This window comes from Perissodus microlepis, chromosome 4 (assembly GCF_051167445.1).
Source record: "Perissodus microlepis isolate ML-2025 ecotype Zambia chromosome 4, ASM5116744v1, whole genome shotgun sequence".
NCBI classification, from domain to species: Eukaryota; Metazoa; Chordata; class Actinopteri; order Cichliformes; family Cichlidae; genus Perissodus; species Perissodus microlepis.
Window position 1 is genome coordinate 20,978,638 of NC_140464.1, and position 60,948 is coordinate 21,039,585.

Here is a 60,948-nt window from a genome sequence, read left to right on the forward strand (position 1 = left end):
AAGCTGATCTGCAATACGGCAGCAGTGATCAGTGAGATGCTTGGCTACAAGTTGAACAGCCACAAGGGGCAGTACCCTCCATGGAGAAGGAGGCTAGAGGCTAAGATCAAGGTAGCACGGAGGGAGGTTAGCCAACTATCAGAGTTGCAGAAAGGCGCAATGAGGAAGGTGCCTAAGAAGTACAGGAAGCTGTCCATACCTGATGCCTTGGAAACTGCCAAGCAACGACTCACAGCCTTGGCCAGCCGCTTGAGGAGGTACACCAGAGAGATAGAAGGCAAGAGAATAAACCAGCTGTTCTCCACGGAACCAGCCAAGGTGTACTCTCAGTGGCAGGGGAACAATATGAGAACAGCACCACCAAGGCTGGAGGCAGAACAATACTGGAAGAGCATATGGGAGAAGGACGTAACCCATAACGGCAATGCTCAGTGGCTAGTGGATCTGAGGGCAGACCACAGCGACCTCCCCGAACAGGGTCCAGTAACCATCACAGTGGCAGATATCCAAGAAAGGGTCTCCAAGAGTTGGACAGCACCAGGCCCTGACATGGTTCACGCCTACTGGCTGAAGAAGCTGACTGCACTCCACGAGCGCCTGGCAGCACAAATGAACCAGCTGCTAGTTGACGAGAGACACCCGGAATGGCTAACCGAAGGCCGGACAGTCCTGATCCTCAAGGACCCCCAGAAGGGACCGGTCCCCTCCAACTACTGACCAATAACCTGCCTCAGCACCACGTGGAAGCTCCTGTCAGGCATCATAGCAGCTAAGATGAACAGGCACATGGGTCAATACATGAGCGGGGCACAGAAAGGGATGGGCAAGAATACCAGAGGCGCAAAACACCAGCTACTGGCAGACCAAGCAGTCAGCCGAGACTGCAGGACCAGACTGACCAACCTGTGCACTGCCTGGATTGATTACAAGAAGGCCTATGACTCAATGCTCCACACCTGGATCCTGGAATGCCTGGAACTATATAAGATCAACAGGACCCTGAGAGCCTTCATCGGGAACTCAATGGGGATGTGGCGGACAACACTGGAGGCCAACCTCAAGCCCATAGCATGTCACCATCAAGTGCGGGATCTACCAAGGAGATGCTCTGTCCCCACTGCTGTTCTGCATAGGCCTTAACCCCCTCAGTGAGATAATTGACAAGACTGGCTACGGATACCGACTACGGAATGGAGCAGTTGTCAGCCACCTCCTGTACATGGATGACATCAAGCTGTATGCCAAGAGTGAACGAGACATCGATTCACTGATCCACACCACCAGGATATACAGCAATGACATCAGAATGTCGTTCGGGCTGGAGAAGTGTAGTCGGATGGTAACAAAGAGAGGGAAGGTAGTCAGAACGGAGGGGATCAAACTACCAGAAGACATAGAGACATAGAGGACAGTTACCTGGGGATCCCACAGGCGAATGGGAACCATGAAGAGGCCGCTAGGAAAGCTGCAACCACCAAGTACCTGCAGAGGGTCAGGCAAGTCCTGAGGAGTCAGCTGAACGGTAAAAACAAGATCCGGGCTATCAACACCTACGCCCTGCCCGTGATCAGGTACCCTGCTGGGGTAATAGGCTGGCCAAAGGAGGAGATAGAAGCCACTGACATCAAGACAAGAAAGCTCCTTACCATGCATGGAGAGTTTCACCCCAAGTCCAGCACCCTGAGGCTGTACGCTAAGCGGAACGAAGGGGGCCGGGGACTGGTGAGTGTCAGCACCACAGTCCAGGATGAGACAAGGAACATCCACGAATACATCCATCATGGAAGGACAGGCCCCTGCACGGTATGTACCACCGGCAGAAAGAGGAGGTGGCTGATAACCAGAAATCCTACCAGTGGCTGGACAAAGCTGGACTGAAAGACAGCACGGAAGCACTAATCATGGCAGCACAGGAACAAGCACTGAGCACAAGATCCATTGAGGCTGGGGTCTATCACACCAGGCAAGACCCCAGGTGCAGGCTGTGTAAAGATGCTCCAGAGACAATCCAGCACATAACAGCAGGGTGCAAGATGCTAGCAGGCAAGGCATACATGGAACGCCATAACCAAGTGGCCGGCATAGTGTACAGGAACATCTGTGCCGAGTATAACCTGGAAGTCCCAGGGTCAAAATGAGAGATGCCCCCAAGGGTGATGGAGAATGACCGAGCTAAGATCCTGTGGGACTTCCAGATACAGACGGACAAAATGGTGGTGGCTAACCAACCGGACATAGTGGTGGTAGACAAACATGAGAAGACGGCCGTAGTGATCGATGTAGCGGTTCCGAATGACAGCAACATCAGGAAGAAGGAACATGAGAAGCTCGAGAAATACCAAGGGCTCAGAGAAGAGCTCGAGAAAATGTGGAGGGTGAAGGTGACAGTGGTCCCAGTGGTAATCGGAGCACTAGGTGCAGTGAGGCGAGTGGCTCCAGCAGAACAACAGCGGAGATCTCTGTCCAGAAGAGCGCAGTCCTAGGAACAGCTAAGATACTGCGCAGGACCCTCAAGCTCCCAGGCCTCTGGTAGAGGACCCGAGCTTGAGGACCCGCCCACAGGGGCGAGTGGGGAATTAATTATATATATATATATATATATATATATATAAAGAGCTTAAACTTCTTAACTTGTCAGGGTCACAGTTTGCACATTGATTTACAAAACAGTGCAATGTGGTCACCGAGCCCTGCCGCAAAGTTTGCAGAACTCCTGTGTAATCTATGACTATGACATTGACCCCTGTGACTGCTTTCAGTGTTCAATTGATTACCTGAGTGTCTGTGTTTATCTGAGGAGAGATATGGCTGGGTCTATGTTCAGGTCACCTTTGTCTGCCTTGCTGCTCTGTGTGTGTCTGAAAATGTGTGTTTAAGACTGGCAGGTGCAGTGGCCTTTAATCAAAGCTCTTGGAGGACCCCACGGTGGACTTGAGGTCTCTATTAATCACTGTGAAAACAGAGGGGAACATGGTAAGACAAGACCAGAATGAGTGTGACAGAGAGGCTACCATTTTGTTTCTCTTTGTTTCCTTTTATATTGTCTGGGCTCAATATACAGTATGTGCTAGAATTTCAAACCTTCCAGCAGAAATAAAAATGTTTACGTCCTAGCTAAAAGGCTTCCTATTATAGGTAGGATTACTTATACTTTATTCGAGTAAATAAAATATATGACTTAATGTGAGCTCAACTGTACTGAAAGAACACGTAAACGGACGGGTTATGTGTACTTTTTAATTGAATGCTATTAATTACTTATTTAGCCTGTTAGTGTTGTATATGTTAGGACTTAGTATCCTTTTTTGTACAATGCAGCTCATGCTCTCATAACTAGTGGTAGCCGATAACTTTGCACTACATGTTCTCATCCAAGTTCAGTCCTGGGTTAAAAAAAATGGCAATAGCTTTTATACCATACTATAAAACAAAATGTTATCACTATAACTTCTGCTCCCCGAAGGAGAGGAACCAAAACAAGCCAGGCTGGTATTAAACTAATGGATAACTATGATGACAGGGCAAATATGTGAAGGCAGGGGCTCAAGAGCGTCACAACAGGTCAGCTGCTTTAAAAGCGTGACTTGATCCGTCTTAAGCCAGGACATGCATGTCCCATGTTGTATATGTTGTATATGTTGTACCGCACAAATGGACTGAAAGTGAACAGGGGTCCACAAATCATCTGGTGATGTTAAAGTGGATACATATTTTTATGTAGAATCCATGTATGCTACACCAGCACTTTATAAAATGCACTATCAATACCTATTATGTTATCATACCAGTTGATAATTTACTATAATGCAGGATCTGTGGGAGCCCTGAGCTTGCTTTATAGCTAGCCAGTCGCCACAAGGGTTTGCTTACAGATGTACTGATGTATGGAAAAAGTAAAACAAGACTGAGTTGGGTGCGAGAGTGAGGTGCGTCCTCAGTCCAGTGTTTGGGGACCTCTGCTCTACACCATATTAAAAGTGTCCATTGAGTGTTAATTAAAGAATGACGGGACACCATGTGATGTGACCAACTTTTACATGTTCACTGTACCCTAACCTACAGCTAAGCAAAGTTTTTCAGATTATTATTGGTTGTTCCAATGGACAAGTGGGTGAGAAAGCTCTGAAACAAGACAAAGAAAGGGCAGAGAAAAAGCAGATGAAACATAGTTGTAGCTACAAGTGAAAGATATAACAGAGAGGCAGTCACATAGAAGAGGGGTGTTCATAACATGGCAAGTGTAATACGCCTGCTACTGTTGAAGGCCATTGGCTTTTAGAGACAGCAATGGAACTCTTCTCTACAATTGCATTTATCGGCAATGTGTGAATCACTCGACTCTCTATCTGGGTGCGAGTGGTTTCATTAACTCCCTATTTTCACTGTGCAAGACGTGTCACTACACTGTAGACTGAGTGCTTATTGAGTAGTCATGCCAAGCTCTCCGTCTCTGCTGAAACTACTCGTCATGAACTATTTCAAGACCATTATGCAGAATAAGCTCAACTGTCAACGGCTACAATAAGTGATTTTTTTTCAAGCCAAGCTGTCATTCTCTCTATTCAATAGCAGGCAGAGATAAAGACAAGCAGTAAATGGATAGAGAGAAGTAAAAAATCACACACTCATACACAAACAGAAGGAGAATCAAGGCCTCAAATTCTTTATGTGGCTTGTGTGTGTAGCTGAGGCCAGCGTGCAAAGGTATGTGACTACCTTTCAAGACAAGATTTATCTAGGAATAAAGAAAGAAATATCGCTGTTGCAAATGGAGGCAGTACAATTTTTACCATTTTATAGATACAGAAAGATATTTCACTTTACAACAGTTCCTGCTGTGTGTTTTTTTTAGCCCCTCTCTGTTGCCTTGCAGGTTCCCGGTTGGTGCAGCCTCCAGGGTGGCTCTCTGAGCCTTTTCCCAACGTTTGGCTTTGGCTAAACTTTGACTCTATACAGCACAACACTTATACTGAAAACACTAACTATAACACAACTCACAAACGAATCTATGGCTTTTAATTTTTTATTTATTTTTTTGTTAATGCATTTTATATCCTTTGGTATAAATTCTGGATAATTTGCGTTTTCACACCTTATAAGCCAGACAGTGGCACCCATGAACACCAGACTTACCTAACCAACATTACCTAAATATTTTTCACAGAAGAAGCCACCAGCAAAAAACAGCAAGTCAAAGAATAAGTTTAGTTTGTTGCTTCGAATTCTTTTCCTCTGAGTTTATTAACTAGCTTTAGCTTCGTATAACACTACTAAATGATGTATTCTTCTTCAAGGGGCAGAAACAAAAGATTTGTTGTTTGTAAAAAGAAAAAATCTATTTAAATAATCACAGAGAATGTCCTGGTAATTTTCTACCATACTGCAATTTTATTTAGCAGATATGAAAAACATCCATAAAGTTTTTACAGATTACTTTTCTTTCCAGTGTGTATTAGATGACAAAATCAGACAAAACCAGTCATCCTGTAAGGACTACATATCTGTGAAAAACACTGTTGATCATGAGCTCAGAAACACAGGCCTACAAATTGATTTTTAAGTATACTGAAATGCACCACTGACAAAAAATCTGCTGACTTTAAAGCAATTTAAGCTGTGTGTGGCATGGTTAACCACAAATATCAACAGGGGCTATTAAAACATTAATGAAAAATGAATGTGGAGTGTTGGCAAACCAGCCGGTTAAATGTATTACATTTAGTCACTCTCACTGATCATGCTAATTAGCTCGCTGTTAATGCTGCTTAGCCTTCATCTGCTCAACTTGCCTGTTTCATTGGACCAGACATGGTCAGAGCTAATGTCCCCTCTTCATCATGGTCAGCTTTCCTTCCTAATGTATTAAATAAGTTATTAACACATTTTTCACACTCTATCTTCTCTACATCACACATGTTTGCCGAGATAGTTAGCGAGAAGTAACTCATCTGTTACGATGATAAATCACTGAAGCTCATTTACTTGCTAGTGCTAGCTGTGTTTCCTCCAGCTTGCCTCACATGCTTACGAAGGAGTATTAGGGCCACGTTAAGAGAAAAAATTACAATGATCATTTTGAGAATTATGTTGTAATACTATTTTTAGAAAAAAAGTTGTAATTGTGTTTTGAGAAAAAAAAGTTGAAATATCAGATTACAGTTGTTTCAAGACAAATTGCAACAGCTGCTATACCCTCTACAAAATGCCTTGTTTAGATAAGTTAACGAAACAATTTGGTGATACAACATAAATCCACTTTATTGCACAAGGGTGTAACCATGGCTAACCTTGCATCTGTCTTTTACTAGCCATTTCATTCTGTACAATCCACTCTTCCACATTTGTCTGTTTTTCCATCTCACCAGATGAAGCTTTCTGCACCTGCATCTTTTTGATGTTCTTATACTTGTTACTAAAGTTGATTCTGAGTACAATTTCACTAGCTCAGAGAGTATAGAAACCATGGCAGCTTGTCTTAAAGCAACAACCGTAATCTCTGCATTTTGACTTTTTTCTCTAAATACAACTTCCGCTTTTTTCTCAATATAGATTTTCAACTTTAATCTCAAAAATTTTGACTTTATTCTCAAAATGATCAATAATATATTTTTCTTTTAATGTGGCCCTAATACTCTGTCATGCACACTGATCTCCTACTCTGAAAAAACAGCGGTTTATGCACAGTCTGTATGCGAAAACCATCAGAAAATTCAGTCGTCTTTAACAGGAAATGGACGCACCCAGTAAATAAGGATGGCTACAGTCTAAAGTGAAGCAGTGTCTGCGATTTAAAGAGAGAGATTGGTCTACTGTGGGATGTTTGAATTCACGTCTATTCTTAGATTTGAATCTAAAATCAGGACAAATCCAAACAGGGCAGCTGCCTTGCTTGTCCTGATGGAATGTCACTGGCCTACACATATGCCTAGACATCGATCAGTGTTAGGTGTGCTGTGTTCAGGTGGTGTTTAAAACACAAGTACTGTGTGTTAGTCCTGAATTGTTTGACACTTCATATCCATGTTGTTTTTGGGTCTTTACTTCTGTAAGTCTGTGTGTGCATGCATGTATGGTTTGCATATATCTCAGGATCAGTGCAGCATAGAGGATTTCAGGATAAATCATAAAATATCTCAGCTACTTCAAGGTTAATATCTATGAGGTGCAGAATCCTATATATCCTCACCATAATGAGCCATCAGCTGTCACGCTCCACAGACAAGAGGAGGGTGAAGATTCACAGTGTGGGCCATGATGCACAAGTGTGAGTTTGTCTGCATTTGCTTTGTATTTCAGCCGTTGTGAGGACTGAATATCCTGACAGGGCTTTGATGAAGAGCATGATAATAGTTAGGATCACACTAGTACTACATCAGTATCACTCTCTAAGGGTTAGTTAAAGCACAAACCCAGCATAAACAAAGAGAAACGCATGCAGAGAAGGTGCACCACTCGATCATTTTGAGAAACAAATTGGATGGCATAAAAGATAAGAAAGCATCTGCAATTTTTTAAAGTCTGACAGGAGGAGTGCAGCTAGGGAAAATGTTTTTAAATGTTTCTCACGGAGGGAAAAAAGTAACGTGGGTTCATGCTTTGGTTCTCCGAAAGAAGGGGAGAGGCGGAAGCTCTAATTAAGGATAAGAGACTTTTTTTCTGTCTCTCTCTTTTCTTTTGTGTGCCTCAGCAACTTTTGCAGCACTTCTTTTTTTTTCCTATCACCTCTTTTTTTTCTCATTTACTGCAGTGGCAAGCACATTCCCCCCACTCTCTATTCTATGCCTGCAGGATGGGAGAGTGCTGTACAGCCTCCTGTCAAGGCAGAAATGCATATAACCCACATACTTGCACTTGCGAATTCTGCAATTTGGGGCCTGGATAAACATGCACATGCTTAATCATGTGTTAACACAAAAAGCCAAAAATACATTTACACAAATATTGTGTAAGAAGAGCCCTGATGGGAGAACAGCAGGGGTGTTGATTTAAAGATGATGTGATCCCTTCCAATCTCTGCTAATGTGTTTGTTTCTGGAGAAAGATTAAAAAAACAAAAAAAGAACTTGAATTACTGCCTTGCGGTCCAGTGCCTCTACCAACAACATTAGTTCATTAAGAGAAAGTATAAACAGATTTAGATTCCTTGATAGGGATGGGTATCGTTTAGGTTTTATCCGATACCAGTACCAAACCGGTACTTTTGAAACGGTGCCAGTGCTTAAACGGTGCTCGAACCGGTGCTTAAAGAATGGAGAACACACACTTTATCCAAAAACCTCTTATGTTTAGCTGTTTTTTTGTAAAAAGGTAACAATGTTAGCCTTTTCTGCAGCTATAGGGCATATATGGTATCACTCTTGGCTGGAAGCAGTGCTTAAACAATGGAAAAAACACAAATTTTGTCCAAAAACCTCTCATGTTTAGCTGTTTCCCTCTTTTTCTTTGGTCATTTTAGCCTTTTTGGCCAGGGTGAAGGGAGTATCTGCCATCAAACAAGAAGACAGCCGCATGTAACTACGACGGTGTTTGCTAGTTCACCTTACGTGCATTAATGTAATAACGTGGTTAGCCTACTCAACGTAAATTACACACGAACAACATTAAGCTACTCGCCCAGAGAAGAACGGCTGCTGCTGCCATCATCATCCATCATCATTTCTGCTACACTGGCAGGGCTACGGGCCAGGACTCTACTCTTCCGGTTTTTGGGGGATGTTGCTAACTCTGGGTCCGATAACAGGCACCACACCCGCAATAGATGCGCACGGTGTGAGGTCTCGCAGCAAGCTATCAAATACGGTGTATTTCTCGGCTTTTAACAAAATGCTATACGTCGCCAGGTGTTTCATCAGATTCAAGGTGTTACCTCCTTTGCACAGTGTCACCTTAAAGCACTTGTTGCAGGCTGCTGAGTTTGCATCTTTTGCTGTGAAGTAAAGCCAGACTTTTGACCGCTTTGCCTTGGGCATTTTTAATCTGTAGCTCTGCTCTAAAAGAATGTACGTACCTGGGCCCGCCTACTACGCTTGCAAAGGTAAAATGATTGGCTAAAATCCAAAGTGTATGACATCTCAGGAAAAAAAAGCACCGAAATAAAGCACCGAAATGTGTGCTGCTTTTCAGTCTGGTTACTACCGTTTATGTCAGAACCATCCCTATTCCTTTAATGCGTTCACATGCCTCGTCAATAAAACTAATATTGATTCGTGCCATGTTAGTAGACGTCTTTAGATACTGCACGTATGTTGGTGCAAAGAAACTACAATTACTAAAACAAATTCTTAACACACATTTAAAGCACTGTTGCAAGATTGTTTCATCAATTCTTAGTCAGCCAAATGTAGAATTGGAAAACATTCTCCCATTCTGTTCCTCAATAGATTTTCCTTTTCTCATAACATTGTCATATCCCAGTGCTAGCCTTATTATTGTGTCATTATTATTGTATGGGTTCGTTAGTAATGGCTGTAAAAAAAAAGTGGGAAAAGTAACAAAGACATTGACCTTTGATCACCAACGTGCAATCAGTTTATCCTTGAATCAAAGTAGCAAAATTTCCATCCATCCATCATTACCTTTGAAAAGGGAGAAGCAGGAGGAATCAGAAGTTTATGCAGCAGAGGAGTGCAGAAAGTTAGGGAGTTGGTGACCAAAATGGAGAGAAAAAGGGAAGGGAGTCAGGTAAGGATAAGAAATAGATGAGATGCAGTGATGCTATGGATGTCTTAGCTAGGAGACTATTAGCATTCACACCCTGATGCCTTCCCCTGATTCTACCATCGCTCCCTCTATCTTGTCCATCAGTTTCCATCTAAGCCTTCAGGGCGAAAGATGCACTTTCACATATGCATGCACACACACACACACACACGCACACATAGTGAGCAGTATACTAATTTTGTATAACAGGAAATCTCTTCCTGGAATTTCCTAAGTGGAATTGTGCTATCGTTTTCTATATATCGGTTTTGATTCTTAATCATAAATAGCCCTCGTGACTGGCCTGGAGTGTTTTTATTTGTTTACCAAAATATACTGTCAATCTCAAAACTCCAGTGTCTTCCACTGAAATACTTCATGTGCCTCTTTTACAATGTTGTATTATATTTATTATTTACCTTTGAGACTCAATCTCTCATTGGGCCACAGACCATATTAAAGATTTGTATTTAATCAAAACAAAATGTTCCCGGCATGAATTGTACAGTTGTTTTCTTTTTTGCTTCACTGAAGTTTTTCCTCTGATGGACGAACACACTTTCTGTTAATATGAAGCCTAAACACGCTCAGGTACAGTCTTATCTCACGTGTTTGTGGCAATTACACCAATATCTCAAAATAGAAGCAGTGACAATTTATTGATGTACACCCACCACCTCACCTGTACTTACTGTGTCAGTAGCAGCTCATTACACTGACACTACATAAAGGCTATGAGATGACCAAGAAAATCTTTTGCAGTTGTCAGCTTCTCCATTAAACTTTTACACTTCACTACTGTAACATTACTGGGCTTCAGCTGGACAGCTGATGAGTGATGAAGCAGTATAGTGTAAATTTCACACAGTGAAAAAATAATGGAACTGTTGGAATTACCTTTTAGTTCTGCACATGCATGGCAGATAGTAGGACACAATGATCAAATGGGTTAGTCCCTGAAACCTCAGTGTGGAAGGTAAAAATCTCTGCTTCTCTAAGGCAACAGTCACACGGGCATAGAGACTAGTCATTGGCCCCCTGGCAACCTCTTTTGGCAAGTTTCTGGAGATTGCCGCCAGTTGTGAAAAAGTTTCCTTGTCATTGCTTTGCTCATTGTTGCAGTTGTTACTTCATAAAATGCAATGTATTATGAATTTCTCATTGCTTTGTTTAAAAGTAATACAATATGTTACTTAATTACTCAACTGAAATGCATTGTCACATCGTTACCATTTAACAATATAAACTGTAGGCTACAATTCCACGGAGGCTACTAGCCTGACTGCTCATCACTGCCTGGCTGTCAGGTTCTGCCTGCTGGGCTGGGGTCAGCATACACTCATCTTTCTCATCACTCTGACTCCTTTGCTAGCTTTGTGTTAGCATCCTGTCTGCAAACACCCAAAGTTATGTTAACAGCATAATGCAATTGTTTCTGTTCTGGATACAGTTTGCACTTTACCATCATTTTGTGCCATCATATTCTTCCACACAAAAACTGAAATCAGCTGATTTGCTGCATGAGCGCATTGGTAGAAAGAAACAATGTTTGATTGATTTTTTTTCTTTCTACCAAATCTGCTTGCAGATGACTGAAGAACCTTTAAAACACAACTGTAACATATATTGCATTACTGTGGTACTGATAATTGATAAAGTAATTATAATAACGTGTTGCTTTCTAACAGATTACACCTTACGCGGCCTATGGTTGCATGGAAGATGCCAACTTGTTAGCGAATCCTCCCTCACTACTAACTGAGCTGAAACTTGGAAAGATTTGACAAAACTAGAAATGAAGAGCTTTTACCTTCAAAGTAAAAGCCGTGCCTTATCACTCCATCTAACATATTTCAAAATGTGAAGGTGAACAGTTTCCATTTACTGTTTCTGGCCTTAAATTAAAAAAAAAAATTAATAAGTAAATGAAATCTAAATGTAGCAAGCATCGCCAGCTTCTCTGGCACATTACCCACAATATCAGCATTTTGTGGCACTATTACACTCAAACAATATTTCTCTCACTGCATGGGGCAATAAACACGCACATCTTTTGCCTTTCAAATTCAAATTTTAATCTTTAGTTAAAATCATACCCATACACACAAACATACCTCCAAGATGCAATAACTATAACTGGTAATGACTGTTAATTGAATAATCGGATCAGTGTAATTAAAGAGGAGTGATAACAAGGTTACATATTAATTTCATTGCTGGCACTTTTACAGCCAGACTTCTGATTTCAGTCAGCTGTGAACATGAAGCTCTTGGTGCAGGCTAAATGCATTTGCGTGTGTTCCCGTTTGTGTGTGATTTGTTTCTGAAGGAGGAGAGGAGAGGAGAGGAGAGGAAAGGAGAGGCGAGGAGCCAAGAGATCAAACAACAGAAGGCTAAAAAGGGTGTAAGTGAAAAGGTTAGAGGGAGAGTCTGCGGAGAAATCAATACACCAAATGTTGACACAGCCTTCTACTCATCCTACATTAACCACACCCTTGTGGCCTGTATTTGGGGCAACACACACATGCTCATATGGTCGAGTGCACTCTGTAATGTATCATCCTGGAGTTCACAAGGGACTGCTAGAGGTTAAAAGGAAACATATGTTGCAGCTAGGTGACTGCTGTGTGTGTGTGTGTGTTTGCATGTGCATCCTCCTTTGCAAAATGCAAATATATATTGCAGTAATTAAAGCTTTTCTGTTTATTTCAGCCCCCACCCCTCCACTTACACATGGCCTTGCCTTAACTTTCATATGCACACGGATCCTGAAAACTCCACAGCCATTGTTCAAACAGTACTCATTATGCCTCATACTTAGAGGCAGTGTGTGAACCTCAGAGGGGATGACTAATGCATATTGTGTATGTCTCCATTATATTGGAGGTACATAATTTAAGAGAGGAGTGCAAGCTTAAATCACAAGTGACGAAACAAGAAAATCTTTCCTTTAGGCATGTCCCCAGACATCATACTGTTGCAAAATGTATACACACATAACATATGTTCCTCTAAAGCAGTGGTTCCCAAACGTTTTTTGCTAGGCCCCCCTTTGTTTTACAAGAAAAAATGTTCGCGCCCCCGCGCACGTGCACACGCACACACACATCCTCCAACCACACACACCCATATTTTGTTTTCAAACTCCATTGCAGTTTATTTCACACCTTAAACATTAAGTAAACAATTAAGCAAACACAAGTAATCTGGAATAAATTACAGGTAGTAATAAAATAAACTACTAACTCTTTTACGCTACGTCCACACCTACACGGGTATTTTTGAAAACGCAGCTGTTTCGTCCACACGTAAACGGCGTTTCGAATCACGGAAAACTGAGATTTTTTAAAACTCCTTTTTTGCATTTACGTATGGACGAGGAATACGGAGTTCGTCACGCAACGTCAAAAGTATGTGCCTTTTTTCACGTCACGCTGTGCGCCACGTTATTGTTTACATGAAAAGAATTGCAGAATGGCAGATAGAGACAGACAGTTACTGTCCCTCTATTTACAAAGGCAGAGGCGTCACGGTGTGATTATTTTACATGTAGTTGTTTTTTTCCTGTGTAATAATATTCAACATTGCTATCAATACATTTTTCAAAAAATGCCTCAGTTAGCTTCACCTCATGTTTTTATGTCTCTTTAAACCGCTGACATCTGGGTTTTGTAGTTGTCTTTCATTTAAAAAAAAGAGGTTGTTCTGACAAGTGTGGCAAGGAATGTAAAAGATATCTTTATCATCTGAAATCATTCCACTGTGAGTTTTATATCTCCTATTTGTAAAAGAGTGTCCGCTGCAGCCAATTAAAGCAGGATTTCATGCCAAAAGCAGTCTGAAAGAACTGCCACAACTTCATCAGTGGACCTGTTTGTAGCTTTTGCAGCAGTCAGAAAGTACATCTTTTGCTGATATTTTAACAACTTCCTGTCCTGGGGCATCATATAATACCATAGTTGTTGTGATTCAGCTGATTGGGCTTTGAGTTTCTCTGACCCTTCTGCTGTTTGTCCCAGGTGGAGTTGCCGGGCTGGCTCCTTTCACTGGGTTCGCTCTCGGGCCCAATTACCCCGTAGTTCCATTCTTGCTATACCTGCTCCATGTGTGATACTGAAGTGTTGGGTATATCAAGGCTGGAGGTTGCAGTAGTCCTTTGCCAGACTGTCATCACAATTATTGTGAACATTAACCGACCTTTGTTACCTGTTGTTTGCAATCGCCTGTCTGTAGCAATCCGGTCTCTCCTCGCCTCTCCTAGTTACCTGCTCCGAGTTCTCTCGGAAACCTTGCCACCTTGGAAACACACTCACCTGCTGTTTGTGGAAACCTAAGCTTGTCCACTTCATCACCCATTCTGTTTAACCAGCCAGCCTATTCAATCTCTGCCATCTTTTGGTTTGCCACCAGCCACCCACAGACCCCTTACTTGATTACACTCTCCTACAAAACAAGTAAAACTGACAGTTTATCTTGTGGACTTCTGTCTTATCTCCTTCCTGGCAGAGCTACCGTGGGTGACACTGTTGTGCTGCACAACCTCCAATCCTCTAGATTTTTCTCAGGTTTTTCCACTTTTTGTCAATAAAACTCTTACACTTGCTAAGTGTTGTATAAGTCTGATCTTTGGGCCCACTGTTTGTCCAATTATGGCAATGTTGTTAGATACTGCCTACCTCCTCAGCTCACTGGCTAAGGCGATAATACCAGACAAGACATAATGGTTTCCTTTAGGTTTCTTTTCAGTGTGATATCTCTGGTTTGGGAATGTACTTGGAGATGTGTCTCCAATCAGAAAGAGATTCCACAAATTGCACCTGCAGCTTGCACTGAGCATGCAGTCAAAGACTGAGCCTTGTGAAATAATGTGTCCTGAACAGTTTGGGGTTGCTTTACTGCCTTGTAGCTTAACTGGAGTTGCATCTTTCAACAGGATAATAGTCTTAACACAACAAGTACGTTTTGTTTCACTAATGTTAACAACAGGATATTTCATTACAAAAACATATCTGCGTCATCTTCACCCTCCTAGCACTGACTTATTTAAGGAAAAGCAGAGCCCTGGATTTTGTATCGGTTCTCGGGATTTGGGGCAAAATACTGTGTCTATTTACAGTTAGACCTGCTGTAGCAATTTAGAGACAAGAACCTCCACTATCTGCCAGGATTAATAAATATATAGTTTGCTGGTGACATTGCTGCAGGAAAAAACATGACAAGTCCCAGTGACATTATTGACACACTTTAACAAAACAAGAGAACTTTGCATCCAGTGGATGGGAACAGCAGACTATAAATATCAACCTACATTTTTATATTGAACAAATTGTCATCATGTGTATTCATGCAGTGTGCCATAACTATAGCAGATTCTTCAACTAGAAAAACACAGTTTTAAAGACATCTAGGCTTTTTTCCTCTGGAGATAAAGTCAAATTCACCTTTGTTTCTTTGGATAAATAAATGAACTAGCTTAATGTAATAAAAACTACAGATAGCATAATAACTTCTAATAACTTCATAATAAAGTCACACTTTTAAGCATTTCTAAGGTAATAGCAAGTGCTAAATTAATCAATACATAACATATTCTTATGACCGTGATTATGATTATAATTGATCATTATGATTATTACTAGCAGTGATAGCTGTGAAATTTTGTAACAGTGACCAATGGATGAACATATTTATTTATATGTATTTATAAATGGCATGCTAAGGAGGAGTAATGGTATATATGATTAATTAAGAACTGTCTAGTAACTTACTAATGCTTAATAGTATAACATTTTAATATAAAGTGCTACGAAACTACATTGCAGGCTATTCCCGTATTTTATTGATATCAGGGGGTTTTTTCACCCTCGTTCCCTGACTGGTTTAAAACAACTGTCTCGTTACTGTATACCACTGTATAATATTGGGTTTTCCGGATAGCAACAGAAAGAAGATAAGCTACAAGTTCAGTATAGTTTGCTACAAGCACATTATACAATGCCAGCAATGCTGTGGTTGGTGCATTTTCCTAATACACCTGTGAAGATATATTAAAGTCACTTAAATTATGCTGTCAAATGCAACTTATGTAACATAAAAGTAACTTATTTGCAATGTTCTTTTCTAATTATTTAATTACTTCATGCCATTATATGACAGTGTATTAGTTTTGTTATACTTTCTGACATTGTGCAGTGAGAAGGATTAATTCATGCATTCATTAATTTATTAATTCATGCATTCATTCCCCAAAATCTCATTAGGAGTTTGTGTTTCATGGTATTAAAATTGCAGGTGGTACTGCTCATGTAATCTTCAGAGATAATAAAGTTAAACAGGATTCCAGGAAACATGTGAAAGATCCCCCCTCACTGTACTCAGAGATAAACAGCAAGAGAGTGATTTGTGGCATTACTGTTTCATGGTAGTTTCTGGAAGGCTGCTGCTTTTCATTAAATAACAGCTGCAAGAGCCTTTTATAATGAGGGGCTCTCTCACACATAATTACTTACTTTACTGTTGCACATACAAGAAGGCACACACATATGCACACACATCTTCCAACTTCAGGCCAATTAGAGATTCAACATTTAGCCCCTCTTTCTCCATCCCCAACTCTCTTACTTCCTCTTCCCCCCCCCCTCTTGCATTTTTCTTCTAATTGGTCGTCTTGGGTTCTGCGTCCGTCTGTGAAAATCTGCCATTTATTCTGGTTTCTAATGTTGAACTTTTAGCTTTTATTGCTTATTTACATGGCGCCTTGTCATACCCCGCGGGCTCTAACACAAAACGCTGTCTAACGCTTATGACTCACCCAGTATGTGATGTATTATTCGGCTTCCAAACCAGCAATCAAGCTGGTAGAACTCACTTCACTGAGATCAGCTTCCCATCAACTGTGGTGTTCATGAATGTGCTAAAAGTGTGAATGCTTGTATTTGACTAAAGAAAAAAACAGCTTAGGAGAATAAAAACTGAACACTTTCAGTATGTTTAGTAAGAATCCCATTTGTAAATCTTAAATCAACTTGAATGGTGCCAGTGCAAATGAGGGTCTAAAAAAGGCTCTCAAAGCAAAAAACAAACTCTTGAAGACAACCTCACAGCAGTCATAGAGGAGACTGAAGTCGGGGCAATTAATAGTGGGTTGACATGAAAGCTAATACCCAGATTGGGAATGTGTTGCTTGTGTGTGGAAGCAGGTGAGGCATAACGCATGTGTGTGATGTGTGTCCCAGTTCCAAAAAAGACAACAGAATATTCTCTTACACGAAGTCTAGATCTTACTTAAAGATTTATAAATTCTTCTTTCACACAAATTTGAACATAAATTTAAAGATATACTTCAAAATGATTGCAAATGTGTTCTTAAGGCCCCAATCATGTGGCATGATATGAGGGGGAGGTTGTGCCTAAGGAGGTAGAGCATGTCATCCACTAGGAAGGCTCGAAGTTTGCTGCTCCAGTCCTTACACTGAAGGCTGGGGAAGATACTAAACCACAAAATTGCCATGAGGCATAGATGTAAAAACAACTCTCAGTTCAGTCAGCAAACCTTTTGCTGCACAACAATATGCAGGAATTACTTTTGTTGGTTTTTGTTATAATAAAAGGTTTCCTCCTGTGGCCTGGATTCAACATTACAGAAATGCATACAGCCAATACACATGAGACCAGCCAAAAAAGCCATTTCATATATAAAACCTTAACATTTGTTCATTCTATCTGTTTTCTAAAGGCTCGAGAGTTTCTCAGTTGGGGCTTTTATGGCAGCTATTGAGTCACTGATTTGTTTATACATGTTGAAGGTCATTTCATTCATACTTATGCATAAATAGGGCCCTTGAAAGGCTTTCTTAGGTCTCTGATATTTAAGGCCCTAATGGATTGTTTCACTCGGACACTTGTGCTGTGCGGCAGTCTGCTGTGTTTGACCTTTCACAATTAATATAAAAACATGGAGAGAGGTAAAAATATTCACCTGGAAATGAAGAAACAAACTAGATAACACTTTAATAATGTCAATGAAATTTAAAACATTGCATTAAAAATATGTTTTTAAAGCCAGCTACAAGCAGAACTCTGGTTTTTAGGAATTTGATAATGCATTGGCTATGGTTTTCTCAGTCTCAGTGTATCTGTGTAAGTTTTCTCCAGGTCCTCCAGTTTCCCCCGACAGTTCACAGATGCATAATATTTGATCGTAGTTGTGAAGGTGAGCGCCAAGAGTTGTGTCCCTGCGCTCTGTGTTAGCCTTGTGATGGACTGGCAAGCTGTTCCCCACCTCTCACATCATACTACAAGCTTGATTAGCCACCCCAGGCCCCAGCAACACTTATCACCAGTGTGGTGCTGTGCTTTAGCCTATCTGCCTCAAAGTTCAACCTGTTTTGTATTTAGAGATGATCTTCCGTACGTCTTGGTTGTAAAGAGTAGTTATTTAACCTTTGGCATAAGCAAAATCATTTTCACTCAGAAAACAGCAGCTCTCTTTTTCAGTCTGTTCTCTCTGAACCTTAGACATGCTTGTCCAAAGCAATCTCAGCAGATCAGCAGTTTCTGAAATACTCAGATCAGACCACCTGGCAACAACAATCAAGTTCCATTCAAAATCACCCAAATTACCTTTTTTTCCCAATTTTAGTATCAGAATATGACTAGTTTATTACAAGTGACTGGCCAGCACATCGTGGAATGGGTGGGAGGTATTGTGCAGCATTGTCCTTAACTTAAGACACTATCCATCTATCCAACACCACCTTCAGAGAGCCCAGTTCCATCCTCACAACGTTACTAGCCTAGCAAATCAGTTTATTGCTGCGCAATTGGCTCATTAGCTATTTAGATTAGCAAGCAGCTGAACTTATGTGTAACTTTTTTTTTTTTTTTTTTTTTTTGTGTCCCGTTTGGATCTTTAGCCATCAGAATTGTTGTCTTAAGGCCAAGAAAGATGCCAAGCGGATTTATTTTACCAAGTGGATCATCATGGCCTTGCCATATTGGTCCATTTGATTGACCTTTATTGTAATTATGAATTTATTTTATTTTCGATTGCTACAAACGGGACAGACATGACTGGGGGATAGGACAGGGAGAAAGAATGAAAGAAAGAGAGGGAGAGAAAGAAAACCAAAGGGGAGAAGAGACCTGTAACTTATAAAGTTCACATTTAACATGTTGACAATTTCTGTTTGTAAAAGCTGTGCATTGTGACAGTGTAGAAGGAGTTGTAGAGCCATAAGAAAGAAATGCATTAAATGAATTAAATGCATTTCTCCGTAAAATGCCACCATTCATCTATTCAGCCATTTTCTGACATTTATCCAGGTTTAGGTTGCATTGACAGCAGTTTGAGCTGAAAAGCCCAGACTTTTCTCACCCTGGCCACCTCTTCCAGGTTATCCAAGAGGACGCCAAGATGTTTCCAAGCCAGCTGAGAGATGTAATCAGCCCAGCAAGCCCTGGGTCCGAACCAGCTCAACTGGTTCCATTCGATAAGTAGGAGCGTTCTGCATGGCCCATCACCCAGGATCAATTTACCATCGGAAACCCTACGGCAGCATAGCTCCTGGGATCACTGGAATGCACAAACCCCCCAACGTGATAAGGTGGCAGTTCTTGGAAATGCCTATAGACTTAAATTGTTTTTCATGGCAATCTGCTGACCTACATTGACATGTATCTGCATTTAAACACAGTCTTGAATAATCTCAATATTCCAAATTAAATGTTAGCCGATGACAGTGCACTCCACAGCTTGTCTTAACACACTTGTTCTTATTGTACTGTTGCACTTTGGAGAACTTTTAATTCACCTTCACGCAAACTGAGTCAGCCCCCCCCCCCCGAAAAAACCCCAAACAAACAAACAAAACACACACACACAGCCACTTCTTTCCACTATCGATTGTCTTTCATCAGCTCTGCATTGCATTTAAGCCACACTTTAGGCAACTAAATGGTTCAGAAAGCTCACTTCTGTGGGCTGTGGTTTTAAGTTGAAAAAAAAAATCTGACTCTGCAATCTGCTATGGCCTCGGGAGTGGGATGAGAAATATCCCAATTAATCAGTAAGGGGGGATGGGGAGAAAAATACAGCCTTGAGTCAGGTCCACTCCGTGTCCCCTTTAATCAAATCCACTAAAGCTAAATACTAAAAAAAGCCTGGAGGGCACGAGGGGCCGAGACGGTGGAAAAACCCCTTGGAGATGGTCTGTCATCAGATGAGCTTGTCACTGGAGTGGAAAATTAACCTCTTCAAAGACACCTGACACAGTAACACGTGAAACAGTAACAGGCATGTCCATTGAGTACACATAGTACATAATGTTATATGAATGCATGCAACATATTCCCAGTTAAGAATCAACAATCTGTGCAAGTGTGGTTTTTGTTGCCTTTAAGCTTTTTGTGATTGACCCCCAAATATTCCATGATATAATAACTCTCATTCAGTTATTACAAAAAAAAAAAGATAGAGCCACGTAAACTGTTAATTAGCTGATATCTTGTTCAGTTTGCGTATATGTAGTTTCCATCAATGGCGAAACCTTTTCTTTCAAGGAATTTGGAAAACCCGAATCAAAAAATGAAATATTAAGTGTTCAGATACTCAAGTCTTTGGTTTTCTGTAAGGCTCGATCTTATTGATGAAAGCTCGAGCTCTGGCTATCGGCTCTTTGTAGCGAGTGCTCTCTCTGTCCCTCTCTCTCTATCCTACACATCCACATGGACACACACTTGCCACCAGTGTCCTCATTAGGGCTTCCTGCCATTTCAGCACTTTGCATCCTGTCTGGTTTCAGCACAGCCAATTTAAATGATTCGAGCGTAGATGTGAATCATTTATGTAAACCATTGCAGGATTTTCCACGTAATGAAAAAGTTTATCAAACTTTTCTTGATTCTGTTTCCTGCTTCTGTGTCTTCAAATAAATGTGATACTAAACTTCTGCTGTGAGAAGACTTCAAAGCTATAACTGATACTTTAAGCATTATGAATAGTCCCATCAGGCTTTGTCATCTCTTGTGAAGTCGATGAAGATGCCTAGCATTGGGGGTGATATGATCCAACCACATGGGTCCTAGTAATAGGAAAAAAACAAAAACAAGGCCTTAGGAACATAAGCTTAAAGACTGGTGAGTGACCCCATGGCAACCTCCTGTCACTTAGCAAAATCATGTATTCACCAACCAGTTGGCCAAGTGGTTGTTGGAGCTTGTTGGCAACTAACATGGGAAGCTGATTGTGAAAAACGTGCTGGACAAAAATCTCCATGTAATTAACTTAGTCATTGGCAAGATTCTTTGGTGGCCTGTACTTTGCAAATACTTCACCACCTATTCACCACCTACTCACCAAGTAGTAGTGAAACTTCAAAAAGTAAAGTAAAAAGTAGAGTTCAAAACACAGATGGAGGACATTCACCTTTGTGAAGTTGTAGCTTAGTTCTGAAATCAACACCTTTGAATATGTGCAACCTTTACTTTGAAGGGCAGTAGTCTCTTTTTCTGGTTTGCAGTTGAATTGAATTGAATTCAACTCAATTCAGTTTATTTATATATCCCCAAATCAGAGCAACAGTCACCTCAAGGCATACTCAAGGCATACTGTAAGGTACAGACCCTACAATAATACCGCAAAACCACAACAATCAGACAATCCCCTATTCGCAAACACTTTGACAACAGTGGGAAGGAAAAACTCCCTTTTAACAGGAAGAAACCTCCAGCAGAACCACACGCAGGGTAAGGCAGCCGCCTGCCACAACCAATTGGAGGTAAGAGGAGGAAGACAGGACAAAAGACATGAGGGCAAGTATACATCTTCTATGCAAAATGACCATGGCAACCTGCTAGCATCCAAAGTAATCACTTGGTGGTTGTCAGTGAAGCACCATATACCACTTTGCATCTAGAGACTTCCAACACCCTCCAGCAGCCACTTGCCAGCTGGTCAGGGAATACACTTGTTTTGTGTCACTGACCAGTTTCCAGGCTTGCGTCACTTGGGCTTTAGTGATCAGCTTCACAGAAAGCCGGCAATCTTCACTACCACTTGCTAACCAGTTTGGGAATACAAATTTTATAATACACACTAAAAACTTCCCTGTACTTTTTAGACTTTTTAGTCTTCTGAATTTCTCTGCTTTAAAGAAACTATTGCTATTGCTCTGTCATTCCCCCCCCCCCCCCCCCCCACCCCCCCTTCTCTCTACTGCAATATGAAACTCTGCCCAATTTTAAGATGTTTTTATTAATGTTTATACAAACATCTGGTAATTTATGTTCATATATGTTAGTGTACAAGTACAATTTCCCTCAGGATGAATAAAGTATTATCAATCAATCAATCAATCAATCAACACATTGCAAACAAACCAACAACTAGGTGACATTAAAACCTGCCACACCTGACCACACTTTTAATTTTTTTTTTAATTCATAAATTTGTCTTAATAAAATTTAAGCATGTATTTTTTTTTATCTAAACATATATGCTGTAAAAGCGTGAACATCGGTCACAACTGTACAGTATGTGGACTAACACACTGGTGAAGCTAGTCAAGTATCCCTATGAGGAACAGCAGCATTTACTGTAAGATTTCTGAATTGTCTTCATTTTCAGCCACAGAGGGTGGATCTCAATGATGACTCACACACAGCATACACAAAAAATAATCCCGATAATATATGCAGACAACCAGATAATTTCATCTATACCCTACTTGTCATAAAAAATGTGTGTCCTGTGCGTCTGTGTAAAAATCAGCCTGTCATTATGGAGTCTCTGTGTTGACATGTGTGATACAGTAAATTTGCAGTGTGTAGCTTTAATTTCGTCTTCCTGCTGTGAACATGTCACATAGGTTTTTCTGACGCTGTTTGGGTCTCTGTCGGAGACTGTGTGAGAGCATGTGTATGAACGGGGCTTGTTTAATCTGATGAAGCAAATTATGTTTGACATTAATGAAATGTTTAATGAAGCCACGGCCAGAGGGCCGCTGCAGGGAGCCACTTGCACATAAGCACACACCTATGTGCACGAATACAAGTGTTTCCATGCATAACAATACAAAAAACGGGTATGTTCTTACATCCATATGCACATTCACAAACAAAGTGAATGCATGTGCGGACGTGCATGTGCATGCACTTGTGTTAAATTTAACAGAGGGACACACTAAGGTGTTATAAAAGGTCCAATGAATCTAACTTTAATTTCACCTATACATCACCACGATGACGTCAGGTGAGCATCATCGTGGCTCAAGAGTTGGGCGTTCGCCTAGCAATCGGAAGGTTGCCGGTTCAAGCCCCAGCTTGGACAGTCTTGGTCGTTGTGTCCTTGAGCAAGACACTTCACCCTTTGCCTGCTGGTGGTGGTCAGAGGGCCCGGTGGCGCCAGTGTCCGGCAGCCTCGCCTCTGTCAGTGCGCCCCAGGGTGGCTGTGACTACAATGTAGCTTGCCATCACCATTGTGTGGATGGCTGGATGTGTAAAGAGCTTTAGGGTTCTTAGGGACTAGTAAAGCGCTATACAAATACAGGCTATTTATACCTCCATCTTGGGACCATCCCTCTGAGAAAAACAACAGCATTTGTTGTTTGTTCATGAACTATGATCAAACAATGTCACCCCTGCTAACATATTTACATTACTTGGGGATATTGGACTTAAATGCAAAGTTATTTTACTAATATTTACTTACTTTGGCAAAAAATGCAGTTAATACAGTTAAGTCATGTTCTGCTTTACTACAATTTTTTTTTACTAGGTGTCAAGTTGTCAAGCATACACGTTACAGTCTGTTGTGTAAAATCTACAAACAAGAAAACTCTGTAAGATTTTAAGCAAGATTAGGTATGCACAAAGGGAGTTGCAGTATGGTCAGAAGACCCTTTATTTACACATAGCTGGAAAGGTCTGAAGTTTAGTTTTTTCTGGTTCCTGTGAAAATGTTACTTTTTAGAACATTCAAAATATTTTAAGCAAAATCAGTGCAACAATGGATAATTATTAACATAAGCTGACGCACTGTAACAATTGTAGGCCCTGTGTGCACCTTCATAAGACTTTTCAGTGTTTTGTGATGTTATTTTGATGGCTGTTCTTACTCTGCAATCTGCAGATATAGAACATGTGCCTCGTTTTCTCATACTGCCCTTTCTTCTGTTTCTTTTTCTATATTTTTCTCTTTGTGTTTCTCGCTTTTCTATTCATGATTTCAGCCTGTCTCATTTGAATATGTTCTGTTAGCTTGTTATATTTATCACCATTTTAACCTTTCACACTGCCTGGGTTTGCAGGTTAGAGTTCTGTGATTTGCAAAGACCTGAACAGCTGGAGAGCAGCCAGGGCTCCCTAGGCAAACCATCTTTATTTTTTCTGAGTCACAAGCCTGTAGAATAGGTCCTCAAGGTCACAGTGCTGCTGGGCTTTTATTCTGCTGAGTTTTATTCATTTCGGTTGTCTAATTAGGCGCTGTTTACACTGGACTGCCAGAACACGTGAATGGAATTAGCCATGTATCACAACAGAGAGCTCAGAAAACACCACAAAGAGAATTAGTCACAGGTTCTAATGACTATGGCTAGTTTTTACTTTTGCATTCTTAAATCAACTCTATGCTCTTGATTTAAGAGTTTGCTTTTTCAAATTGAACCATTCTTTACCTACTTGGTGAGATATGCATAGGAAGTAACAGTACTGAATGGGCCAGTCATAGCAGTCCACTGACATGTAGTTACATTTTTTAGGAAGGTGTTTCCGATTTGGCTTAAGTTGTGGTGTAGATTTAACACAGAGGCATAATGTAACCGATCACGTTGAAATTGATCTTTAAAGCATTATTATTGAGTTAAGTAAAAATAAAAATGTTTTATATATTTTTTGTACTCTAAACAAGCTAAGAGAAGAGAAAGTTACCTTTTTGGCTATTCAAATTCAACCAGACTATTCAACACAAATTACTATTGTTATGCATTTTGATTCAGCAAAAGCTTCTGGTCTGTTTTTAGGCCAGGCTATAACACAGATGATTTGCCCCATCCCTAGAATCCTCAAGTGTGTCAAATCCACCCTTTACAAAATTCCACATTTACATATCCAAGAGTAACTTCCATCGATTGCAATAAATACTTTCCAGCACCAGCTGAGGCAAAAATCTTTGATGGCAGTGAGGAAGGGTTAGAGGCAGAAGATAGAAGGAAAAACATGCATAAAATTTCGTTAACAAAAAAATCATACAATGTACGACAATGTGATCTATTATCTATTTTCAAATAAAATTACAGCTGTTGCTTTTCCTCTGCTCTCGCTTTTTAAATCAGCTGCACCGTCTTTCAGTGCTAATCTTTCTCTTTTATTGTTCCGCTCCATTAATAAATGAAAGTTGAACTCAAAAATGCCACTTGGAGTTGCACAGCTTTTTTCCCCCTAATCCTATTTATTGATTGGTTTTAGCGCATCACATGATTAGATGCATGCGTTAGCAATCGTGAGCCATTGTGTTGATGACAACGACGCGGTGGTTATTTTTAGTTATTTTTAACCATTGTTGCATGCAAGCGACACTTTACAAGTGTGTCACAAAGCAGAAGGTGTTTTAGCGGCTCAGAATGTGTTTCGAGTTTTGCACAAAGGATGAAATAATAATCTGGAAATCGTGCTAAGCTAGTTGATCAACTCCTGAATGCTGTTCCAAAAGTGACTGGTTTAATAAATAAGCTCTGTGGATTATTATTATATAGGGGTCTCTTCTTGTCACTGTCTTGTAGCCAGGATTTTGTAATCACATATGGCCTCTACAGAGGAAAGGGCTGTGTGTGTGTGTGTGTGTGCACGTGCGAGGAACGCAAAAAAACCTAAAAAACTGTTGTTCATCTGCTGTTTAGGAGCAGTCTGATGGTATTATGCGACCACTACTACATCTTAGATCGAAATTTGCTCGACACATTCCTGCCGTTTGTGTCTCCTTTAAATGAGTTTTCATATTTGTTATTGGGTTAAGTTTCGTGCCTCATCATATTCTCGCAGAGTTAATGGAGTTACACAGCAAAAACGGATTTCCCATCATTAGGAACAAGAATATTGAGAGGAGGGAGTATTTTATGAGCAAAAGCTTCTTCTGCGCAATCAGGACGGTTTGAAGAGCACTACACATTATTGCTTCACTGAATAAAACTCATCAATCATGATGCATAAATGATAATAGATGATAACAATTTAAGAGGCCTCACGGCTGTTTTCACAAAGTGAAATACAATGTATGATTATAGGTGTGCACTGCTAGCTTGAATCAGGTATCAAGTATGTAAAATATAGCCCAGTCGCTATATCTTTTCACAGCTTCTCCTTTTAGGAGTCAACACAGCGGATTATCCTCCTCTTTAACACCAACCCTCTGAACATCCTCAGTGTTGTTAATATATTCGTTGATATTAGCTATTTGCCAGTATTTCAGTATTGGCTTGTATAACATCCGATAAAAAATTTAAAAGTAAAGAATAAATGTGACAACATCCATCCGCTATGGTACAAGGGTTAATGTTGCATAGTTTGTCCATCAGAGGGCACTCTGCAACTTCTCCATGTTATAAAATCTTTGGCACAATGACAAAAAAAGGGTATAGAATTTATCTTACGGTAATCTTATCAACATAAACTCTCAAATCTTGTATAACCACGACCTGGATGACTAAGAATCTTCACAAGAAAAACTCCCATCTCTGTGTCACTGTACGACTTTGACGCACACTCGCACAAAACAGCAAGCACCATCCAAAGACAATGAGTGTGAAGTGACAGGCAGTAAGAATGTGCTGGGAGAGCACAAAAAAGAGCGAGCGAGATAGCAAAGCGTGGCGGTAGAAGAAGAAAGATAAGACGAGCAGAACAAAAAGTAGTAAAATGCATGCAGAGAGAAGTCATTAATCTGGGATGCCCGCTCCTCTCTTGTTCTAAATTGCCTGCTATTTATAGGCTTTCTTCAGAACTGCACCCAGGCGTCTGGGATGTTCTCATTGGTCCAGAAAGAGGTCAAAGGTCAAGTGATTTACCTCCAATCACAGACTCTGTGTCCCCTCTGCATGAGTGTGTGTGTGTATGTGTGTGTGTGAGATAGAGAGAAAGAAATGATTTAACTCTGCTATGAATGTTGGTCTCTGGCGGCTTCATTATCCAAGCTGGAGAATCACACACTGAGGCAACAAAATCACCTTTTAATGGGACTTTTTTCAGCAAAATGGAAAAGAATGAGATGAGGCAATACACACAAACATGCTGAGGTGAAATAAGATATTTGCAATCGGCAATAATGTGATATTCAACAAAGAGTGAGTAAACTCTGAGGAACCAACTAGTGGATGGTGGAAATTCATTTTTTCGACAACTTTAGCCCCAAACTGGACAGGAATTGAGAGGACTTTGGGACATTGAAAGAAATCAGAAGCTTTAAATCATCCAGATTTCTGTTTTTGGAACACTTTCTAAAAACCTTTGTGGACAAATGGTAAATTAATAGCTGATTAAATTATAATTAATTGTGTTCCCTAAATGGAAATCCTCACGGAAGCTCAAAAAGTTTCCATCTCCCTCATCAGTGTCATGGGTCAGTTCCACGCCGAGCTTGGGCTGCCACTATCCTGCAGGGACAGCCGTTGTCACGATAACCAGAGTGCATGTGACAGCCAATCAGATGAAAACCCCCGGCCCACGTCAGGTCCCATGATGTCTCCTTTTTGCTCGCAATAAATTGTTCCTGAGTGTGTGTTTGTTGGGTAGCAATATGCCTGCTAGCTGTGGTGTCCATCTTGGCTGTGTCATCGTATGCTGACCTGTCTATGGTGATGGTATGTGACACCGCTCTGCCCTCTGCATGTGTCTGTATGTCTTCTGTGCTTTCTCTGACAGTTTTATATTTCATGTGCATTAAATTGTCATGGTGCATGGTTCTCAAGATTTGAATGTGTGTGTGTCGTATGTGTCGTATGTGTGTGTGTCTGTGTATTTTCCCATTCCTGCAGGACCCATGGATACTGGCTGTCTCTTTGCCTTGTGTATGTTAGTGATTATGTGGATGATAGTACTGCTTTGATTGCATCTATGGAAGTGTATAATGACAGCATGACCAACATGTACTCAGAATTATTGTTTTCATCCGTGTTCACATGTGAGTGTGTGAGCGTGTGCATGTAGCAACACATGCATATGTGTGTGTACTGTGCCTGTGGGAGGGATTCTTCTTTACATGATGCAGAAAGTTTGCTCCGTATTTGACCTCAAAGACTGCCAGGCAAAAACTAGGACACCACAGGAAGTACACATTAGCACAGGCACACACACACACACACACGCACACATACACACACACACACACACACATACACACACACAGAGTCAGCAGATTCTTATCAACCCACCCAAGCACACTGAAATACATGTTTTATGTTGTTCATATGGTTAATAAGTGATGTTTGATGCTTGCTGTCAAGGTTTCAGTTGCTTGGTGTTCACATGTAAAAGAAATCTTATTATGATGTAAAAGTCTGCGCACTTTTAAGGCTCCTCACTGAAACTTAATGCTACATGTTCCCCATGCAAGAGGTCAGAAATGAGATTTCTTGAGGAACGCTAGCAGCGGCATTTGGCTGCTATATAAATCCACACCAAGTTCCCTCCATTTAATCCTGTCCCCTGCCACATACTGAGCTTGCCCCCAGGTGTAGCCCATCTCCTGTAGCTGCACTTAAAGCATCACCATTACTCAACCAGCTGCAGTACTCCACCATTCCAACAGCCCCACTAACCAGCATCTTTACACCTTATAGGAAGAGTAAGGCACACCAGCCACTCTTCTTGCATCCATCATCAGCTGTATATATAAATATAAGATGCAGATAAGATATTCACTTGTCATACTTAGAAGCTACGTCCATCTTTTATTTACAGTTGATGAGTCCACCGTGTTGAAAACAGATAAAGAACGGGAAAACCTGTAAAAGCTAAATATCAATGACATCAGTAATTTGACTTTATAAAGAACAAAAACACCAGACTATCCTGATGTGTGTAGAGGTATGTATTTATATTGTCCTACTGCTATTTATTTAATACATAAACAAAAATAACAACATAACATTTGTTCAGCAGCTGGAACTTGAAACTTGCCTATTGGCATGACTGCTGCTCGAGACATCTTTATTAAAAAGAGGTGAAAAAGTCAGATGATATGAACTAAGTTAGTACATCTGTTCCAGCAGCAAAGCTCCCTTTATTCTAAACTCAGCTCCCACAGTCCAAAGACACGTTGTTAGTGGCGTCTGTGATTCTAAAGTGGCAGTGGGTGTGAAAGGTCTGTCTGTCTGTCTCTCTCTGTGACAGACTGGCAGCCTGTCCAGGGTGTAGCCCGGCTCTCACCCTACGGCAGCAGGAAGAAAGTGGATGGATGGATATTTGGGATATAAAATTAAAATTGTAATCATTAATACAGGAAGCTTTGAGGATTTGTGTTTTGCTGCTTAAATTAATAGCTGTAAAATCTTAAAACATCTGTTAGGTGTGACTTCAGTTTTACGGTTATGTGTAAACAGCTGTGCAAGGAGACTGTGAAGATGTTCCGTGTACCTTGGTTGTTTTCAAGTCTGGGGGGAAGAGTACTGTCTAAAGACTAGGTTTACATACAAGGCCCAGCAGTCTTTCACTGCGTTAGCACAGTCCCGTGACACACCCACACACACACATACACACAAAGTGAAAAGAAGTGGTTAAAAGCTAAAATCACTGCCTCTGTAGAGGCATTATGAGTGGCAAATATCATAATATTACATATTCCAAATATACAGGTGAGATTTTTGTTGGTGGGATATGAGATTCTGATACACAATAGAAAGTACCTTGTGTACTGATCGTGCTTATATGTCGCATTTTCATCTTGTAACTTGACAATATCTTCTGCTGTGCTTCCTAGATATGGGGATCTTCACAAACCAAGTCAATGTTAGTCTATCCTTTGTGGAAGCCGTTTCTGAATGCCCTCATTGTGCAGCCCACACACAAGCCTGTCACTTGTGCATCTGACAGCTTCTCCCCTGACTGACAATGCTCCACTAATCTAAGGAGCTCTGCCACGTGCTCAGGTATAGATTCAATCTTTGATTCATTCCTTGTGTGAAACCTGACACGTTCCACTATCACTGGTATCAGATATAAATGCGTCTTTAGTATTTCCTTGATCTCATCAAAACTGTTATCAGCTGGTTTGGTTGGGGCAATGAGACTGCAGAGTAAAATGTAAGTGTTAGCAACTATAACACTGAGTAACACAACAACTTGACTGTCATCCCTTAATTTGCTTGGCAAACAATACTGCTCACCTTTTTTTCTTTACTCTGCTGTCACTATCAGCGCTGCCCAGCTTTTTAGATAGTTTTGCTTCTGCAGAATATCATTTTTTTCCCTTGGCTTTTGTTTAAAATACACATATTTTCACTTCCTGTTACATTCAGTTTGTTTATCGGTGTAGCATGTGGAGTCCCTGTTCTCCTTACTCCTCACTCATCCTTTTTAATGTTTTCCTTGTACGTTTATATGTCCTCCCTGTTTCAAGTGCGTATTCAAGTCATACAGGTAAGTTAGCGGTTAGTGATATGTTAGGAAAGTTATGCTAACCATTGTATAAGTAAAGAAAGAGTATTTGCTTTTTCAGTTCATTTCATTCATTCTCATAAGTACATCACAACATATATCTACTCTTGTATAGTTATGCATGGGGCCTTGCATTACTTTTTTCTTGTCTGGTAAGAGCTAAGTGCTCTGTTCTTTGAAGCAAGCATTACTAACACCATTTTCCAAAAGCATACCACCACACCTGATCCTAACTGTCACTCCTCCAAAATCCCAACTGCACTTTGCTCCACGTGGAGGACGCTGACTGGCTGACAAGTGGGCCAGAACAGTGCAGGGGGTGACAGCAGAGTTCACCAGGAATAGCAGAAGCAGAACAAACAAAAAAATTAAAGATAAAAATAAAAAATAAAAAAACAGTACAGGTTTCTAACATTTGATTAGACTTCAGCTATTCACTTCACTCTTCTCTGAAAGACCACAGTATGATTTTACAAGTTTTGACACTCACCCCATTCAATAACAAACATTCTCTGCAGGTAGATGGCCAGTCTGAAACTGCCCACAGATGCTAATCTACCAGCATTGTTAAACCATAATTTACCTGTAAGTCTTTGCTATAAACCAACCAATATTTTCATGTGACTTTTAAGGCTTGAGTCTAAATGTAATTTGTGTATGTCCTTATGTTGGAGGTTAGAGCTGATAAATGTTATGCTACAAGGTGCATGCTAGTCAGGTATATGTAAGTTTTATCATTCAGCAATGTTACTTTGTTTCCTTGCATATGATTTTTCATCGTGATCCACTTCAATTTGTTGCTTTAATCTCAAAAGGTGGTGTTGCATAACAGGATTCTGAAAACTTTGATGTTAAAAGTGAACAAATAAAGGGTTTCTTTCTGCTTAAGGACTTCAAAATTATAATGTAAAAAGAAAGTTTTGTCTTTGCATTCACAGAAGTGATGTAACTGGGCAGTGGAAAGAGATCTTGAAGTTTGGATATCTAGAGATAGTAATGTGAGAATCAGATGTCGTTTTAGCAGGTAAATATGCAGTATAATTGGCTAAGAATAAGTACTTTATCCATAAAGCTTACAATATAGATTTCTATCTTTTCTTCCTATCCTTTGTCCTCTTCTTGTCACTTTTTTTCTTTTTTTCCCCCATCTTCCCTCTGCAATCTTCACCTTATACTGAGCTTTCTCTCTCCTTCAAAGACCAAACACAATAATAAAATGTGTGGAACACAAAATCTTAATGTGTGTACTCACACACACTGCTTTAGGAGGAACAGCAAAGACTGCTTAAGTCATTCTTCCCTCTTCACTATCTCCTCTTAAGCTTTTATGTTATTATCTAGCTTCTGCTGCAGAGCTTTTCTTACCTTATGTTCCTTAATTTTCTCAGTGTATGTATATGTGGTGTGTGTGTGAGTGTGTGGTGTGTGGATCACAACTGGCATGTGCTTTTTGCTATACTCTTAAATTTCATATTTCAGTTTTTTTCAACTTTAGCTTTTTATTTTTTTTCACAAAAGGCTAACTGGCAAGAAAATGCAACAATATTACGTAACACCGAAAAACCTCTGCTAGGCTATACGATCGGTGATTGGGCGCATGTTCCCATATTGGTTGCTGCTGTTGTAGTTGTTGTTGATGCTGTTTTAGCTTTCATTTGGAAAGAACCTTCTGGGGATGGTGAGCTGGATTAAATATTCATGAAAGCAAAGAAAGGAAACATCAAACTCTACAGGCCTACTTCTAGCACCACGGTGTTCACACAAACATAGTGTTGTTCAGAAACAGAGAAAGAAAAGTAAAGGATCCTTACATATAGGATATGTTAGCCATGTTTTTAACCCCTATAAGTGAGGTGAAATGTCTCAGATATATTAATCATGTAGTGATTGGTTTCTAAGGATGGTTTCCAATGGGAAAGTTTTTTACTCATCAGAACTACTGAACTCAATCACTGCTTCCTCCACTGTGTATTATCTGTCAAGAAACCCAGCATGACCTTTTGTTTTCCAAGCCAATCTGCTCAGGGAGCCTGGCAAAATGAGGCTTTTACATGTAACATTTACCTTTGAAAGCTTGCTTCCTGAAATATTAATGCAAGATCTTGTCAAACAAGGATGTTGCATTAACATTCTTATCAGAGCCATCTTACGCCGCTGCAGCCCACTGGTACTGCTTTTTTAAAGTACTGTACGGAACGAGTAAAAATGGACCGCCAAATGATTCCCCGTGGCACCTGTAGACACAGGCCAAAAACAGGGTGGAAAAACACTCAGAAGAGGAGTTTAAATTATTTGTAAGATTTACAAAATTAAACAGAAAACAGTAACAGTGTGAAACTCAAGTAGTTAGCAAAGTAAATCCAGCAGAAAAGGGGGGTAAAGACAATATAATGAGAGAAAATGCATGCTTGGTTTGTACAGGCTCATTATAACATACTGTGTAGTGTTATTAATGTCATGTTTCAGACTGATGACCATCCTCTTTGCCTTATCTGTCTTTTCCTTTGAATCAGCAGCTGTCAGTGCTTCTTCTGTGTGTTGTTATCTTCTTAGTTCCACTGGCTGAAATAAGAGCTGCAAGGCTCTGTGATAAATGCACCTGTGGAGGAACATAATACTGTATATAGCCTCAGTCTCACTACTGGATAATCTGTCCCTTTTTCTTTTCCACATGTGGATGTAATTCATTATCACCAGTTATGTTCGGTTCGTGTTGTACACACAGCCGTGCCAGTCACACGTAATCATAAACTGGCAAGTCATAAATGGTTTCTCCAGCAAGACAGGAGTGTTTCTTATGCATTTGTCTTTCCCTTTGACTTTGTGTCTGATTATTGTTTAGGTTCTGTTGATTTTATAGCAAGATTATGAGAAAACTACCAAATCCATGACACTTGGTAAGGAGTTATGCAAAGAAAGAATCCATTAAAGCTTGCATTGCTTTGACTTGCTTTAGTGGAGAATGAGCTCTCTGAGCTCTCTCCATTTGTGATTATTTATCGGTCCGTCTGACAGCGAGATTAGGCAAAAACTATTCCATGAAACATGGTGGAATAATGAAGCCTGAGCAACAGGAGAAATTTTTCAATTTTGAGGCAGATCCACATCATTTGCTTTGAAATTCTGGCACAGGGCATTAGCCTTGGCCCCCTTTTATCATTAATCTCAGTATGTGGAGGGAAAGTAGAATACATAAGTATAAATATGTTTGCTACATCCATCCATTTCCATAACCGCATATCTATTTCAGGGTGACAGTGAGGCTGAAGACTAACCCAGCTGTCATTGTTTCATGGTTCCTGGGTTGTTGACTCTTGGATTGTTAAGGTGTTTTGTATTATCAGATATGTTCTGCATTGTTTAGATTTATTCATTTTGGGGATTGTGTGATTCTAATATTCATTTTTGAGTATTAGTTTGGTTACCCAAGTTTCCAGTTTGTAGGTCGTTGAGTTTCGTTCCCCTTCCTGTCCCGTTTTTCTTGGTTGCCTCTGTGTGTCCTCCCCACCATCCCCAGTGTGTAGTCAGTTGTGTCTGGTTTCTGTCTCTAGCTTGTCTCCATGTCTTATTTTGGGTTCTAATCCTGCCTCCCTCACACACGACAACTCATCACTTTATCAATGGTGTAACAAACATGAAAACTATCCAGATCTAATTCATTACCTATGTAAAAATAAATAAACACTGTTTAGACAACTGGTAATTTAGCCATGGTCCATTTTGAAGCTCTTGTATAAGCTATAAGCCATTCAACTTTTACATGTAAAAGAAATGTGTGGTTTAATTTCAGTAAGATCCAATACAGCCTAGAGCTTACACCTGCTCATTTTTCCCCTTAGAGTTGTGAGTAAAGATTTAGAAGTTGAATCTAGGTCTTGATTTATTTGAGGGAAATAAATCAAACATGCAGTCTTGCTCTTAAGTTATGGGTTATGATGTAGTCTTTTGAGAGGTAGACTTTTTTCAGGGTTTCAGGGATTTTGCATCAGGACCGAATTTCAAGACAAAAAATTGCTATGGACCCATCTAGTCATTGAAACATTCATTTCTGTGCGACTTTATCAGTCTCTGTCACTTTGGAATGGTTGCAAAGATAAAGCTTCTTCTGTTTAAAAAGAACACTGGAGCAGGTTGCATCTGAACAAACAACAAGACCTCTGGAACAATGTCCTTTGGTCAGATGAGACCATAATTGAGATGTTTGGCCATAATGCACAGCACCATGTTTGGAGAAAACCAAACACAGCATATTGGTACAAACACCGTCAGAGGGTGGTGGAGGGTTGATGATTTGGGCTTGTTTTGCAGCCACAGGACCTGGTAACCTTACGGTCATTGAGTTGATCATGAACTCTTGTGTTTACCAAACTATTCTAAATCAAATGTGAGGCCATCTGTCAATTTTGGCCTAAACCTTGGCCCACAGTGGGCCATGCAAAAGGACAATGATCCTAAACACAGCAGCAAATCTACAATAGAGCAGTTGAAATAAAAATCAAGTTGTTGCAATGACCAAGTCAAAGTTCAGACCTCAACCGACTGTAATGCTGTAGCAGGACCTTAGGAAAGCTGTGCATAAACCTGTCCACAAACCTCAATGAACTCCAGCAATGTTGTAAAGAGTGGGCCAAAATCCCACCATAATGATGTGAGAGATTGATAAAGTCATACATCAACTTCTTGCTGCTAAAAACTATTAAGTCATGGGGTGTACTTAGTTTTTCACACAATGCTTCTGCATTTTCACTTAATTTTGTTAAATAAATAATGGCGTGGTATAATGTGTCATGATTTGTTGTTCGTCTGATGTTCTATTTATTTAATTTTTTAACTCGTTATGAACCAGATAATTTTGTTATGTTCTCATTCCTAAACCATCAGCACACAAAAACATACCTCTCTTTCTTGTGCAGTAGATTGGTATGACCCCCAACGCTGCATGACTATGTAGAGCAGGTAACAAATGTGTGTGAGTTACCTATCCTCATTCCTAATTATGAATATTGTTTTTATTACAGCCTAATGTTGTAGCAGTGAATTAACTACAGCAATGAAAATCACATTTGTACTGCCAACAACCCATATGGCTCACTGGGTGGCTGTGAAAACGTGTAAAAAAGAGTCCTGATGCATGCTCAGGAAAATGACAATTACCTATTTTACACACGCACCAGCGTACATTAACACATGTGCAAAAATAACATTAATCACCTCTCTACACTCTGATTGCTTTTTGCAGATCAGATAACATATGATGATTTTTCATTTGTTCCAGGGTTTGAATGGTGGGGATCAACAATAACAGGGCAAAAAGAAATTAAAATTAAAATTAATTAGACATGACTTCTTCACTAAACTGAATGATGCAGAAGGTTGGCACAAGAAAAAAAATCTATTGACAGAATAATAACCCTAACTTTATATTAGTACGTAAATTTGCCCAGGTGGTGTGTGTATGTGTGCATTTTCACCATTTAACTGTTTGACAATTGACAGGAAAGAATGGAGAGAGTTTGGGGAGTGGTACCACGAAAATGGCCTGGAGTGGACTAGAAACCAGACTCCTGCATGACTCCTTGATATGGGTTGCATGCTTAACAAAGTCAGTTACAATATCACCCACTTACGTGTATAACTGAGAGATTCTATAGACAGGTTGTGTTGACAATGTTGTGTTTTGTGAAGACGGCTGGTGATCAAATCAGCTAGCCTCTCCGGCCTAAAAGAGACAGAGAGATAACAGTGAGATAGGAACTGTAAAACAACATCCATAAAAGATTGATGTGCTCCTAATTTAGCTGCCAGCAGCTCCTCTGGCTGCTCTAAACCAATTTCTGACTGCACATACAAAAGGCAGATGCACAAAAAGTCACGTTCATAGACCATTTTTAAGCTCTTAATAACAAAGAGAATTAGTCTGTGGAAATATAAAAGGGATTAACAGGTAAAGGGTGCAATAACGTTGTGGATTTTTAGGTTTTTATTTTGTTCTTTTTTCATCTGATTGTGAGTGTTAGCCTACAGGAAGCTAGCTAGTTGTCACATGCCATCTATAAGCAGCAAAATATAATAGACTATTCAAGACACATTTAAAGTATTGTGTTTTAATACAGCTTAAGACTATAAAACACATACCTTCACATATGTATAGTCTTTCCACTAAGCTAACTGCTAGCTGTGGTTTAATATTGTATCTCGTGGACTGGTAGCTAGCCAAAAACTAATGATTTAAGTAGGCTGTCTAAAACATGAGCTTCATGTGCTGGATTAATGTGCAGACCTAAAAAATTTATTGCAAGTATTATACTAGATACCGTGGCATGCTAAAAGAGAAACCACATGAGAATCAGCTCCTTATCCTATTTATCATTGTGGGGGGTTTGGCTCTTACAGGCTACAGCACACTTTGACATGCAGCCTGTTTGAGCTACAAAAAAACAAAAAAAAAACTATACAATTTGGTGGCATCTTTGAATCGATGTGCAACTTTGCTAAAACAATGTCGGACTCTGTAGTTTTCTCTGGTCCCCTCCCCAATCAGACCAGGAGTGACATGTTTAGCCGCATGTTCTCCTTAAATTGCTGGCTGTCTGAGTGGTGTCCCAGAAACGATGTGGGCTTCATAGATAATTGGCAAACCTTCTGGAGGAAACCTGGTCTTGTTAGGAGAGACGGCATCCATCCCACTTTGGATGGAGCAGCTCTCATTTCTAGAAATATGGACAAATTTATTAAACCCCCCAAAATATGACTATCCAGAGTTGGGACCAGGAAGCAGAGTTGCAGTCTTACACGCCTCTCTGCAGCTTCTCTCCTCCTGCTACCCCCCCAAAAACCCATCTCCATAGAGACTGTGTCAGCTTCCAAAAAGACAAAAAACAAACTAAAAACCAGCAACAAACAACTTAAACATAAACAATCAAAAAGAAAGAACAATACAGTATCCACATCTGAACCAATGAGTAAAACAGTGAAATGTGGATTATTAAATATTAGGTCTCTCTCCTCCAAGTCTCTGTTAGTACATGACTTAATAATTGATCAACAAATTGATTTACTCTGCCTTACAGAAACCTGGTTGCAGCAGGATGATTATGTTAGTTTAAATGAATCAACACCCCCGAGTCATTCTAACTACCAGAAACCTCGAAGCACAGGCCGAGGGGGCGGTGTGGCAGCAATTTTTCACACCAGCCTATTAATTAATGAAAGACCAAGACAGACTTTTAATTCATTTGAAAGCCTGATGCTTAACATTGTCCACCCCAGCTGTGAAACTCAGAAACCAGTCTTACTTGTTATCATCTATCGTCCACCTGGGCCTTACACAGAGTTTCTGTCTGATTTCTCAGACTTTATATCTAATCTAGTTCTGAGCTCAAATAAAATAATTATTGTGGGTGATTTTAACATCCATGTAGATGCTAAAAATGACAGCCTCAACATGGCATTTAGTCTGTTATTAGACTCAATTGGCTTCTCTCAAAATGTAAAAGAACCCACCCACCACTTTAATCACACTCTAGATCTTGTTTTAACATATGGCATAGAAACTGAACATTTAACAGTGTTTCCTGAAAACCCTCTCCTGTCTGATCATTTCCTGATAACATTTACATTTACAATAATTGATTACACAGCGGTGGAGAGGAGACTTTATCAAAGTAGATGTCTTTCTGAAAGCGCTGTAACTAAGTTTAAGAATATAATCCACCCACTGTTATCATCTTCAATGCCCTGTACCAACACAGAGCAGAGCAGCTATCTGAACGCTACCCCAACAGAGGTTGATTATCTTGTTAATAATTTCACCTCCTCACTACGTACGACTCTGGATACTGTAGCTCCAGTGAAAACTAAGGTCTCTAATCAGAAGTACCTGACTCCGTGGTATAATTCTCAAACACGTACCCTAAAGCAGATGACTCGTAATCTGGAGAGGAAATGGCGTGTCACAAATTTAGAGGATCATCATTTAGCCTGGAGAAATAGTTTGCTGCTTTATAAGAAAGCCCTCCGCAAAGCCAGAACATCTTACTATTCATCACTGATTGAAGAAAATAAGAACAACCCCAGGTTTCTCTTCAGCACTGTAGCCAGGCTGACAAAGAGTCAGAGCTCTGTTGAGCCAACCATCCCTTTAACGTTAACTAGTAATGACTTCATGAACTTCTTCACAAATAAAATTTTTATCATTAGAGAAAAAATTACCAGTAATCATCCCACAGATGTAATATTATCTACAGCTACTCTTAGTACCATTGATGTTAAGTTAGACTCTTTTTCTCCAATTGATCTTTCTGAGTTAACTTCAATAATTACTTCCTCCAAACCATCAACGTGTCTTTTAGACCCCATTCCTACAAAACTGCTCAAAGAAGTCCTGCCATTGATTAATTCTTCGATCTTAAATATGATCAACCTATCTCTAATAATCGGCTATGTACCACAGGCCTTCAAGCTGGCTGTGGTTAAACCTTTACTCAAAAAGCCATCTCTAGACCCAGCAGTCTTAGCTAATTATAGGCCAATCTCCAACCTTCCTTTCATATCAAAAATCCTTGAAAGAGTAGTTGTCAAACAGCTAACAGATCATCTGCAGAGGAATGGTTTATTTGAAGAGTTTCAGTCAGGTTTCAGAGCTCATCACAGCACAGAAACAGCTTTAGTGAAGGTTACAAATGATCTTCTTATGGCCTCTGACAGTGGACTCATCTCTGTGCTTGTCCTGCTAGACCTCAGTGCAGCGTTCGATACTGTCGACCATAATATCCTATTAGAGCGATTAGAACATGCTGTAGGTATTACAGGTACTGCACTGCAGTGGTTTGTATCATATCTATCTAATAGACTCCAGTTTGTGCATGTAAATGGAGAGTCCTCTTCACACACTGAGGTTAATGATGGAGTTCCACAGGGTTCAGTGCTAGGACCAATTCTGTTTACATTATACATGCTTCCCTTAGGCAGCATCATTAGAAGACATAGCATACATTTTCACTGCTATGCAGATGACACCCAGCTCTATCTGTCCATGAAGCCAGATAACACACACCAATTAGTTAAACTGCAGGAATGTCTTAAAGACATAAAGACCTGGATGGCCGCTAACTTTCTGCTTCTTAATTCAGATAAAACTGAGGTTATTGTACTCGGCCCTGAAAATCTTAGAAATATGGTATCTAACCAGATTCATACTCTGGATGGCATTACCTTGGCCTCCAGTAACGCTGTGAGGAACCTTGGAGTCATTTTTGACCAGGACATGTCCTTCAACGCACATATTAAACAAATATGTAAGACTGCTTTCTTCCATTTGCGCAACATCTCTAAAATTAGAAATATCCTGTCTCAGAGTGACGCTGAAAAACTAGTTCATGCATTTATTACTTCCAGGCTGGACTACTGTAATTCATTATTATCAGGATGTCCAAAAAACTCACTGAAAAGCCTTCAGCTAATCCAAAATGCTGCAGCAAGAGTACTGACAGGGACTAGAAGGAGAGAGCATATTTCTCCTGTTTTGGCTTCCCTTCATTGGCTTCCTGTTAAATCCAGAATTGAATTCAAAATCCTGCTCCTCACATACAAGGTCTTAAATAATCAGGCCCCATCTTATCTTAATGACCTTGTAGTACCATATCACCCTATTAGAGCACTTCGCTCTCGCTCTGCAGGCCTACTTGTTGTTCCTAGAGTATTTAAAAGTAGAATGGGAGGCAGAGCCTTCAGTTTTCAGGCCCCTCTTCTGTGGAACCAGCTTCCAGTTTGGATTCGGGAGACAGAAACTATCTCTACTTTTAAGATTAGGCTTAAAACTTTCCTTTTTGCTAAAGCATATAGTTAGGGCTGGACCAGGTGACCCTGAATCCTCCCTTAGTTATGCTGCAATAGACGTAGGCTGCCGGGGGATTCCCATGATGCATTGAGTTTTTCCTTTCCAGTCACCTTTCTCACTCACTATGTATTAATAGACCTCTCTGCATTGAATCATATCTGTTATTAACCTCTGTCTCTCTTCCACAGCATGTCTTTTATCCTGTCTTCCTTCTCTCACCCCAACCGGTCGCAGCAGATGGCCGCCCCTCCCTGAGCCTGGTTCTGCCGGAGGTTTCTTCCTGTTAAAAGGGAGTTTTTCCTTCCCACTGTCGCCAAAGTGCTTGCTCATAGGGGGTCATATGATTGTTGGGTTTTTCTCTGTATCTATGAAGCGCCTTGAGGCGACTTTTGTTGTGATTTGGCGCTATATAAATAAAATTGAATTGAATTGAATTGAATACACAGAGTGCCTTAATGATTTTGGCCCTCCACTAACTTTTTAACCTTCTAAAACAGTAATAGCACCCTGACCTTTAAAACATATGGGTAAGTCAAGATGAGAATATGAATAAATAATATGCATACATAATCTCAAACAGAAGGTGACTCAAGCGTGAAGGATTTGGTCTTGTCTTTTCTAAAAGGGTGTTTAATTCCATTTACTGCTTCAGTTTGTGTGTGTGTGTGTGTGTGCGTGTGTCCATGTGCTATTGTGTGTTCTTAAAGTATTGATAGAAGAAAAAATGATTGCACACAGAAAAATTTCTCAGGAAATAACCCTGAAACCTTCACAGATGGAATTTTTTATAGGATATGTTTCCTTATAATCAGCATACAAATATGCAGCAAATATGCCTTCAAGTGCTTTAATTTTTACACAGACACACACATATGCTGGTCTACACACATACATCTGGCATGCCATATCCTGTTATGCATCACCCTCTAGTGTCATATTATTAGACTGCAGTGGAAGAAAATCAGACTGCAGTAAGGCTATCCAACAAGGCCCTATACTACAAAACAAGTTTAATATGCCCACGGTACCGTTCCATTATATTTATTAACATATCATTTTATTTTTATCCAATAGCAAAATCAGGAGGTATTGTTCTGGCTCCATAGGGTATTCAGGTGACAGGGCTGCTGTTGGCAGTATCTGAACAGTCACAGATAGTACTGTTATATAATAATAGTGCTTATAGAGGAATACAATTATTATACAATCAACAATCGTTGTTTGTAACCAAAATTTAAAAAAATAAAATACCTGCTGATCTCTAATCTAGAACAAATCCTACCCTGGAGCAGGTTCATTTCAAGTTACTTGGATAAGCTACAATCCTGCTTCATAGTTAAGGCCATATTCTCTCAATCAATGTGTTTGTATTTGTTCATAATGCAAGATTACAGATATGTCATCGGTTTAATATATCTGTGTTGATACATTTCATTTCTCTGGAAAAAGTATGAAAGTTGCAAAACTGTGAAAAACCTTTGAATATTTGCAACTGTATACAACAACTTTATTTATTCGGGTATACAACAACAGTATTAGGATACTGAATGCTTCATTTGTGGTAAGTACATTATCTGTGAGTAACTGAAAACACCGCAGATGATTTACTATTTAATTTTTTTAAATGTTGTCTCTAAAAAAACTGTTGATACCACACAGTAACCAGGCATTTTCAAGGTTATATATTTGTTTGATAATGCAGAAATAAGGGGAAGGGGTGGGCTGGGAGGGGATTTATGTGTGTTTGCATAAACAGATTCTCTTAGCTTAGCTTACTTAGCTTAGCTTAGCTTAGCTTAGTGCAACCACCTGCAACAGAGACAAACAGTTGGTTGTGTATATGTGTACAGATTGTGTTTCCATCTCCAAAACTTAAAAAGCATTCACTTCTCCTAACACCTCTGAAGATCCCTTTTACATATACATCCCTTTTACATTACATATACATATACATAATACATAATATTTTCTTGATTAGAGTCGATAAAAGTAAAAAAGGTTTGCAGTTTTACAGGTGTTTAGTGCATGTACCGCAAAATGTCTTGCACCAGAGCAGATACCTTCTGCCTGCAAACATGAACCAACAAGGGAGATATTCTGTTAATTTTGCACAAAGCCACATTAATGTTTTTTAAATTGGTCATAACTGTATACTTACCAAACGAACAAGCATGCATGAAAGCATAAGTGTATTTATTTCTCAATATCTTCTGACTAATCTTTAATGTTACTGTGCATACATTCACAATAGGTGCCTAAGTATAAGATGAAGTATGCCTCACTATGTTGTGATACTGTGGTTGTCCATCCGAATAACTTGGAAAACTTTTGTAAACCTGAGGGTTCATACCAGTATATGTGTGTCTGTTTATCTGTTGGGGCTGAGGTGTGTGTGTCAGTGAAACTCAGAGGGAGCTACGCTAACAAGGCTGCTGCTCTGCTGACAACTGAAAGGAACCATGGGAGAAACAAAGTGACAAAACAAACAGCAGACGGGACAATCCCCATGTGTGTCACACAGCTGACAGAAGGCTGCACATACTGCTTTAATGTTGTCAAATCAAGTTTTAAAGAGACAGATCACACCCTCAAACTGCACATCCCACCCAGGCTAACCCAACAACATTTGAACTCAGCAGAAAGAAATCCTCTTATATATTTGGATTCCACTAAAGATAAGGGAGACTAGCAAAGCACAGAAGATGTGGAAACCTGAGCAATATACACATATTTATACAAATGTCCACTATATCAGGTACACCTTCATAACTAATGTTATTCAGAAGGGCTTTCATCACAGTGCTGGAAACGTTCTTTAGAGATTTTGGTTGATACTGACAAAATAGCATCACACACTTGGTGCAGACTTGCTGGATGCACATCCATGATATGGATCTTCACTCCACCATGTTCCCAAAGGTACTTTATTAAATTGAGATCTGATGGATTGTGGAGCCCATTCGAATACAATGAACTCATTGTCATGTTTAAGAAACCAGTTTGAGATGATCTGAGCCTCATCAGAACATAGGTGTTTTGATAAGGGTATAGAGATGGACAGCAACTCTTCTAGGGTAGGCTGTTGCATTTAAAACAGCCATCAGGTTGTACTTGCCATTACACCACCATCACCATTAGAAGGAGCCATGGATACAAGTCTGGATGGATCCATGCTTTTGTGTTGTTTACACAAAATTCTAACCTAACATTTAAATGTTGTTGTAGGAATTGACTCATCATACGAGGGAAATTTTTTTCCACTTTTATCGTCACATTTTGGTGAGTCCATGTGGATAGCAGCCTCAATTTCCGGTTCTTAGCTGGCAGGAGAGGCCCCTGATACAGGCAATCTACTTCAAGCTTTGAAGTTATTGATATGAGGGAAATATTTTATTGCTTTGAATAACCAGGTTATTCATTATTGTCTTTTATTCATTTATATCCTTTGATTAAGCTTTTAGTAGAGGTTCTTGATTAAAACATTTATTCAACATATTACAGATATAGTTTCAGTTAGGTTATTCAGTTGTTCTTTTCTAATTGTGTTAAATGTCACTGTGGTTTTGAAACTTAAGCATGTGATGTTGCATGAGGGGGCATCAAGAAAATATACCCTGATGTTATAAAACCATTCCTGTGTAGTTTTGGGGCAGAGATCTACAGCTGATGTTGTGCAGTGTACATCTCCCCACGCGTGTTCATTAAAATCATCGTTTGACTTAACCCGGCCTGACCAGTGTTGTTATTTTGGAATTCCTCCTGTATCCCTCCTCAATATTTGAACCCTAACAAAGTGTTGTGTGTTCAGAGATGCTCGTCTGCCTTCGTTGTACCACATAGGTATTTGAGTTACCTTTGCCTTTCTATCATTTGGAAGCAGTCTCGTCATTTTCATCTGACCTCTTGCATCAACAAGGCAATTTCACACAGAGAACTGCTGCTCACTGGATGTTTTCCCTTTTGTGGACCATTCTCTGTAAACTCTGGAAAATTTCAGCAGTTTCTGAACCAGTCAGATCGAAAACCATGCCAAATTCAAGGTCACTTAAATAACTTTTGTGATGCTTGGTTTGGACTTAAGCAGGTTGTCTTGATGATGACTGGCTGATTATATACTGGTAATTGCAACGAACAGGCCTAAAAAAGTTGCTGGTGAGTGTATACAATGCACAGCTATACTCTAGTCGGTATTATTACTTTCTTAAAAATAATCTGTACATATTATCCAAACTGGCTGGAGATTTAAAGATTTTAAACTCATTAAAATCTTCTCATCTCACAGAAAAGTCATATGAAGTCTTTTTATTGTTAAAATTGTGGAAAAATATTGCTGTTGTATCCTTTAACATTATTTTTTCATCATCTCCTGTATGCACTGTGTCATAGGTTTTATTTGATTGACTAGTTGTCTTGTTTTTCATTTTTAATTCTTCATTTTTAACTGTATCTGGCAATGATAAAAAATGATACGACAGCTAAATCGTTATATGTGAGCTTGAAGTTTTCTGCAGTGGGATGTGAATCCTGTACGAGGCAGAAAATTGCACTCTGGTTATCTCAGTGCGGCAGCAGCAGCTGAGATGATATCTTTGAGTAAATCAGTATGCACACATAAAACAAACAATAATGAAGCAGAGGACTCCTTTCAACAAACTGACACCCTGCAATTATCCTTCTGTTTGAATTAACATTTTAAATGAATATCAAAGGTGGAAACAAAAATATCATATTTTAGTAAATGAACTGTTTTCTGTTTGTTTTTTCTGAGCTATCAAAATGACCAGAAAGTTCATTCAAGCAGGTAATGAGAAAAATATCAAACACTGCAGGTATCTCAGTTAGAAAAGTACACAGGAAGGAGCGGATTATGATGAATAATTCAAACCTGTCTGTACATGCTGCATGGTGGTAGGTTGACTCCTTTCCAGAAAACCAGGCGTCAACATGTAGGAAGAATTTACTGAGAACTTGTAAATCATGCTACAATTATTCCAAGATTGTAGCATGATTGTAAAAAATGTAAATATTTTGGTAGTGAGGCCAATAAAATTACGTCATGATAATGTAAAATGTTAGTCTAGTTGTCAATGTAACAAAGGCACAGATAGTCTATAGGAGAATGGTGCAGCTGTGCCAGGGCTAGCCCAAAATCAGAGGAGGACGCCAGCATTTAAAGTATTTGATACTTCTTGTTAGCATCTGCCAATGAGGATGCACCTTTTAATTGTTCAGGATGCTATAAATGAACTTGAAGAGCGTGTCACTTTTACCAGTGAAAGAGACGTTCTTTGAAGGCTGAGATTTTAAATTGATCAGTTACTTTTCTGCAATGGAAAAATTCAGTACTCTGAACTTTTTCTTATTGAGGGTGTATTTAAATTAAAGTTTACTTCACTTCTTAATTTGTATATTTCATGCAGTACATTCATCTATGTGTTATGATCCAATGTTGTCAGTGTTTGTTTTATGCGTGATTCCTCCCACCAGAGGATGGCTGTGGGTTTTTTCCCCTTTTCTTTCTTAGGGGGTGGACACCTGGGCGTGCCTGCTGAGTAGTTGGGTGGTCTTTTCCTGTCCTCGGATTGGATAATTGGCTGATCACCTCAAGTATTTAACCACCAGATGACAGCCACCTAGCCCCCCTCTCTCCTAGCCTCCACCATCCAACAAAGAGCATGTGTTTTTGATTCGTTGTTTCGTAGAGTGTCTTTGCCCATTGATTTGCAAGTATAACCAAGTACAATGTTTTTGTGTGTGTGTGTGTCTGGCAATAGAACCTTAATCTTGTAAATAGATTTGTAAAGTAGCAATTGTGTATTTTTTTTACCTTGTATATATTGTTCACTGCAGCAGCCTAGTAGGCGTGAGAAGCCATTTTTGATGATTAAGTATTCTCCTGTTTTTTGTTAGAAAGTTAGGTTAGTGAATTGTCTTTTGGTTGGTTTTCATTTGTGTATGAAAGCATAGGGACCATTAGGGAGTTTTGTTTGCTCACTACTGAAGCAAATAAATGGCTGCTTAGCACAAGATACTACTGTTTGTGTTCTTTCTTGGGTGGTGCGTGAGTGGGGCCAATTGCTTGTTGCGTTCAATGCACGCCTAAACTAAGAGCGTAACATATGTGATGAAACAGAAAAGCAGTGATTTAACGTAATTAATTAATAATGTTAATAAATGTTAACATAAAGCTCAAAGTAACACATGCCATAGTGCAAGCTACCTTTGGGTTAATGTGTGACCCAACTATGTACCTATAAAGGGCAGCTGTAGAACAGCATTTTAGCCTTATTATGTAGGTGGACCCTATTTACATGACATTTAAGCACTTTTATTATCACACTCCAATTTTAATGTCAATCTACACCGATATTCACAATTGCGATACATATTATTGAATCTTGAGGCCCTCTTTACCGATGCGGTAATTCATCTATGCCCCTACGCCTGGCTTTTCATTATGCAAATCTTCTACTGCATACAAAATCTCCTAGAAAAATGAAAGTATGACTTCACTATGAAAACAGCTTGCGGGTAAGCCTAGAACATATGAAGCAATGGAACAAAAAGTAGTAGCGAGAGTGAAATGTTAATATTAATGAAGTGTTGCAGGATATGAGCTGCACACCACACGCTTTCTCAATAAAATAAAAAACTTAAAGCTTCACATCAGTATTGGCCTGATGTTCACAGACTCCTGCCATTAGCCTCATGAAATCAGATCAGGGTTATTTAAAGTGCCATGGTCACAATTCCATAATAATAATGGTACAAGTCATTACAACATTTGGACATGGTGACATTCATATATCACTTTCAATATGTCATAAGTCTGAATTGTAGGTTGCAGGTAAAGACTACAGATGTTTGTGTATTTTGGGTCTAATTGTCATCCCCGTCCGCTTAACTCACCAGTGTTTCTGTAGATCCTGCTCTGCAGTCCCTCAACTATGATTCCGTGAATCGTGTCCTAGTCATTTGGCTTCCTGGCTGAACCGATTTTTGGTAAACAGCCCAGTCCAGCCCACCAATCAGGAGATTCATCTGGTTATTGCCAGATCAATAATCACACATCTATCACAACTTCCACTTTCCCAAACCATCAAGCTCAGGTCGAGTCCAATCATCTTTCAACCTGCCACTTTCAAGCCAATCAGCCTCCACTTCACATACTTTAAATCTCACGGTTCCTCTGACTACTTCCCGCAACCCACCTCCTCTCCATCTCTGCTTCAACCCACCTTACTCAGAGCTCTATCCAAGTCTCTATCTTCATCACCATCACAAGCATCTCGACTCCGGGCGGGGTCCTGCCCTATAAACGGTCTGGATCTATTTAGCCATCAGAGTCCAATCACCAGACGGCTTGTTTCAATTCTGTTTATCAATAAATTATGTTCAATTTATCCTAAAGATCTCCTCTTATTAAAATTTCACTCAGTGACATGGTCTTGGATTTAATGTGAGCAGTCACCCCTTTGTGCCTCTTGTCTGAAATTCCTTTTTAGTTTGTGAACAGACAGACATTTGGAGAATGTACGACTATGATAAAGTCTAAAAGGTTGACCTCAGGTACAAGGCAGAGTTAATTGTGTCACTGCCTGGGGCTGGGACAGGTTTAGAAACACAGTCACGCACCCTCGAATCGCACTACAAATTCTTTATATCACCTTTTATTTAGACACATGGCTGTCACTATTCTGTACTTTAGTTTAGGCAGGAAGTTATTTGCATTCAGATTTTCCATTGTACTTTAGTAACCAAAGAGAAACACAGTGATTGAATGATTTAGTTTAGGCTTTGAATTGGCAACACTGATAGAACCAGCATTTTGCTTCTATTAGTCTTAAGTCAGTTTGTGATTCTTATATCTTGTGTTTGAGCAATAAATATTCTTCCTAAAACCAACAACATCTGATATGTCTTTTCCCTTCACCCTAGTCAGTCAAAGTAGATAAGTAAAGAGGAGTGTCACAAGGAATGCAATCCAACCAATAAAAGCCTTTAGGGTGAGGTTCACCTATTTCCAGGGAAATCGAATCATGAAGTGTGCAAAGAATAACAATACTTTTTTTTTTTTGGCAGTTCTGCATCGCTATCATTCCCAATTCTGGGGTGATCCAGCCGTAAAGTATGAGGTGCAAGAAAATAAAATGAACAAACGCGATTTTTTTTTTTTTTTAAATTAAGTACAGCACCTTTTCAGACATTGCTTGTGGTGTCAAAAAAAGGGAGAGCTAAATACAAAAAAAGTACAGTTAACTAATGCTGACACTGACAATGCAAAGAGTCTTTCTCCATCAGTTTTGTGTGTATATATTGCTACTCTTGGTATGTCTGGATAAGACCCTGACAAACATTAAAATAATAATCAAAGCCACGATCACATAGCCAACCGGCTTACTTGTTCCATGTGTGACAGGGCTGTAGTATACTGTAATGCAATGTATGGTAAACTGTATAGGGTCCCTTTCCTTTCATCCAAAATGTCTACCTACTTAATTTTACAGAGGTAAACTGATCCATTATCCAGACTGAAACCAGCATGGAGTGGTTCAGTGAAGGTTGTGTGCACGGTGTACAGGTGGGTAACTGTATCAGGAGAGACTTCAAAGAAGGACAAAATCCCTGCCGGCCAGTCCAGGTAAACTCCTATGATAGGACTATAAAGTGCTGCAGAGTCTACAAAGTTTATACAGGAATTGTTATGATAAAAACAACCATCATTCATCCAGCACCAAGACTTTTCATTCTTTCCCAATGAATAGTCAGAGGCAAAGTCTCCGTCCCGGTCAATGCTTTTATATGCCACTCCAACGTTAGCTTGAGAACACTTAGCCTCCCAGTAATGGCGACCTGTCAGACCTTCTTCACAGAGAACCTGGAGGGTATTAAATCTGTCTGGATGATCAGGATATGGTTGCTTTTCTGGGGCATATTCTGCCATTCTGTTCTCCTTGGTTAAAATAATATTCACACCTGCTGTGTTTGGGTCAAGTGTTAGGTCACAGGCAACTGGAATCAGAGCATGAAAAACAATTAATTACTTGTAATAGTAATATTATGTAAGTATGGTTCTTCATCTCTGGTTATTGTATCATCAAACTTTAAAAAAAAGCTAGGTTACTTGGTATTTATACATTTCCCCAAGTCTCTGTTCATACAATTGACATGCTGTGTAAACTGTTTACGTGAACATTCATTTTGCATAGTTCTTTCCTGGTTGTTATTCTTGTTGTTTTACACTAAATGTTTTAACTTTGATGCATGAGGAATGTGGATTGTATCTGATTGCCCTTATACCAATTAAGTTAACAGATCTGGAATAAATGAAAGCCACTTTTATACAGAACATTGTCCCTTGGCCACAGAAAAAAGCTCTAATTTGGATATGACTTTAAACTAGACTATCATTGATTAAGCACAAGGCTGCATTGGACTTTACACTTTCATGATGTAGAAAATATTATTTATAGTAAATCACTATTGTTCATTTTTGTATGTTCATCCTGATTTGGAAAATGTTTAGGGACTTGTAAACACTTGCAAATATAACTGCATGGATGCAAATCACATGTAACATGTAACATTTCAGGAACAAGAAAAGGTTTTCTTACACTGTCTCAGCAGCTTCAGGTCAACCCAGCATTCTGCGTTTTGGTCCACACTGATGGGAATAATGATAAAAATCAACTTGCAAACATTATTATAATATTATCAAGTATAAAACTGTGTTTGTTATTGGTTTTCCATACTTGAGTTTTTCCAGACTGCAGCATGAATCCCTCTGTTTTTCCTTCAGCATCTGGACTATGTCATCAGTGAGGTTATTAAAGCTGAGGTCCAGATCTTTGAGACTGCAGGGTTTCAAGTTTAGAGCTGAGACCAAAGAGGAGCCTCCATCGTCTGTCACTTTACAAAATGATAGCCTACAGAAAGCAAACAATGAGTGGTAGATGCTCTCATCAGTGCCAAGTTTGACTTTCTGTCATAACACAAGTGCCATTTCATAGCTTTTTCTCAGTGTCCCTTTGGACAGCACTATGTGCCTCTCACTTTTTTTTCAGTGATATCAAATGATTAGATTGCAAAAATTATTGCAACAAAGTGTTATGCTTAAGTTCAATAAGGAAGACCTGCAGTCACACATCTGTCTGCTTCCCAGGCGTTTGGTGGCTAATCTAAGCTTACGTCACTTTCACTTTCCCACGCTGTCAAGCTCATTGCGACATTACAGACTAGTCCGATCATGTTTCTGCCCACCTTCTTGAGGCCAATCAGCCTCAAATCCACGTACTTAACTGAGCGAATTTAACTGAACGTTAAATTAGCTGAATTCTGTATATCAATAAATCATGTTCAGTTCCTTCTAATTATCTCTCATTTTTGAAATGCAACTCAACTGTACCATATATTCAGTTTCTCTTTTTAAAAAGCATGACCTTTTGTATGAGTTATTTTTTGTACTAACCTGAGTGTTTTTAAACCTGTCAGTGCATTGCACAGTGCCATCACCCCCGAGTCTTGTAGGTCATTGTAGCTCAGGTCCAACTCTTTCAGGTGGGGAGGTCTGGAGCTGAGTGCTGAGGCCAGCATCTCACAGCCTTTCTCTGTGACTTTGTTGTGAGTGAGACTGGATGAAAAATGTTGGGATACAATAATTACCAAAATGTTTGAAATAAATGAAAGAAAACATTACTGTGACAATAATTCTCATTTTTCCTCATATACAGTTCTTAACAAATTTATTAGACTGTGTGAGAGGTTTATGCCACAGCTGCACTGGTAACTATATTTTTATTAGAAATTATAATCATATCTTTTTTTAATGCTTGTGTAATGGTGTAATCCACCAGTATGCAAAAGCACTTTAATCAAAATGACATTTTAATGCTAATATACAATCATTGCTATTATCCATGAATTTGAAAACTACCTTATTTTATTTTTTTTCTAATTATTGTGCCATGTTACAATTATTACTTGCATTTCTGAACAGAAAAATGGTTTTAGTTATATGTCGATATTATTTATTGTTTTATGACAGGTAGTCTAATAAATTTGCCAAGTGCTGTTCAATTCAACAGCACAAGATTAGAATGACAATCTTTGTTTTTCATTCTAATCTTGTGTTGTTGAATGATAAATAAATTATATTTATGAGATTTATAATAAATAAATTGATTTTTCCTAAATTGTAACACTAGAAAAAACAAGTTAAATTTCCCCACTGAGAATCTGTTTACCAGCATCACAACCATGATACTCCATGTCAAAAGTACTTACAGTTAAAATATTTCAAACTGAGCTTTCTTCCTGTTTACTAAACTTTAATAATACCAATAATTACTTTTTAGTAAAGAATTTTACCTTAATGCCTCCAGTTTACATTTCGTGCTCATCAGCTCAACTGACAGTTTCTTCATTTCTGAGTCTTTAAAATTGACGTAGTTCAGTTGCAGCTCTCTCAGATAACAGGTGCTGGATTTGAACGCTGCCACTAACTCTTCGCAGATTTTTTCAGGCTTTGGATTTCGGTTCAGTCTTTTGTTGCAGAGAATAAAATTGGATTGTTGTTTTTATCTGGCTGAAATTTTTCAGAGCAACTGAATTTCTGACATATGAGAAAGCCAAAAAATTAGATGAAGAATAACATATAAAACGGACCTGAGCTTCTCCAGTTTCTGGGATCTTAATCCAACTGACAGCACAGAGCATAGTGAGTCCCTCAGGATGTTGCCACTCAACTCCAGTTCTCTTAGATTTGAGATTACTGATTGGATGGCTGATGCCAAATCTTCAGCCTGTTGTTCTGAGAGTTCTTCACCAGAAAGACTGCAAGGGTAAAGGACAATAGGTGAAAAGATCCACATGATAACATTCACCACTATGTCAGCTATACCTGTTCACAAATCTAGTCAACCAGTCACACAGCAGCAACCCAGTGCAATTAGGCATGTAGAAACAAGATGTCCCACTGAACTTCAAACCGAGAGTCACAATGGAAAAGAAAGGTGATTTAAGTGACTGGGAATGTGTCATGTTTGTTTGACAAGCTGGCCTGAGAAACTGGTCTGAGAAACTACTGAGACACTCAGATTCTCTGTTAGTACTGACTACTGATTAGTTAGTACTAATAGAGAATCATTTAAACACCACCATGTCAATTCCTTTGTAACCATAGTATACACATGTGTATGGTTACAGGGGGATTGTCTGGAAACAACAGTTTCAAGCAGGAAACCATACAAAGCTCTCTGAAGAATGTTCCCAGAACCTTGTTGAATCTATGTCATGAAGAAGTTAAGAAGACATCTGAAGTTAAAAGGTACAGCCCACTACTAGCCAGGTACACCTAACAAAGTTTCCAGTGAATATATAAGCACACTGTTCAAAAAGCACAAAATCATAATAAGAAATGACAGATGGTACAAAAAAAAGAAAGAAAGAAAAACTCAAAATGATAATTTTACCAACCTTAGAGCCTCTAGTTTACACTGAGAATATTTTAGTCCGTCAGCCAAGATTTCTGCACCTTCATAGTCCCTGCTTAGAAATGTGTTATTGACTAGGTGCAGCTCAGTTAACACAGAGTGTGGTATGCAAAGAGCTGAAGAGATCGTTTTATATTCCGAAACACTAAGATCCAAGCCTGAGATTCTGCAAAAACAATTTGATTAAATTAAATTAATTTTTTAAAAAAGATCATTGTGCAATGTAAAGTTTCAAAGGCATGTAGATCATTTGCTAGCATATATATATATATGCTAGCAAATGATCTACATGCCTTTGAAACTTTACATTATACATATATATATATATATATATATATATATATATAGATTTGTTGTCTAATCTGAAGAATTTTTACAGTAAAAATGATATAATTTTCTCCAACTCAGCACTAGAAATCTGTGCTCAGTTAAATTGTTTTGATTAATTTTATTTATTCTATACGGGACAGTAACATGGTATGTGCACAGTTATTCCCACTAATCACCCATAGCACTGAGCACCTAATTCTAAGGCCTCAATTCCGCTGTGTTTTCTTTCTGTTTCTTTTTAAACAGCTTTTTTTATTTCACAGTGCCAGACAAAGCAGCAAAGACTGCAAAGACTCCATTGATCATAACCGTAAACTATATTTCAGACTGTAGTCTTGTTATGACTCTTCTGAACTGGCATAACAATATATCAAGGTACACTGACATATGTTAGACCTGCAGTTTCACTGGTGTTTGTCTGATAGATTTGCTTCACTATAGACTTACCTGGCCTTTTTGCAGTTCCTCACAGCTGGAAGAAGTCTAAAGATACCTTTTCCTGATGGTCTGTATTTCTTGAGATTGAATTCGTCCAGAGGTGTGTTTGACATCAGAATCAAGTCAGCCAGAGCTGAACACTCAACAGGAGAGAGCGGTGATTCAGGAAAACAATTTGGTTTCAGATACTTTTGTACTGAATCATGTAGGGAATTGTCTTTCAACTCAGTCAGGCAGTGGACAAGGTTTAGACATCTTTCAGCTGAGCAGTCAAACAAATCTATTTCTAATAGACTTGACCGAATTTCCTCAATATTCGTTGAGTGTTCTTCAGTCTGCTGAATCAGACTTTGAAGTGGTTCTTCTGATGATTGTAGAGACAAGCCAATAAGGAACCTGAGAAACATGTCCAGTTCTCCGGTCGTTCTAGGAGCCGAATTAGCTATTGTAATTTCAATCAGTTCATTCAAAGGTAGATCCACTGGATAACTTTCCAAGATAGACTTGAGCTCTTTATCAGACCCTTTTAGCATGAAATCCTTGAGACTTTCAGAATCGATTTTTTTGTTTGCAAAACTGTGATATACAAAGAGAGCAGCAAAATACTCTTGAACTGTCAGATGCACAAAGCAGTAAAGTTTCTTTGTGAAGAACATGCTCTCTTCTTTGAATATTGCTGTACACAACCCACAGTAAACTCCAGCTTTCGTTATATCTATGTCATACTTCTTCAGATCTTCAGCAGTGAATATGATCCGGCCTTTTTCCAGTTGCTCAAAAGCCAACCTGCCTAATTTCAAAATGAACTCTTCATTTGACTTAAAGATCTCTGCTGTATCAGGCTCTTCCTGGTCTTCCTGGTTGCCATATTTTTCATTAGCTATCATCATCTGAATAAGAAGGAAGTGTGTGTACATCCCAGTAAGAGTTGTGGGTATTTTTTGGTTTCCATCTTTGGTGTTTCCCATTTTATGCATCAAATACTCAAAAACATGTACAGCAATCCAACAGAAGATAGGTATGTGACACATAATGTACAGGCTCCGTGACATTGTTATGTGTTCAATTATTTTTTCAGCGACTGCTTTGTCCTCAACTCTCTTTCTGAAGTACTCTATTTTTTGTGGATCATCAAATCCTCTGACCTCGGTCCACTGGTAAACATACTCACGAGGAATGCGTTGAACTGCTCCTGGTCTTGAGGTAATCCAAACAAGTGCAGAGGGAAGAAGATGTTTCCTGATAAGGTTGGTCACCAGAGTGTCCACTGAGGACACCTTCGTAGCATCATCCAGTATTGTGGTCGTTTTGAATTTCAGCTGAAGTTGACTTTCATCGAGACCATCAAAGATGAACAAAACTTCACGATCAGCCAAAGCTTTCGCAACTGCTATGGTTTTAAGTTCTGGATGGAATGTTTTCACAAGGTTCTCAAAGCTAATCTGATCATCTTGGACCAAATTTAGCTCCCTGAATGGAAACATAAAGATGAAGTCCAAGTCCTGATTGGCTTTTCCATCTGCCCAGTCAAGGATGAACTTCTTCACAGAAACAGTTTTTCCAATGCCAGCAATTCCCTTTGTCATCACAGTCCTGATTGCTTTCACTTCTTTGTCGTCTTGCTCATGTTTAAAGATGTCATTACAGTTGATTTTAGTACCCTCAACAGTTTGATTCCTCGCTTTATCTTCAATCTCCCAGATCTCATGTTGTTCATTGACATGTTCACTCTCCCCTTTTATAATGTGAAGCTCTGTGTAAATTTTATCCAATGATTTTTCATCAATAGAAGTCTTTTCAGTGCCTTCCCGCTGCCGCTGACACTTCTGCCTCAGATATTCTTTGTTCTTTTTGATGACCTCCTTGATGACATCTTCTGCTGTAGGTAAAGAGGAAAAAGAACAATCTTATAACTATCATTATTCCTGGTCTAGTTCCAGCGTTAGATTTTCTTTTAATTTCTTGTTTCTTCGAACTCTGTTGTCTGTGTGGACTCTATTACTCAACTATTTATATATGTATATCTGTACAGTGTTGAGTTCTTTAAAGTAATGCAGCATGTTATTTAATTACTAACCAGAGGAAGTAATTAGTTACACAACTGTATGCAAATGTACTGTTTATAAGGTCAGGGAAACCTGAAGACTGAAGAAGTTACGGGTGATGAAATGTTTCTCCCGCTGAAAACGTTACGTTCAGATGAACAGAATCAACTTTCAGCCCATAGACAATTCCAATTGATCGCCACTATTTCTCTAGACACTTCAAGCCTGACTGCTCATCACTGCCTTTGTTACCTGTTGAAGATCAGACTTTGGCTGCTGGGCTGGGGTTGGATTCAGTTTAAAATTACTCTGGGTTTTTGACTAGTTGGGTGTTAGCATGCTGTCCTTGTAAAGAACCAAAGTTGTGTTACCAATTATGCATTTTTTTAGTCCGAATTATAGTTTCGACTTTACCATTGCACTTTTGTCCTTTTGGGCAATACAAATTAGTAATGTCCATATCGCCACTTCTCAAAAGCTGCATTGATATACTTCTTCACCATTTTCCTCCCCACGCATACAAACACAAATCAGCTGATTGTAGCGCAGGAAGGACGCAGGAAAATAAACATCTGATTTTTTTTCTTCTCTACTGTAACTGTTGTGTAATTACTGAATTTAGTATAGTAACACGTTAACTTACTCCATTACTGAAAAATCCAAAGTAATTACAGCAATGCATTACTTTATAACTCGTTACACCCAACAATGTGTATCCATGAGTTCAGCGTTTAGGCCATTACACACCGAACACGTGTTTTTGCATAAGATTCGCCATCTGTGAAACTGTGAAACTAATTAAGTCCGTCCTGTTGTTTCTGAACAAAAAACAAAGAAATTCTGGGTTCATCCATTTTTTCTGAAAAGGCAGTAGCAGGGGCAAATTCATGGTTTGATCGAGGACTTGAATTTTCATCACACCACTATCATACATATATTCGGTGTCGCTGTTTGAGCTCTTGTTAACAGAGTTGGGACCACATCTTAGAAAGCAGAGAAATCATTTCAGAAAGCTGAGTGACCCGGAGCAGCTCGTAGCTGTGTGTTGGAGGTACTGGTGTGCGTTTTGTGCTACAACCACACCTATAGCCAAATGCAGTGATCTGCTTGTTGAGATCAGTTTACTTGGATCTGAAAAAGTGAGCTTGGTTCCAAATATGCACTAAAATATCTGAGTCTAAAACATTTTTTTAACACAGAAAATATTTCCACAGATTTTATGTGCTTAGATTTTATGTAAAAATCTTACTAGCTAGCCTTTAGTTATGTATTATCCTTTAACGTGGCAAAGTATAGAAAGCCTTCTCAACAACCTTTGCAGAATTATCTGTATGTCATAACTGTCTTAACTTTTATGCATTAAATGAAAAACAAAAGAGATAACAGGGCAGTTGAAAATGTTTCACCCAAACACCTTACATACTTTCACATGTCTCCGGCTGAATTTCTTGGAGGCTTCTGTAGAAAGCAGATTTGACTTCTTGAGTAGTCAGGGCGTTGTAGAGTTCCCTCATCTTGTCCTGGCTTGTTGTTGCAGCATCAATTTTGTTGTAGGTCTCTTTATGGATAATTTTTTGCTGTCTCATTTCATCTGCTATTGGCATCACTAAAGTGACGCTTTGAATGAGCTTAGACCTGTTGCTGTCCACCCAGTCAGCTTCTTTAAAAAAAACACAAATTAATTGTAAGAGATTGCATTTTAATGGGTATTTTATGACCAGAGTTTGTCTTAAAATTATTAACTTTAACTCACCATTTTTGTTGCTGAAGCAAGGACTGACAAAGGACAGAAACAAAGTTACTGTAAGTGGTTAATGTGTAAACCATATTATGTTTTAAAAGAAAAAGGTAGTAGAGAGTAGAGTTGCATCTTACATTTATGTTGTTACACTGATTGTATATTCATTTTTGTTTTGTTTTTTAATAAAATCAGTGTGATAATAAAAGACTAAACAGTTTTATTATGAATGAAAAATAATGAAGTCTCACCTGAAGGTGTTAACTTCAGCAGTAGCACAGTCATGTGCACTGCTGTTCTCACTACAATTGTTTTTTCCAGATGTTTCTTCTGCATGTCTGGATAAATGCTCTTCTGCTTCCTTCAATGCAGTCCCCAGCACCTGCACAGACGGCCGTCTTAGGACAGAGGAATTTGCTCCACTTTCCTCTGTGCTGCAAACAACCTTTTTCTTTTGGTCAGATTTGTTGTTTTGCCTTTGACCCCTCCTGTGTGTAGAGCATTGGCTGCCCATGTTTGTTCTTCTGTGTCAGCTCAATGACTCAAAGCATTTAAGTGCGATCTAGGCTACCACGCTCTATCGCATTAGTGCTGTGGCTTTACAACTGCGTCCGGTGTCTGTAAAAGTAAAAGTAAGAAAAAAAATGAAGCATTCAGAGAATTAATGATCATTAACATCTAAGATATTTGATTGGGTGAATGTGATATGCGGTTAATATATTTATCTTACCTTTGTGTTCGATGTCCTGTAGTAGCTGCAGTAAATATGAGAGTCGGCTGGGTGAATCTCTCTCTGTTCACTTGATCGCTTTCACTCTCTCTATCTCTCTATCTCTTGCGCTCTCTTTTTCTCTCTCTCCCTCTCTTGCTTTGTACATTGTGTAAAGAATCAGATTCAATGTAACATCACCGGTTTGGTGAGTTATTTTTTCTATGTTCAGATAGTAATAGCAAACACGTTATTAATTTGTTAAGGTAAACCCATTCACGGTAGACTACTGCCAGCTTTAAAATGTTTAATTTACCTTTATTAGTGTCCCTTGCGTTTTATATGTGAAGAGTAACGTGCCATTGAAATAAACATTAAAGCCATTTTTGCAGCTGTGCTTCTAAAATGTGCATGATTTCAGTGTGGCCTTTTGTCTTAAATGTTATTTGTACAAAATAATAATAATCCACTCATTCACAAAGCTTTTGTAACCTATAAATTTAAAGTGTCAAATAATTAATTTGTGCAAGTGTAGCTTCTCGTGTTGCTATTTAATGAGAATCTTAGTCAAGGTAGTAATAAAACCAAATGTTGGCTAAGACAGACTGTCCTGTCCCATAAACTCCAGCTATTTGTTAAAGAGAAGCAACCTCTAGTGGCCAGGGGACTAACTGCATGGAAAGTGTGCAGTGGTGTTACTGTTTTTAGATGAGGTACAACTCTTTAACCTGGAGATCCAGATAACTGAGCAATGTTTACATGGCTTTAAATAATTCTTTAAATTGTTCTTTTCTTTAAACCATAAAACATGAGTGCCTCTAACCCACCTAACACCACAGATAATCCACACATTCTGCACAAATTCAAAGACTCACAGCTCAAGACACAAAACTCCTCCTGCTTGAGTAGGGACATAAAAATATAACAATATAAAATATGTCATATAAAATAAATACATTACTTTGGGGTATAGAGTATAAATTTGGGGGCAGCACAAAGTTGGGTGGTTAGCCTTTTTCCTCACAGCAAAAAGATGCTGAGTTCTTACCTTTTGGGTAGGCCTGGCCCTTCTGCATGGAGTTTGCATGTTGTCCCTGTGTTTGTGTGGGTTCTCTCTGAGTGAAAGAGAATGGATGGATGGAGTATAAATTTGTAAACAACTTAGGATGGAATGTAGACCTTTTTCTTCAAGCACATATTTATGAAACTCTTTAATATTACACACACACACAGGCATCCTTCATTACAGGAGCAAACGTGGGTGGGACATCATTTTGCCGAACCTTCACTTTAAAGAAAACATTTACTCTTTAATAACTTTCTGTGCACCACCTCTGCTTTTTCTACATTTTTTTCTCCTTTTCCTCGCCCTCTTTACATAAGCTCTCCCTCATTTGTTGTCAACTCTAATGAAGCCACTGTGTGTGCCAGGATGCAAGTGGGCGTGTGTTTTAGTAAGTAAAAAAAAAGTAAGTAAAATTTTATTTATATAGCACATTTCTTGATAAAAGATCACAAAGTGCTTCACAAGGTATAAAACAAAAACAGACAAAAGTTAACAAAATGCAATTCTAAAAAGATGTGTTTTTAGTTGTTTTTTTAAAAGTGATCACTGAGTCCGCAGATCTTAAGTTCTGAGGAAGAGAGTTCCACAGTCTGGCGGCCACAGTGGCAAAAGCTCTATCTCCCTTGGTTTTCAGCCTTGTATGCTGAATAACAAGTAGGCCCTGATCACAAGACCTCAGGGATCTACTAGGGACATAGGGCTGTAAAAGTTCAGTGATGTAGGCTGGTGCTTGTCCTTGAAGAGCTTTAAATGTCAGAACCAGTATCTTAAAATGGACTCTGAATTCAACGGGGAGCCAGTGCAACTGTATAAGCAATGGTTTTACATGAGAGTACTTAGATGTTTTTTCTCAGAAGCCTTGCTGCAGCATTTTGGACAATCTGCAGACGCTCCAGGGAGTTTTTGTTTAGACATGTAAACAGTGAATTACAGTAGTCCAATCGTGATGAAATGAATGCATGAATAACAATCTCCAGTTCAGTATGAGACACTATAGGGCTCAATTTAGAAATGTTTCTTAAATGATAGAAGCAGGACCGAACCAGAGATTTAACGTGGACATCCAGGGTAAGAGCAGAATCAAAGGTTACCCCTAGGTTCCTGATAGACTATTTCACAAATGTTGAAAGAGGACCAAGAGCATTCATTATGTTAGGTACATGTCTGTCTGGAGCACATACAAGGACTTCAGTCTTTTCTTCATTAAGTTGGAGGAAGTTGTCAGCCATCCAACCTTTGATGGATTCTAAGCACTCATTTAGAATCAGCAGCTTAGAAACATCTTCAGGTTTAAAAGACGTATATAGCTGGATGTCGTCTGCGTAGCAGTGGTAGCGAATGTCCTCAAAGGGGCTCAAAATATGCTGGAGAGAAAGTAGATATATTAAAAACAATAAGGGCCCCAGCACAGAACCTTGTGGCACACCATAGGACAGGGACGTGGAAGATGACCTGTACTTAGAGAACGCCACAGAAAAGTATCATTCATAGAGATACGAGGAGAACCACTCTAAGGCAGACCCAGATACACCAAGCCAGTATTTCAGCCTTTCAAGCAAAATGTAATGGTCAACGGTGTCAAAGGCTGATTTGAGCTCCAACATTAGGAGTACAGAACATTTTCCTGAATCTTTCTGCATCAGAATGTCACTGGAAACTCTAAGAAGGGCTGTCTCAGTAGAATGAGCTCTACGAAAGCCAGACTGAAATTTGTCAAAGATATTATGTTTGTCTAAAACTGCTGTAAGCTGCTTAGCCACAACCTTCTCTAATATCTTAGCAATAAATGGTATTTTTGAGATTGGTCTGTAATTGCTAGTGAGAGATGGGTACAGCGTGGTTTTTTAACAGGGGGTGTATAACAGCAGTTTTAAAATAAGCAGGGACTTTACCAGACCCCAGTGAGGTGTTAACTATGGTGAACACACAGGGACCAATAGAGTGGAAGACA

General features: G+C 39.3%; 1 protein-coding gene across 1 annotated transcript; it reads right to left on the reverse strand.

Annotated features, from left to right (window-relative positions):
• Positions 1-48,482: 48,482 nt before the first annotated feature.
• LOC146388865 (NACHT, LRR and PYD domains-containing protein 3-like) lies at positions 48,483-57,830 on the reverse strand. Its single transcript, XM_084924791.1, has 11 exons — positions 57,474-57,830; positions 57,238-57,260; positions 56,908-57,144; positions 53,449-55,318; positions 52,655-52,837; positions 51,845-52,012; positions 51,548-51,721; positions 50,649-50,810; positions 49,933-50,106; positions 49,795-49,844; positions 48,483-49,192 (listed from the first exon to the last, which is right to left on the reverse strand). Exons 1-11 carry the CDS (start codon positions 57,734-57,736, stop codon positions 48,672-48,674), a joined length of 3,825 nt encoding a protein of 1,274 aa, XP_084780917.1. The 5' UTR covers positions 57,737-57,830; the 3' UTR covers positions 48,483-48,671.
• Positions 57,831-60,948: the final 3,118 nt, after the last annotated feature.

Bases quoted from the DNA above. Each gene is read 5' to 3' on its own strand.
- LOC146388865 (XM_084924791.1), bottom strand. From the start codon at position 57,736: ATGGGCAGCCAATGCTCTACACACAGGAGGGGTCAAAGGCAAAACAAC. The intron at 55,319-56,907 runs GTATGTAAGGTG...CTTTACCTACAG, and splicing joins TCAGCCGGAGACATGTGAAA to CAGAAGATGTCATCAAGGAG. The intron at 52,838-53,448 runs GTAAGTCTATAG...TTGTTTTTGCAG, and splicing joins AGGAACTGCAAAAAGGCCAG to AATCTCAGGCTTGGATCTTA.